At 44.4% G+C, this 50,972-nt stretch overlaps 1 protein-coding gene across 1 annotated transcript; it reads left to right on the top strand.

Moving 5' to 3' along the window:
* Positions 21,073 to 48,048, top strand: EIF4EBP2 (eukaryotic translation initiation factor 4E binding protein 2). The gene is made up of 3 exons (XM_018042327.1): positions 21,073 to 21,502; positions 40,440 to 40,625; positions 41,586 to 48,048. The coding sequence occupies exons 1-3, from the start codon at positions 21,358 to 21,360 to the stop codon at positions 41,615 to 41,617; spliced, it is 363 nt and encodes a 120-aa protein (XP_017897816.1). The 5' UTR covers positions 21,073 to 21,357; the 3' UTR covers positions 41,618 to 48,048.

Here is a 50,972-nt window from a genome sequence, read left to right as displayed (position 1 = left end):
ATGTTTAAAGGAAACTTTGTATTATTACTACAAGTGGAAACTTGTATCATTTGCTATAGAAAGTAACATTAAAAATAAACAATAAGTCAATTGTATCTCAGTAGAAGTGGAAAACATTTTAAAATATAATTAAAATGAAACAATGTTATTAGATTATAGAAAATTATTGTTGCCTACTAAAGGCCTGCTTCTGGGACTTATAAAGACTTGTTCTCTTTATAACTGAGTCTAGCAAATGTTAGGGAGATGGTAAAGCGTACCAGTGCCTTGGTTAATTGAAGATGATTGAACAAGATTTGAAAAGGGAATAGTCTCACATCAGTGCTCCTGGAGCTCCAGGAATTAGCTCCTTGGGAAAGATTTGTCATATTGCAATAAAGAGAAATTTGAGTTGAGCAGTACCAAGTAAAGAGTTCCAAAAACAGGCTGCTCCCAATGTGCCCACCAACTGCAGGGAGTAAAAAAAATGGTACTTGAATAAATCTTAGGGTGAGTTAAATTTCAATAGGCACAGAGAAGAGTGAGAAGCCAGGGAGAGTAGGAAAAGGAGGAGGAGAGGGAAGACCATTCCTGGAGGAGGGTTCAGTTTGAGCAAAGGCTCCGAAGTCAGCAAGTTCATTGCATTCCTGCCCGAGGCTTGGGTTGGGGGTTGGAGGGAAGGAAACAGTGGGATTAATAGGAAAGGGTGCACTGATCTGCCCACGAGAGCCTTCACTGCCAGAATGACGAGGGCGTACTCGATTTACTTAACTGGATGTTTCACTTGGCTGTTGCTTTGCAACAGACCTCACTGAGCATGATTGGCTCACAACCATAAATGTGTATTATTTCTCTCAGTTCTGTAGTGAAGCTGGGCAGTTCCATCTGAACTGGTTTAGCTGGTCTCTACAATCAGCTGGCACCTGGCTGGGGCTGATGACCTAGGACAGACTCACAGCTGCATCTGAGAGTAGGGCTTGCTGTTGGTTGACCGGCCTCTGCTCCACGTGGTCTCTTACTGCCCAGGGGTTCAGCCCAGGCTGAAAAGCAAGCCCAGGGTGCTTTTCAAACCTCTGCTAGTGGCACCGTTTTCTATTACCTGATTAACCAAATCATGGCCAAGCCTGGAGTCTATACGGAAGGGCAACAAGGGTGTGGATAGAGGGAGAAGTAAACATTTTGGCACCGTGAAGGCATAAATCTCCCATAATAGGTAACAGATCTCTGGAAGCCTTGGAGCGAGGGAGTGGTGTGACTAGGGAAGCACTCTGGGAGGACGGAACAGAGCAAGGGATGATTTGGAATGATAAGGATAACAATGATGATTTATACCAGAGTGTCACTTTTTCTACTAAGCTGTTACTCAGTCTTTACATACATACATACATACTTACACAGGTACACACACCTGTTAGCAGCCCCATTTTAAAGATGAGGAAACCAAGCCATGAAGAAATAAAAGAGCTTGTCAGAGGTCATTGAGCTACTAAGTGGAAGCATTAGGATTCAATTTCAGGTAGCCTATCTCCATAACTCTGCATGTAAAACTACTGAACTGTTGACTGAAGAAAATGCAGAACCTAAAAGCTGTGAGTCATGTTTTATTTGTCAGATATTCTTAGGATTTCAAGCCCAGGAGACAACATCTCAAACAGCACTGAGAAGACTGCTCCAAAGAAGAAAAGGGGAAGCCAGGGTATACAGGAGGTTTTGCAGCAAAACCAGGTAGTTGGAACATCCAAAGATTATTGTTAATAAAAGAAAACCAGATATCTCAAGTTAAGGAAGTTAACACTTCTCTGTGTATAGCAAGACGCAGGAGTCTGGGCTCACTGAAATCATTCCTTTGGTATGCGCCTCAGCTATATGGGCGCAGTGTCGGGGTTTTCCCATCCTAGGTTTCCTTAGGTGTGCCATGGGGTGGTGGTGATGGGGGTGACTGCTAGATGGGCTTGGCAGTGGGCTGCCCGTTTGTCTCCATCCTGAGCTCCCTCAGGGCTCACCATCCAGGCGGCCGTAATGTGATGGCTTGGTGGCTGTGATATCCTTTGCTCACTGATACAGCAGACAACAGTTTAGTTCTCAAAACTATGGAAGGACTCATGAGAAAACCCTTTTGATGGTTGATGTGAGAAAGAGAAGGGCCAAATTTAGGGTAGGTGTAGAGGGGACAAAAAAAAAAAAAAAAGGATAGATTGAACAGACAATTATGAGATAGACCCTGCAGCACTTGGAAACTGATGTGAGGGGAAATGTATGGATGTGAGAGCTGGACAATGAAGAAAGCTGAATGCCAAAGAATTGATGCTTTCGAACTGCGGTGCTCGAGAAGACTCTTGAGAGTTCCTTGGACTGCAAGGAGATCAAACCAGCCAATCCTAAGGGAAATCAACCCTGAATACTCATTGGAAGGACTGACGCTGAAGCTCAAATAGTTTGGCTACCTGATGCAAAGAGCTAACTCATTGGAAGGGACCCTGATGCTGGGAAAGATTGAGGGCAAGAGAAGGGGGCAACAGAGGATAAGATGGTTGGATGGCATCACTGACTCAATGGACATGAGTTTGAACAAACTCCGGGAGATGGTGAAGGACAGGAAAGCCTGGTGTGCTGCAGTTCATGGGGTAACAAAGAATAAGACATGACTTGGCAGCTAAACAATAACAACAAAACTTATGGAAGGGGTGTCAGGGGTGGGGGACTAGGCTGTGCCTTGCACAGGATTAAGGTACCTGGAGGTCTTGCTGGTGTAGGGTGAATAAAGAGGAGGAGGATGTAGAATATGCTGAGAAGGATATTAAGGAGATGTCCATTTGGAGCTGCCCAACAAAGTCTTGTAAGTAGAGGTCAGGAGGTGCAGAGAGAGACCAGGGCTGGAGGTCAAGGCTGCAGTCTCATAGGTCAGAGGCCCTGGCTGAAAGCTGCGCAACAAGGATCCTCACAGAGAAGAGAGGGGAGGGCACGGTGAGAACTGGCAAGGTCTGAGAATAGACACTAGAGCAACATCTGAAGGTGGGTGCTGGGTGTGAGAGAGGAGAAGTCAGCCCGGCAGAGAGGGCAGAAAGGGCTCGTGAAAGGTGTGGGTCTGGAGAGCTTCAGTGGAAACTTGGGCAACAGAGAAGCCAGATGCTGCAGGGAGGCGAGGAGGGAAGAACTGAGAAAAGTCGCTGAGTTTGATCATTTCGACATTGCCAATGAATACTGCTAGGGGCAGGACCAGATAACTATTACAAAACCACAGGAATAACAACACATAGCACTTAGTATGCATCAGGCACCATTCTTAGCATTTTACACATATTTATTTGCATGCGTCTTATAACGTCTTTGTCCTCCTCGCGCCTTCCCTACTCTCAGACTCCTGAGGAATCCTCAGACTCTAACCACAGTAGACGTAAGACATGGTTTGTGGCCGCTTTGATCCTTCCCGAGTAGAGTTCTTCGAGGTCACATCCTCCTCTCCCAAGCATTTCTGAGTGTGGAAGAATCCTTCTGCATCCTCCTCTGAAGGCTGTATCTACCTCTATAACGAATTCCCAAACAAGACATCTCTGTGCTCAGCCTGGGCGAACCTCTCACTTACTTCTTCTGTCTTTGAACTTTGGCCCACAAATATATGCATCCTATTAAATTATGGATCCTCAAAAGACACTTAAAGCTCTTTGAAGGCAATGACTGGGACTTTTTTTTTTTATATACAAATCTTTTATTGCATATATGATTTGCAAACAATTTCTTACTGTCTCTTCATTTTCCTGTTCATCCTCAATCTCTTTTTGATGCCCCCCACCCCAGCACAGGACTTGCATCTAGAACCAGATCATTGTTTTTTCATTTATAAGTCAATACTCATCAGCAAGTTGAGAAGCCAGTTTAGTGACTGTATTAGTTATCTATTGCTGCATAACCAATTACCCCAAACTTAGTAGGTAAAATAACATTTATTCTGTCCTGGTTTCTGTAGGGCAAGAATCTGGGCATGGCTTAGGTCGGTCCTCTGGCTCTGAGTCTCTCACTGTCTCTGGAGGCTAAACTGAAAAGAACCCTCTTCCTGCCTCACTCACAGGGTTGCTGGCAGCATCCAGTTCCCATGGGCTATTGGACTAAGATCTCAAATCCTCATGAATTGTTGGCAAGAACCTCCCTCGGTTCTTTGTCATGTGGGCCTTTCCACAGAGCATCCCTCAACATGGGAACTTGCTTTATTTAAGCAAGCAAGGAAGAGGGCAAATGGGAGCGTCAGCAAGAGAGAGTGCTGTCAGTACACAAGTCACAGTCTTCCGTAACCTAATCCAGGACTTCCTGTCACTTGACACCTCATCATGTCTGCTGTGTTCTGTTGATTAGATGCAGGTCAGTAGGTCCAGCCCACACTCAAACGGAAGGGATTACATAGGGTATGACTATCAGGAGGTTAGAATCACTGGGAGCCATTTCAGAAACTGCCAACCGCAGTGGGTAATACTAACATTTTTTGTGAATGGAACAGGATAGAATACAACAGGGAGGTTCACATGTGATAAGCGTATTATTTAACAAAACTTTTGTTTCAGTTTGATATAAATGAATGAATGTACCGAGTCACAATAATGAGTGTGGGACTTTTTAACTGTAAATCAATGTCAAAAATGCTTATCAGCCACTGTCCTAGATGATGGCTCAGCTCTTTCAGCATTTTTTAAATTGAAGAATAGTTGATTTACAATGCTGTGTTATTTTCAGGTGTACAGCAAAGTGATTACTATATACATATAATTTTTTAGATTCTTTTCCATTATAGATTATTATGAGATATTGAATATAATTCCCTATGCCATATAGTAGGTCCTTGTATCTATCTATTTCATACAGCATAGTCTGTATCTGTTAATCTCAAAATCTTAATTTATCCCCTCTCCCCTCTTTCAACATTTTTAAAATTTCAGCTTTATTAAAGCATAACTGAAATATAAAATTGTGAGGTATTTAAAGCGCACATTGTGGTAACTTGGCATAAATATACACTGTGAAAGGATTCCCCCTACTAGCTAATTAACATATCCATTACCTCACAAATTTATCTTATTTTTTTGTGAGGACATTCTCTTAAGAAATTTTAATTTTACAATACAGTGTTATCATCACGTTTTATATTAGATCCTTACCTTTCAACATTTTGAGTGGCGTTCAGTGAATGTTGGATGAAATGATGGATGGACAATTGGGCAAGTGGGTGGATGGCTGAGTGAATGAATGGATTTATGAGAGGATCGTTTTACGGGGAGACGGATAGCTAGACGGATGCTAGATGGATGCTTACTGCTCTTCCAAGACGATTTTTAAAATCTATTCATTAATTTACTTTTTACTACGTCAGGTCTTCTTTGCTGTGTGTGGGCTTCCTCTAGCTGTGGTAAGCAGGGGTTGCCCTTTGCTGTGGTGCAAGGACTCCTCATTGTGCTGGCTTCTCCTGTTGCAGAGGCTCCAGAGCGTGGGCTCAGTGGCTGCAGAGCACAAGCTTCACTGCCCCGAGGCACGTGGAGTCTTTCCAGACCAGGGATTGAACCCATGTCCCCTGCATTGGCAGCCAGATTCTCATACACTGGACTAGCAGGGACGTCCTCTTCCAAGATGATTTATCAGGCCAAACTAGCCGACAATAAATTCTCATTGACCCAAATTCCAATATGATTTGCTTCGAGTTTATATAACACATATATTAACATTCAGAGATTTTTTTTATTCTGATAGTTAACTAATTCTTTTAACAAATATTTTATTTAATGTACACTTTGTCGCAGGTACCTCATTGGATGTTATGGAAACAGTAATCAGCAAAAGAAATATGGTCCCTGCTTTCCTGGAGTGTTGGTATTAGAGACAGATATTAAGAGGACATTCAACTACATCCTGATCAGGGTAGTTTGTGAAAAGGGCTTTGAAGGAGAGTACAGGGGAAGAGAGCAACAGGAGGGCCTGCTTTAGACTGGGTGTTGTGGGGTGGGGTGGCTCTTTGTGGAAACCTCATTTAGACTGGGGCTTGAACAAACAGTACGGGTGAGCAGGGCCAGGCCAAGAAGGGGAGAAGAGTATCTGGGGCAGGTATTCTGAAGCTCAAGGCTCTGAAGCTACAAAGCACTGGTGTTTGCAGGAAACCAAGAGAGGGTCTGTGAGGCTGGCATGCAGTGGGAGAGAGGGCAAAGGATGAGAGTGGTACAGAGAGCGGACTAGGCAGACGGGGCTGGGGTTGGTAACCGTGTATGGTCTAAGTGCAACTGGAAGTTTCCTGTGGCTGCAATGTGGAGAAGGACTGGAGGGGCCAGGAGTGGACCTGGGAAGAATAACTGGAGGTGCATTCAGTCTTCCAGGGGAGAGATAAAGGAGACAGAAGGATGTTAAAATAGTTAGAAGGCAGAACCATCAGGACATGGAGGTGGATTGAACTGAGAGACTGAAAGAGAGGTGAGCCTTTCCTGGCTGCTACCATGACCCAGGCCTAGAAGGGAACAGATTGGGGGTGGGGGTGATTAAGAGTTCAGCATGTCCAGTACTGTGTTTGAGATGAGGGAGATACAGCTACCAGGGCATCAATAAGAATGCCACCACTTACCTCTTGTTGAGTCACCTCGTGCCAGACTGGCATCCGCACTCCACATGCATCTTCTTACTGGCTCCCGAAGATCACTGTGCTCTAACTTCCAGTGTTATCTCCACCTTAACGACGTGAAGATTGAGCAGAGAGATGACATAACTTGCCCAGAGTCACATGGCTTGTACCTGGCAAAGTCAGGGATTCAAATCCTGTCCATCGACTCCCTCCATGAGGGTGTGGATTCCCTGAACAACCCCTGGGAGAGGAGGTAGAAGTTGGGGAGGGCCCTTTAAATCGTCATATCCCGTCCTACAGTGCCCTCAGAGAAGACCACACCCCAACAGGCCTGTCTCAGCCTCTCTGTAGATTCAGACATGTGTATGCCTGTCTGAGAGGTTTGTGGGGTGAGATTCTGCGGGGCTGTTTGCATGAGGGATCAGAGAGCCTCATGGGAAAGTGCTGCCCAGAAGGAAAGAGGGCAGTAAGGTGCTTAGCCTAAGCACAATGGGTCATATTTAAATATAACGTTATTTCTCCCTAGCCACAAAAACATACTTGTCAAGTGCAGAAAATATGTAAAACACACACACAAACCCACAGGCACAATGGAAAAAATAATCTATAACCTTATCTCGCAGAGATAAACTCTTATCATTTGGGTGCATGTCCTTCCTGTCTTGTGTTTATATATATGATCATTTTGAACATATGGTTTAGAACCCTGTTTATTTCCAAAGGAAGAATTCCTAGCAATTAGGCCTAAGAACAAGCATATATTCAAGTTTTTAAATGAGAATGCTATGACTTCTGGCAGGGCTGAGACTAGAGTGGCTTAGGAAAACTAAGGTTCCTAAGGAGACTTAGGAACACAATGATGCAAAATTTAAGGAGGGTTCATGTGCTCACAGCCACAGAAAGCCAAACCTTGACCGCAGATATCTGCAGCAAAGTCAGGGTTTATTTGCAGGACGCGCAGCTAAGAAGTGGGAGACAATTCTCAGATCCACTTCAACTCCGTCTTTGAGCGAGGGATGTTTTAAGGGGCAAGGACAAAGAGGCTGGGATTAATCATCGTCTTGTGACGGTTCTTAACCACTGTTTCAGGAGTCAGGATGTCTCTAGTTTACAGTTCTCGGCCAATCGGCCCATGGCTAAGAGGTCTGTGAGCTCATCTTGCCCTGGGGAAACAGCCTGAATTCGTACGCTAATGATTTCTACAACAGCAATTTTAGTACATTAACGATATTATCAACAGCAGCAGTCTTAGTCATCTGACTCTGGTTAATGGGTGTTCAGTTACCACAAGATTGAGGTCAAAGGGGACAGGAAAGGGACTGAGTTCAGAGGAGGCAAGCGAGAGCGTAAAGTTTTGGATAGAGGTATTAATCATAAAACTCAGGAAGGGGACTCAGTTTTAGGGGGACTTGGTTTCACACTCACTTGCCGCTGCCAATCCTACACAGGTCTGATGGTGCCTCTTTAGATTTTGCCCCACCCAAACCCTGCCCCTAGCTTCTGGGTCTCGGTGAGAAACCGAAAACTAGAGACAGGACTGGTTTGGAATCAAATCACACGCAGGATACGTCAGAGTGGAGAGAATCCCATCTAACAGTGCGGAAGGACAAGTACATCTGAAAATACACGAGTCACCCCTACTTTATTCTCATGGAATACATCACTTAGGGTTCATCTATACCTCCAAATACTTCAGCTTAGATAAGATAGGTTCTCTCCTATGAAAAAGGTGGTCTAGGCAAGCTCTGCTCCAAAAGATCATCTAAAAATCAAGACGGCCAGTTACTCTGTCACCTTCAAAACGTTCCTTCTTTCTCTGGGTCCAAGGCTACTATTGCAGGTATACTATTTCTAAGCTGTCAGGGAGAGGAAAACAAAGTGTCTGGAGCAAGCCACTTTGCCTTTAAGGAGCTGACCCACATGAGCAGTCTCCTTTACATCCTGTGGCTGGGTCTTAGTCATGTGACCACCCCTAACTACAAGGGAGGCTGGGAAATGTAGTCCATGACTGAGTGTTCTTGTGCTCAGCTAAAACTTGCGAATTTTATAACTATAAAGAAGGGGAAAATGGATACTGGGGAGTAATTAGTGATCTCTGCCCGGAGGAGGGATTTAGGGTAGGAGTGCCTACATTTTATAAACCATGTTTTTCCTGGGCACCGGCAGTTTGAGCAAGAAAAACAAGATTTATTTCTTTAGCTTAGTCTCCACCTATTAAAATGTAGGTGTGCATGTGTGCTAAGTCGCTTTCAGGTTCAAACTGCTGGGGTCCAGGAAAATATGGTTTATAAATGAAGATTTTATGTTTACAGTCTAATTATGAACTGACTGAGGGAAGAGTCGAGACTGACTGTGCAAGTATCCTCTGCATGGCGCAGGACTGAGACCCTACATGCTTAGTAACTGTTTATTGATCCATCGTTCATTTATCAGCAGGCCAGGAAATGAGTCATTCATCCACTCATTTCACACCTTCTTGGAGATCGGCTTTTCTTGCCTCTGACTTTCCAGGACTTTGGCTGATGCCATCGGTTGCTATTCCAACATCCACCTTCTTCTTTTTTTCTCATCAGTAGAATTCACTTTTGTTTGGGGCACCAGGGTAAAAAGTAAAGCCGTCACTTTGCTGACAAAGGTCTGTATAGTCAAAGCTATGGTTTTTCCAGTAGTCATGTACAGATGTGAGAGCTGGACCATAAAGAACGATGAATGCCAAAGAATTGATGCTTTCAAATTGTGGTGCTTGAGAAGAATCTTGAGTCCCTTGGACAGCAAGGTGATCAAACCAGTCAATTCTAAGAGAAATCAACTCTGAATACTCGTGGGAAGGACTGATACTGAACCTAAAGCTCCAATAGTTTAGTCACCTGATGTGAACAACAGATTCATTGGAAAAGACCCTAATGTTGGGAAAGATTGAAGGCAGGAGGAGAAGAGCACGGCAGACTGTGACATGGTTAGATGGCATCACTGATTCAATGAACATGAACTTGCTTGAACTCTGGGAGATAGTGAGGGACGGAAGACTGGTGTGCTGCAGTCCTTGGGGTTGCAAATAGTCAGAAAAAACTTAACAACTGAACAACAATAGACCAACTATACACTCATTTTCCCTGCCCTCTCTTGAAACTATGGGAAAGCTCCTGTTGTGGTCTAGTCAATTGTAACAGTTTCCTAGAGCTGCCATAACAAGGTACCAAAGACTGTGTGGCTTAAACAATGGAAACGTACTGTTTCGAGGTTCTGGAAACTACAAGTCTGAAATCAAGGTGTCAGCAGGGCAATTTCTTTGGGAGGGCAATTTTAGTACACGGGGAGTGAAGGATGAGATGGCTGGATGGCATCATGGACTCGATGGACGTGAGTCTGAGTGAACTCCGGGAGATGGTGATGAACAGGGAGGCCTGGTGTGCTGCGATTCATGGGGTTGCAAAGAGTCGGACACGACTGAGCGACTGAACTGAACTGAACTGAACTGGGAGTGAAGGGTCTACTCAGTGTCTCTCCTTGGCCTGCAGATGACCGTCTTCTCCCAATCTCTCTCTCTCTGTCTTTTAAAAAAATATTAATTAAATTATTTACTTGGCTGCACTGGGTCTTAGTTGTGGCCTGAGGAATCTAGTTCCCTGATCAGGGATCAAAGCCGGGCCCCCTCCATTGGGAGGGCAGAGTCTTAGCCACTGGACCACCAGGGAAGCCTCTCCCAATGTCTCTTTACATTGTCTTCCCTTTGGGTCCAAGTTTCTCCTTTTTACACAGACACCCTATTGGATTAGAACCCACTCTAATGAGCTCATTTTAACTTGCTTAACTCTTTAAAGATACAGTCTTCAGGGAATTCCCTGGTTGGCCCTGACTCCAACCTTTCATTGCCAAAAGCTTGGTTTTGATCCCTGGTCAGGTGTGGCAAAATATATATATATACACAATCCAAATAAGGTCATTCTGGGGTACTGGAAGTTTGGACTCCAACATACCTTTTTGGGGAAGGGCATAACTGAACCCCTAGCACTAATGAAATAAAAACAGAAGTCAGTTGGGGGTATTTTGCAAATGTTCACTTTCCTGATACAATAAGACAAACTTTCTTCCTGCCTTAAATGTAAATATAAGAGCTGCAGCCTTGAGTACCACGTTCTGACCATGACAGAGAGGCCCTGAATCAACTCCAACAACCTCAGAGCTCTGGACTTCTTTTTCTTTTTTAAAAAAATATTTATTTAACTGGGTTGGGTCTTAGTTGTGGTACACGGGCTTTCTCCATGGTATGTGGGATTTTAGTTCCCCAACCTGGCATTGAACTCGCGTCCCTTGTATTGGAAGGTGGATTCTTAACCACTGGACCACCAGGGAACTCCCTGGACTTCTTATTACATGGCTTTTAAAGAGAGTTTATTATTATTATTATCTAAAAAATGATTCCATAAGATGTTACAGAAAAAACCTGAATGAACCTTTTGGCCAGCCCAATATCTGCAGGTGTGAATGCAGGAATGAATTTCTAACTGAACTGCCATCTCCTGGGACTCTCTTTAGCTCACCTGCATTTGTTAGGGGACCTTCAGAATCTTATAGAACATCCCACTCATCTGTTTTCTGGTGTTTTAAAGCTCATGTCACCTCCAGGGCAACAGCAAGGCACAGGCACACACAGTCTTTACAGAAATGCCTGAAAAGGCTGGGCTTTGAGGAGCCCCACTATTGGAATGCTGGGGGCCTTATAGCTAAAGGCAGAACCAGAGGAGTATTAGAAACACACTGATGATGGGGTGGACAGGGAAGTGAGAAAAGAGGCAAAAAGCAGATAGGTTTAGTAACACTTCTTAATGAGGAGACTTGGGAAGGTGGATTTACTAGGATCAGTCAGAGAGGGGAACCTAGAGGAAGTCCCAAGGGAATTTCCTCCACTGCTTACATACAGTGATGTAAAAATCCCAGGCTGGATGAAAATTTGAGACTATCTAGTTTAAGTATAGCAAACTCAGATGCTTCTGGGGTGCAGGCAGCAGCAGGAGTGATTGAAGCAGGCAGGGGAAGACTGGAAAATGGCCCACCACGTGGGGCAGCTATAAATCAGCATCCAGTCTAGATGCTCTTGCCCTGGGTCAAGAATTATTAAATCTCATTTTTCAGGAAGAGCCAGAAATCCACGTTTTATGTTGAAATCTGCAGGTTTTTGCTTTTTTTCTTAGGCTAGCATCTTGCATCACTTCTTTATTGATTCATGTACTGTTTTGCCGCAGTCTGTCTAGGGAAGACGCTGGTGAAGGGGGGTGGAGCACAGGCAGAGGGCACCCCCCTACGCCTCCTCCCCACCCCCGACAACTTGGCCTCAGAAGGCAGCCTCCTTGCTCCTTGACGATCTGGGCAATAGAGCTGGAGGGTCCTGCGTGATCCTGTCCCCCTCAAGGAGCCTGTCTGGCTGCTCTGCACAGGGATCTCCAGGTTTCTAATGTGCGAAACTCATTAGGTGATTTTGAATGATATGTGAGCCAAATAATAACATCTGTGAATTAGACGTGATCAGCCAGAGTGCCACACCATTTCCTCCTCCCCCTGCATTGTCCTTTCTCTGACCACGAAGGTGGAAACTCATAGGAAGGACACTGTCAAGAAAGTTGCCTGGTGATCAGAATACAAGATATTCTTCTGGAAGGAGAAAGGAGTCTGGAGCTTTGAAGAGAAACATCCTTATGCCAAGCCATGGGGTGGCTCATGTGACTATTGTATGGACACATATTATTCCCATCAAAGATGCCCCCCCAAATGCATTTTTAGCTTCAGTTGTCTAGCTCCGTCGCAATAAAATCAAGATTTAAAAAAAACACATTTGTTTATGCATTTGACTGCACCATGTCTTAGTATTGGCATTCTAAATCTTCAATCTTTGTTGCAGCATGCCAGTGTTTTAGTTGCAGCATGTGGAGGTCTCTTTCCCTGAACCAAGATAGAACCCCAGCCCTCTGCTTTGGGAGTTTGGAGTCTTAGCCACTAAATCACTAGGGAAATCCCCAAAGTGAGTTTTTAGTACTACAAAATCCATTTTCCACCCAAGTCACTTTAACCTCTAGCCACCAAACAATCCAGCCCCTGTCTATATCCTAAGCCTTTTTGACCCTGAATGTTCTACAAATCACTTGTTTATTCAACAGGTATCTACTGAGCACCTACCTGTGCTAGGCACTGTACTAGTCTCTTGGGAAATACAGAGACCATGACAGGCTGCTTCCCTGGCACTTACAATCTGGGGGAGGGGGGCAGCTATTAATTAAATAATCACACACTTATAACTGTGTAAGTCATGAAGTGGCGAGGCACACAGTGGCCTGAGAACCTCTAATAAGGAGACCGGCCTTAGCATCTTGGCTGATGAGAAATCTCAGTGGGGTGGGAATGGTGAGGGATGAGTAGGCGTAAACTAGGTGAATAGTAGAGAATATATTGGTTTTCTATGCTGCATATAGAAAATAGTAATGCTTTTTCTTTTTAAACAACAAACATAACTTAAAAGAATACCTTTGAGGGTTCCCTCAAAGGTCCAGCAGGACTCAGCGCTCTCACTGCTGAGGGCCCAGGTTCGATCCCTGGTTAGGAAATTAAGATCCTGCAAGCTGTGCAGTGCCGCCCCCCAAAAAAGAATACTTTTGCTATCTCACAGTTTTTTGGGGAGTGAGGCAGGGCTGTGTTCTGACATGGAGACCTGATTAGAGAAGTGTCAGAGGCTCTAGCAAGATGGAATCTTACATAACATAATCACAAAAGTGACATTCTGTCACCTTTGCCATATTCTATTGGTTACAGGCAAGTCACAAGCCCCACCCACACTCAAAGGTGTGAACACCAGGAGTTAGGGATCGTTGGATAGGGTTGAGGGGGGTCACCTTAAAGTCTGTTCATCACAGAGAACGACCCGGCATGGGGAATAGCATTTGCAAAGGCCCTGTGATAGGAGGAAACACAGTCCGTTTGAGGAACAGGACCACAGGAAGGGAAGAGAAAGACAGGAGATGATGCCAGACCATGGAGGGCCTTATTCAGGATCCTAAGAGGTATGCGTGTTATTTCTCCACTGATATCCAGCAGCATATTGGGCACCTACCAACCTGGGGAGTTCCTCTTTCAGTATCCTATCATTTTGCCTTTTCATACTGTTCATGGGGTTCTCAAGGCAAGAATACTGAAGTGGTTTGCCATTCCCTTCTCCAGTGGACCACATTCTGTCAGACCTCTCCACCATGACCCGCCTGTCTTGGGTGGCCCTACACGGCATGGCTTAGTTTCATTGAGTTAGACAAAGCTGTGGTCTGTGTGATTAGATTGACTAGTTTTCTGTGATTATGGTTTCAGTGTGTCTGCCCTCTGATGCCCTTTCACAACACCTACCATCTTACTTGGGTTTCTCTTACCTTGGACGTGGGGTATCTCTTCTGGGCTGCTTCAGCAAAGTGCAGCCGCTGCTCCTTACCTTGGACAAGGGGTATCTCCTCACTGCTGCCCCTCTTGACCTTGAACGTGGAGTAGCTCCTCTTGGCCCTCCTGCGCCCGTGCGGCCACTGCTCCTTGGACTTTGCCAACAAAGGTCCATCTAGTCAAGGCTATGGTTTTTCCAGTAGTCATGTATGGATGTGAGAGTTGGACTATGAAGAAAGCTGAGCGCCAAAGAATTGATGCTTTTGAACTGCGGTATTGGAGAAGACTTTTGAGAGTCCCTTGGACTGCAAGGAGATCCAACCGGTCCATCCTAAAGGAGATCAGTCCTGGGTGTTCTTTGGAAGGAATGATGCTAAAGCTGAAACTCCAGTACTTTGGCCACCTCACGCGAAGAGTTGACTCATTGGAAAAGACTCTGCTGCTGGGAGGGATTGGGGGCAGGAGGAGAAGGGGATGACAGAGGATGAGATGGCTGGATGGCATCACTGACTCAATGGACGTGAGTCTGAGTGAACTCTGGGAGTTGGTGATGGACAGAGAGGCCTGGTGTGCTGCAATTCATGGGGTCGCAGAGTCAGACACGACTGAGCAACTGAACCAAACTGAAGAGGTATGGGAAGCAACAGGGTGGTGGTACAGATTGCCGGGAGAAATATCAATAACCTCAGATATGCAGATGACACCACTCTTATGGCAGAAAGTGAAGAGGAGCTAAAGAGTCTCTTGATGAAAGTGAAAGAGGAGAGTGAAAAAGTTGGCTTAAAACTCAACATTCAAAAAACGAAGATCATGGCATCTGGCCCCATCACTTCATGGCAAATAGATGGGGAAACAATAGAAACAGTGACAGACTATTTTGGGGGCTCCAAAATCACTGAAGATGGTGACTGCAGCCATGAAATTAAAAGACACTTGCTCCTTAGAAGAAAAATATGACCAAACTAGACAGTATAATAAAAAGCAGAGACATTACTTTGCCAACAAAGGTCTGTCTACTCAAAGCTATGATTTTTCCAGTAGTCATGTAGAGATGTGAGAGTTGGACCATAAAGAAAGCTGAGTGCCAAAGAATTGATGCTTTTGAACTGTGGTGTTGGAGAAGACTCTTGAGAGTCCCTTGGACTGCAAGGAGATCAAACCAGTCAATCCCAAAGGAAATCAGTCTTGAATATTCATTGGAAGAACTGATGCTGAAGCTAAAGCTCCAATACTTTGGCCACTGATGCGAAGAACTGACTCATTTGAAAAGACCCTGATGCTAGGAAAGATTGAAGGCAGGCGGAGAAGGGGATGACAGAGGATGAGATGGTTGGATGGCATCACCGACTTGATGCACATAAGTTTGAGCAAGCTCCAGAAGTTGGTGATGGAGAGGGAAGCCTGGCATGCTGCAGTCCATGCGGTCACAAAGTCAGACATGACTAAGCAACTGCACTGAACTGAACTGACAATATGATATACACTGCCGGTCATTGCTACTCAGGGTTTCTGACGCTAACGCAGTGTGGAAAGATGAATGGCCCCATCTAAATCCAGCCAGAAGACCTGGATGCAAGGACCTGAATGACTCCCATGGAAGCTGCATGACGTCTGCCCTGTTCGCCCCAAACCCAGAGTTGATGGAGACATGGAAGCCAGTCAACTTGTCCAGAGCCCTCATGGAGAATCAGATCACCTAACTGAGTTAAGTCACCCACTCTGAATCCGACAGCACCACCCAATGATTGCTAAATGATTCCCACTGGAAACCCTAGCCTCCACCCAAGAGAAGGCAGAAGTGCCTCTTGACTCAACTTAGTGAGTACCCACTCTTAGCTCCCAGGCTCCTAACACTGTGTGCCTTGCCTTTGGGCTGTGGCTGGCACAGGGCGTGGCACACCATTCATTCTGGATGACAGTGCATTTCCATTTTACAAGTGCTCTCTCTGGTTGGAGTTCAAGTCATCCAATCCAGAACACACCATTCGATGTGATGTGGCTTTAAATGAACTGTCCACTTGCACCCTGCAAGCCAGGGGTGATAGCGGAAGGATTGTATTCATGAAGAATCGTCTACTAAACTTTGAGATGGAAAGAAAACGATGAATACAGGTGCTGAATTGTAGTAAACAGGCAGATAAGAAACCAGCTTCAACAGAGGACTTTACGGTACCTAATAACTTTGAACAAACCCTACCTCATGACGTCTACAGCTGCAGACTTCTGTTGGCATCAGCTGACACAGCCTCTGAAGGACGACATACCTAGACTGAAACACAGACCCTGACAGTCAGACACGCTGCCCTCGGCCTCTGGGCCCCCATCATGTTCTTGGACTGGGATTGGTGCCTAATCATCATTCCTATCTGCCTAACCGGGCTGGGCCTGACATTTAATCCTCAGAAGAGTACTCTGTGAATGAGGGACCCCTCCTATTTTTCAGATGAGGGAACACGTTGAGACTCATGGTCACATGGCAAGCAGGTGGGAGGCCCAGCACTGGAACCAGTGTACATGTGAGGCCACAGTGGAGGGTTCCCAACCGCAACGAGAGGCTAGAGAATTTTCAGAGACACAGGTGACGTCAGGCAAGTTAGCCTCTCTGAATGTGCCTGTGTGGGCTCAGTCCCTAAGTCGTGTCTGACTCTTTGTGACCCCATGGACTGTAGCCCGCTGGGCTCCTCTGTCCGTTGGATTTTTCAGGCAAAAATACTGGAGTGGGTTGCCATGTCCTCCTATGGGGCTTCTTCCCAACCCTGGATCCAACCTGCATCTGTTGTCTCCTACATTGGCAGGTGGATTCTGAGGCTTCTTCCTTATCTGTAAAACAGGCATAATAATATCCACCTTGTACAGAAGTTGGCAGTATTAGAGATAAGATCTCTAGAAGGCCTAGAACAGCAGGTGACTCAGCCTCACTGTCTATAAAAGTTATTTATGATTATTATCACCATTTGAACACATTCGGTATTTTATGGGTCAGGAGCTCAAGAATGACTACTGCTCATCCCCCCATGAGTTCAGCAAATATGACAATAAAGAACGGGTACCCAGGGGGCTTCCCTGGTGGCTCAGAGGTTAAAGTGTCTGTCTGCAATGCGGGAGACCTGGGTTCGATCTCTGGGTTGGGAAGATCTCCTGGAGAAGGAAATGGCAACCCACTCCAGTATTCTTGCCTGGAAAAATCAATGGATGGAGGAGCCTAGTAGGCTACAGTTGACGGGGTCACAAAGAGTCGGACACAACTGAGCGACTTCACTTCAGCCAGGGAGCACCTTACCCTCTTTATGATGCGGGAGGCCTGTGGGCACAGTAAGAAGCACATAGAATGGCCAACCAGAAGCTCAGGAAGTCATAACCTCTTTCAGTCACAGTTTCTTTATCTGTGAAATGTAAGAAGAATAATATAGATAATAATAAAGAAAAGAATAATAAGTAGGCTGCCTCCATCACAGGGCTGTGGCTCAGCTTAAGTGAGATAATGGTCTGAAAGTGCTTGTTAAAGTGGAAAAGTGTTATCTAAAGATAAGGGGCTATTACCCTTATGATGATACAGATCGGGTGTGGGTGGCCTCAATACAGAAGGCGGGGGAAAGAGCCTCCCTCTGCCCCGGGAAAGATGAAACCAGAGAGAAAGGTGGTAGCAGGTAGGTACAGGGGCGTTAAAAGGAACCAATTTGGGGAAGGCCTGCTAGCTAAACACTGGAATAATTGGCTACAGAAGGAGAACCCCTAATTTGGGGACACCCAGGTCACTTCTGTTAGTTGAAACCAAGTTATATTAGTTAACATTAACATTTCCAAGAAAGGGCTCTCCAGATGTGGTATATATTGGACATTCTATCCTGGCAGTACATCAGGTATGGATCCAGAGGTCACAATTGCATCAGCAGCTTTCAAATCATCAACTATCTAACCTCATTCAGAGATAAGATTCTGCCCCCAATTCCAAAATTTTTTCCCCCTCACCACCAGGCAATTCTCCAAGACCAACTGAGTACCCTGTACACTTGGTCTTGTTTTGTTTTGTTTGTTTAGCTGTACCCCACAGCATGTGGGATCTTAGTTCCCCAACTAGGGATCATACCCCCGCCCCTAGCATTGGGAGCATGGAGTCTTAACCACTAGACCACCAAGCAAATCCCTATTTTTTTTTACACTTGTTTTTTGTTTGGGTTGGTACCCTATAATTCAACTTAATTCTAACACTACCTGGAGATGGCATCAGATGCCACAAATTAAGGGCTCCCCGCCCCCCAGCTTGAGATGCCAATCTAAAGTCCCAGCTGTCACCTGTGTTTCTGACCAGCTGACTGTAGATCAGCAGTTCCAGTTACTCACTCCTTGGATTGATTAATTTGCTAGAGCGGCTCACAGAACTCAGAGAAACTTGCTATTTACTTGACCACTGGTTTACTATAAAAGGACATAGCTCAGACAGCCAGGTGTATAACTAGTGAGAAGCTGCTGTGAAACGCAGGGAACCCAGCCTGGCACTCTGTGGTGAACTAGAGGAGTGGAGGGAGATAGGAGGGAGGCTGAACAGGGACGGGGTGTATATAATCAGTACTGATTTGCATTGATGTATAGCAGAGACCACCACAGCATTGTAAAGCAAGTATCCTCCAATAAGAAAAAAAAAATACACTATTAAAAACAGAATAGCCAGATGGAAGAGACGTATAGGGCAAAGTATGAGGAAAGGAAGTGGAGCTTCCATGCTTTTTCTGGGCACATCACTCTCCTCAAGGCTCCATATGTTCACCAACCTGGAAGCTCTTTGAGCCTCTCTCTGTGCATCGTTTTTAGATCTTTATGGAAGCTTCATTACACAGGCATAATTGATTAGCTCATTGGCCATTGGTGATTGAACTCACTCTCCAGCCCTTGCCCTTCCCAGAGGTCAGAGAGGCGACAATGAAAGTTCTAGCGCTCCAAATCACCTGGCTGGTTTCACTGGTGACCAGTTCTCCTTCTTGGGTGACCTAAGGGCATTTCAAAAGTCACACTGACATCACAAAAGACACCTAGATCACTCTCATCCCTCAGGAAGTCTTAATGGTCTTAGGAGCTCTGTGCTAGGAACAGGGACTGAGAACAAATACATATTTCCTAATATAAACCACAATATTCTTAATATAAGAGATAATACACAGCCTGTACAGTTGAGGCCGCCACCCAAGACCCTCCTAATTCCTCATGGTAGGTTCTGGGAAAAGGAACAACAGATATTTTCCCTTTAAATTCTTATCTGATAAACTGTGGTATATCCATAAATGGAACACTACTCAGCCACAAGAAGGAGTGGATTACTGATATTGCAACACAGTGTGCTATGTGAAGAAGCCAAGTGTAAAACAATACACACAGTGTGATTTCATTTCTATAAAGTTTTAGAACAGGCAAAACTAACCTGTAGCGATAGACAGCAGATCAGTGATTCTCTCAGGCTGAGGCTTGGGGTGTGAAGTGATGACTGCGAAGGGAACTATTGAGTGTGAGGAAACGTCGCAGATTTTCAGTGTGGTGGTGTTTACAAGGATGTAAAATAAACATTTGTCAAAATTCATGGACATGCACTTTTGAAAGAGGTACACATAACCCAGCTGATAAACACAACTTCTCAGCTGAAAAGGTCCCTCCATCGCCGAACTGCCCACAACTGTGTCTAATGTTTCTTTCTCAGTCTCCACAAAGACTTCTTAAGGTCAATTTAATACCGCAGACCACAGGCTGATTCTGAGCTAGGCTCCAAACTATGAGGGGAGGATGGGCCCGGTCCTTGCCTTTAAAGTATTCAGTTTTGAAGGGAACCAGAGGCATAAGCAAATAACACTCATGCACAAGGTTGGTACAAGTGACATCAGTGTGCACAGGGCACTACGGGAGCTCCTAGGGCAAAGAACCGACTCTGACAGCACAAAGAAAGTCAAAGCAGGCCAACCCACATGCATGTGTGCTAAGTGGCTTCAGTCATGTGGGACTCTTTGCAACCCTATGGACTGTAGCTTGCCAGGCTCCTCTGTCCATGGGATTCTCCGCGAGAATACTGGAGTGGGTTGCCATGCCCTCCTCCAGGGGATCTTCCCGACTCCAGGATCAAACCCACATGTCTTATGTTTCTGCCATTGGCAGGCAGGCTCTTTACTATCGAGCCACCTGGAAAGCCCAGTGCCACCCACACCAAGTATTAAATAGCAGTCTGGGTTAGGTAGTGAAGGGAAGGTGGGGAGGAGAGCCCCGGTTGCTCCAAGCAGAACATTCACTCCACTGAGCCAGGGGGCCTCTGTCTTGTTTACTGCTATACCTTCTCCGCTAGAAAGTTCCTGACACACACAGTAGGTGCTTATTAAAGATTTGTTGAATTAATGTATAACATAAGCAAAGACAGGAAAATTCCCTGGTGGTCCACTGGTTAGGACTGGGTGCTTTCACTGCCTGGGTCCAAGTTCAGTCCCTGGTCGGGGAGCTAAGATATCATAAGACGTGTACCTGGACCAAACGAAAACAAAAACAAAGACAGGATCTGCAAACCATGGCCCACAGGACAAATCCAGCTGGTCACCCGTTTTCGTCAATGAAGTCTTACTGGATCCACGCGCATTTATTTACATGTTGTCGAAGGCTGCTTTCTCGCTAGAGCAACAAATGTTGAAAACTTGCCGCAGAGACTATAAGGCCTGTAAAGCCTAAAGTATTTACTCTCCGACTTTTTATCGAAAAAATTTGTTACCCTTTGAGCACGGTGGCACCATAAACCATTCTGATCGTCTTCTAATACATGCACATATTCCTTTAATAATGAACAATTAAAAGTAAAATAACACTTTGCCTCGATATACGAAACAGAAGTCAACTCAAATAGTGTTGATTGACAATAATAATAATAATAATAATAAAAAGCCCACATCCGTTTTCCAAGCACACCTACGCCCAGTTCACAAACACTTGGCGTAGGTTCTGTCCGGTTCGCGTCCCGCCCTCGGGGCATAAGCCCCGCCCCGCCAGCCGCCTTGCGGCTCAGGACCCGCCCTCGTGACGTCACGTCCGGCCGACCAGCTACCCCGACCTCCCTCTGGCTCCCGCCTTCGCCCGCTTCCGGTCGTCGTCGTCGTCGCCGCTGCTGCCGCTGCTCCTGCTGCTGAGGCTGCTGGCGGAGGCCGGAGGATAGGGCGGCGGCGGCGGCGGCGGCTGAGAGGGCGGCGGCGGGAGCGGAGCGGGACGAGGGAGCCAGAGGAAGCGAGCGAGGAGCGAGCGGAGCGCGCCTAGCCCTGCCCGCCCTTCAGCCCGCCTGAGCAGCTGGAGCAGCCCGGGCCCTCAGCCGCCGCCGCCGCCCGCCTGCCCGCCCGCCGGACAAAGCCCGAGAGCCCGCGCCCAGAGCCATGTCCTCGCCCGCCGGCAGCGGCCACCAGCCCAGCCAGAGCCGCGCCATCCCCACCCGCACCGTGCCGATCAGCGACGCCGCGCAGCTACCTCATGACTGTTGCACCACGCCCGGGGGGACGCTCTTCTCCACCACACCGGGAGGTGAGCGTCGGCGCCCGCGCGGCCCGAGCGCGCCCGCGCTAACCTCCGCGGTGTCCCCGCACTTTCCCGCCACGGTCCTTTAACTCAGGGCGTATCCACTCTGGGCCGCTCGGGCCACCCCGGCTCCACCAAAGCCCCTTTCTTGGGGCTTCCCCCGAAACCCCCTTGAGACTGCTTTCGAGAACCTTAACTTCGCGTTCTCTCTCCCGCAACTCTGTTTAGTGCGTGCCCACTCTGGGAACGTGGCTGGCTCTCCTCTCGTGAAAAAAAAAGCCCCTGTTCCCGCTTCGTGGCAGGTTTACTCACTCGACCCAGTTTTCTCCTTCCTCCGCCCCTACTCTAGGGCAAATTCGTCTACACTTGGCTTTGCACTCGCTCCGCATTCCCTCTGCCTCTTACGTATAGTGTCTTTGTGCACACTGAAGCTTGATTTTGGAGCTGTCTCCCGGCCTTTTTAGAAAGGAAGTTGGGGCGAGTAGTTTGCTCCTGGGACCCTACGATGACTTGTTTTGCTGCTTCTAGAACTCCAGGAGGGGGGAGGCTGGAATGCGGAGTTTGGAAGCCTCGCCCAGTGTTATCCTGCTTTGACAGCATTGTTTACTTCGCTGGACGAGGCCCCACGGGTGGGGGGAGTCCCCAGGCTGGCGGAGAAGTGATAAAATCGTGCTCAAGTAATAGCCCAGGGAAAGGAGCGCTGGCAGCCTTGAGGGTAGAGTTTTGGCGGCGACGCCTGTGGAGGTAGGTGGAAGACGGGACCCTCCCCGGCGGGACTGCTTCATCCGGGGGAAGGGGCCGTGCAGAACGGGGTCACTGAGCACTGCTTTTCAAAGTGCGACCAAGACTGTTTACAAGGAAGAACACTGGGGTAGAGGTAAAGAGCCTGGAATTAATTGGTCACGGGAAAAGGGAGCTCAAAGGTTGCCTGTCCCCTGACTGGGCTTTCTCCAGAGGGAGAAGACTGGAGAGCGATCTTGAGGGACCTCATGAGGGGAATGGTGCTTCGTTTTTAACTTGGTTACTTAGCTTTTTGATGGTGGCCTCTGGCTAGAGGGTTGGGACTTTGCTGGCAGCCCTTGCTGTCTACGGGATTGCTAGCTTGGTTCCTGTGGGCTGGGCTCACCAGTTGTACTCCAGCCAATCCCTTGCTGTTAGGCCTGGGCCATTTTTTAATCATTGCACAATATCAAGACGGTAGAGTAAGAAGATCTTGCAAACAAGGAATAAGAAATCTGTGGAGAGAGCTCTACAGAGGAATCCACCCAGGCAACTCTAGGGGTGGCGTGGCTGCCTTGGAATACTTTCAAATGATCCAGGCTGGAGACGTTCATTGATATATGTGGAGAACTGGGCTTAAGGAAGTTTTAACTTTGTGAAACAGTGGAGTTTCTAGTGAGGTGGCTTACCTCATTGGAGAAACCTCCCTCCTGACCTCATCGGGTCAAGGCCAGCCTCTGAGCACGCCTTTTAATCGTGAAAGATTTGGCAAACCAGGATCTGCTCTCCATAGGTTGTCTTGAACTTGAACTGACAGCGTTTAAGAAATGGATATTGTTTTCCGAGGTGATGGAAAGAAATTTATAACTTCTTCCAGAATTCCTTGTGAATTCTGTAATGCCTGTGCTTCCAGCAGTTTAGTACCAATGTCATAGTAGCAGATAATTATTTGCGGAAGGAACTAAACTTTTAGCTGTATATTAATCATTATTCCTCTGAGGGAAAAACCTCAGGGGCACCTTTAGGCATATTTGAAACACCCAAGCTTCTATGGTTTTAAAGTAAGGGCATAGTCTTTAAGTGTGCCTTAAAGATACAAGCCTATCTGATAGTCTGAATTAGTTCCTACAGTGTTTGGGAAAGATTCTGCCGGAAATACTGAATCATTTATCCTTCCTCCCTACATACATAATCCTCATCTACTTTCTCAAATATCACTTACCCTGTCTCCAGATGGTTTCTGCTTTTTAATTGCAGATTTAAATACTTAAATCTTAGCTCCTCTGTTACACAGAGCTGTTATTTATTAGTAGAGCACATTGTGATCTTTAAATTTTTAACACAAAGACCTACCTAATATGTTTATAAGATATAGCACTGTTGTGGTTGGATTTAAACACTGTTTTATAGCAGTTACCTCAGTGCCACCTAGATATGCAGTACTTACTGGTTTAATTCCCCCTCCCTTTGGAAAATTTCCAATTTTCTGATGATTTGTTCATTTCTTTTGTTACATTTCCCTCTCTTCTATGTAATTTTCTTTCCCTGAATCATGGTTATTGGTCACCTTTAGGCACCTGAATTGATGTGGTTAGGTATGTATCTTCAGTGAGTTATGTGGGTCCAGGGCAGTGCTTTGCACAAAAGGGGACCACAGACAAAAGTAGGAAATGCAGTCTTCACTCAGTGGTCTTAAAATCTTGGTGGTAGAAAAGCTTTTTAGTTCTGAAATGAAAAACTTAGAGAGTCAAGTGCTAAGTTACATATTTCAGACTTGGAAAACATTTAGAAAGTGATAGTAGGCTTGTATTGGAAATCTCTAGTAGGAAGGAAGGGGATTAGAATTTCCTGTCTCAAGCTTCTAGCGTGTCATACACAGGTCAGAGCATTCTAGATAACCGCTGATGTGCTGAATGCCCTGTATGATCAGACTGGGCAGAGACGTTGACAACATGATGAACTTGCCATCTCCCCACAGAGGATACAGCTTACCCTTGAAAAGATTTCTCAAAATTGCCTTCTGTGGTTGGAAAATGAGAGTTGGGAAATGAAAACTTTCTGTAACCTCTTACATTTCCCATGTTTTTAGAAGCGTACCCTTTTCTCATTATTAAGGAAGAACAAAATTTTTGACCAAGTTCAAAGCAAAACGCCCTTGGGTTTTTATTTTGTTTTGTTTTATCTGCCTTTGGAGGAATAGGGATGACATTTGGCTCATCCTTTGAGAAGCTGCTTCTAGCCTCAATGAAAGGTAAAGTTATTACAGTCTGCTTCACTTTTGTAACAGTCTGGTTAGCTGGAAAGGACCTAATGCTTTCCTTCTATAATTGAGAGAAATTGAGTAACTTGTTAGTGTCATACAGCTAATTAATGTCAGTTGGTAGTCTCAAACTTGGTGTCCTCATTCCTATTCCAGGTTTTTTCTCTGCTGTCTTAAGATGCACATCTTCCTAGGAAAGGAAGTTTGCAAACATTTAAGAAGGCTCTTCTACCTCTGGAATGCCAGATAATGTGATACTTTTTGCTACCTTATTATCTATTTATTTTTTAAATGAGTTTCGAACTGTCTCCTTGTTGAGAGGGTTGTGCTCTGGGGAATGAACAAAGAGACCTCTTTGAGCCTTTCTTCTTGCCTTACTTTTCCTGCGTAACATCCTCCTCAGCTGTGGAAAAGTATGCTGTTGCCTTAATGAGCGCCAGAGGGAACTGTTAGTCTGAAATCTTGTTCACACCCTTGCGCATCCTGTCTGCCAGCTGAAGAGTTGGCTCTAATTGGTTGGTTCCCTGAAGGCCATTGGAAGGGTCTGGGGATAAAGGAGAAGACAGGAAGAAAGGAAAGGAATCCACTTGGTGTGAGCCAGAAAAAAGTAAGAGTATTTGGGGAGAGTCCTGAGTGTTAATCTAGTTCCTTGGTTGGGAGAAGTGAATAGAGCTCTGTAGATATGGGGAAGGAAGGCCAGTTTCTCACTGTTATAAAGTTTCTAATACAGTGACCTGAGTTTATTCTAGCCAAAAATTTCTGAACCAGCAAATGTGCTTGTTTGGCTCTGTAGTTTCAGTTTTTAACTGAAGTGCATGAAAAACATGTTGAAAGTTGTTCAGTCACTTTGCCTTGTGTTCAAGGAAGATGGCATTTACTTACCTCAGAGTAACAAAAATTAACATGTGTTGTCATTCCAGAGGAGATTTGGCTTAAGTCTCATATTCGTCAGCCACCAAAGTGTGTACCAGAAGATGTAGCTCAGTTTTGCGGTGGGTGCACATTTGTGCTGGGTTCGTGTTTGCCGATGAGAGATTGCCCGGGAAGGCAGCAGCCCTCGGCTGCAGGGTGCGCAGCAGTGTATTGTGTGGAGCAGAGCGCCTCTGCCTGCTCCAGGTGAGACACAACCTGATGAGGGAAGACGGAGCTCACCCAGGCTGGTAGTGCGCAACTCCCTTCTGCTCTCCCAAGGCCTATGGGTGAAACGTGCATCTGTAAGTTGGCACTGCTAGCGTTCTGCAAGGACTTTTTGAGGACTGATGTCTTAAAAATGATTTTATGGGAGGGGTCTTGCATGGTTTGGAGACAACTGTAGGCTTGACTACATGTGTGTGTGTGTAAAGAGTTGCAGATCATGTCCTTTCAATTTTTTGATATTCTGTCTTGAGTAAAATTCAGGCTTCATGGATTTGTATGGACAAAAAATATTTTGGTATGTGGACATGTCATAATCAATAACTAAGGACTGTCAGATTTTCTGTTTTTATATGGACTCAGCCAAAATAATTTTGGGAACTCAAATAGCTACAGTAATGAATATCAGAGATTCTTCACCGCCAGTCAGCAGTAAAGACTGTGATGTGATGAAAAAAAGTAAGATTTGCTGATAAGACAGGGTAAAGTTAACGTGGGAAAACTAGTTCACCTGGTTGGAAAGAAGAAAGCAATCGGATAATTGCTTTACAGAATTTTGTTGTTTTCTGTCAAACCTCAGCATGAATCAGCCATAGGTATACATATATCCCTTCCCTTTTGAAGCTCCCTCCCATCTCCCGCCCCATCCCACCCCTCTAGGTTGATAGAGCCCCTGTTTGAGTTTCCTGAGCCTTATAGCAAATTCCTGTGGGCTATTTTACATATGGTAATGTAAGTTTTCGTGTTACTCTTCCCATATAGCTCATCCTCTCCTCCCCTCTCCACATGACTAGAAGTCTATTCTCTGTCTCTGTTTCTCCATTGCTGCCCTGAAAAATTCTTGAGTACCATTTTTCTAGATTCCGTGTATGTGCATTAGAATACGATATTTCTGTTTCTGACTCACGTCACTCTGTATAATAGGTTCTAGGTTCATCCACCTCATCAGAACTGACTCAAACGGGTTCCATTTTATAGCTGAGTAGGACGGGGGAGCCTGGTGGGCTGCCGTCTATGGGGTCGCACAGTCGGACACGACTGAAGTGGCTTAGCAATGTTTCCATTGTGTGTATGTACCACAACTGCTTTATCCATTCATCTGTCGATGGACATCTAGGTTGCTTCCATGTTTTGGCTGTTGTAACTAGTGCTGCAGTGAACAATGGTATACATGTGTCTTTTTCAATTTTGGTTTCCTCAGGTACATGCCTAGGAGTGGGATTGCTGGGTCATATGGTGGTTTTATTCCTAGTTTTTTAAGGAGTCTCCATACTATCTTCCATAGTGGCTGTATCAATCTACATTCCCACCAACAGTGCAAGAACGTTCCCTTTTCTCCACACCCTCTCCAGCATTTTTTGTTTGTAGACTTTTTGATGATGGCCATTCTGACTGGTGTGAGGTGATACCTCATTGTGGTTTTGATTCGCATTTCTCTAATAATCAGCAATGTTGAGCATCTTTTCATGTTTGTTAGCCATCTGTAAGTCTTCTTTGGAGAAACGTCTGTTTAGGTCTTTTCCCCACTTTCTGATTGGTTTGTTTGTTTTTCTGGCATTGAGTTTTATGAGCTGCTTTATATTTTGTAAATTAATCCTTTGTCAGTTGTTTCATTTGCTGTTATTTTCTTCCGTTCTGAGGGTTGTCTTTTCACCTTGCTTATAGTTTCCTTTGCTGTGCAAAAGCTTTTAGGTTTAGTCAGGTCCCACTTGTTTACTTTTGTTTTTATTATTTCTGTTACCCTGGAGGTGGGTCATAGAGGATCTTGCTTTGATTTATGTGATACAGGACTAGTTTTTAAAGGTCCTTTTCACCTGGTTCTCAGGCCACAGTTTGAAGCCAAAAGCTCAGAAATTTGTGAGTATTTATGTCTAAATAAATGGTCTTTTAGATCTTGAGGACAAATGCCCTGATGAACTAAAGCTGTTCATGTCATTGAGTTCTTTTAAAAAGTAAAATGCTTAATAAACAAGAATCAGTAACTGGAAAATGCAAATTTTATAGATTCCTTGGTATTGTCTGTATACAAGACCACAGTCATCTATGCATAAAGATAGTTTTACTTCTTCCTCATTGATCTAGGTACCTTTTTTGTTTGTTTTCTTGCCTAATTGCCCTGGCTAGAACCGGAACCTTCAGTACAGTGTTGAACAAACTTGGCAAGAGAATGAGAACAGATACCACTGACCTGTGCTTGGTATTAGGGGAAAACCTCCAGTCTTTTATCATTAGGTAAAATGGTAGCTGTGGTTTTTCATCGATGCTCTTTATCAGGTTCAGGAAGTTCCCTATTATTCCTAGTTTGTTGATTATTTTTATTATGAAAGGAAGTGGAATTTTATCAAAGGCAGTTTTTTCTGTTGTATCTTTTGTAATGATCCTATGATTTTTGTTTTTTATTCTGTTGCTATGATGTATCATGTTGATTATTTTCAGATATTGAACCAAGCTCTCATTCCCAGAGTAAGTACCATTAATTGTGGTATATAATCCTTTTTATATGTTGCTGAATTCTGTTTGCTATTATTTGGTTGAGGATTTTTGCATCTATATTCCTAAGAGATACTTGTCGATTCTTCTTGTGGTATCTTTGGTTTTAGTATCAGTGTAATACCTCATTCAATTTTAATTTTTTGAAGAAATGGCCTGATGTTTATAGCAGGTGAGGACTGGTAAAGATAGACCATTGATTGCTCCCTAGGTTCCAAGGCCAGGCTCCTATCCATGGGGTTTGCCGGGCAAGAATACTGGAGTGGGTTGCCATTTTGTACTCCACGGGATCTTCCCGAGCCAGGGACCAAACCCATGTCTCCTGCATGGCAGGCGGATGCTTTTCCACTGCACCACCTGGGAAGTCCATTCTAAGAGGAACCTATCAAAAGTTTGCTAGGCTTGTGATTCATTTTTAAGATGTTATAATTAATGCTTTGGGCCTCAGAGAGGTGCTCATCTCATCACCGGCGAATGTTTATGTTAGAGTTGGGCTGCTTTTACATTGAAATGAAACCACTCTCTGGTCTGATAAGTTCCTCGAACCATAATGAAGAGGCAGCACGTAAATAAAGTGACCTAGACCAGTGATGTTCAGTAGGCTTTTGCCTCTTACGAAGTTTATTGATGAGTTCAGATTCCTTACTGTAAGTAGAAGATGTTGGTAGATATGTATTTTGCATTGTTTTTATTTTTATTTTTTTAAGTGCCCAAGAGGAGTGAACTGGGAGGAAAACAAGAAGTGGGAATGAAGGCCAGGCTTGAATCTGAGTGCTCTCCCCATACAAAGCAGTGAGCCCTCATTAATTACTAGCATTACAGAGGCTGAACCACAACTTGTGTGAAATCTAATCCAAAGAGTTGATCCAGATGGCTGTCAACAGTCTGGCGCATCCAACCAGCATTTTCCTGGAACCAGAACCAGGTAGTTATTGTGAAGAAGATTTACTTCAAGACAAGTACTCAAACCCAAACAGATGTGGACATATTTGACATACTTTATTTTGATAGTCTTAAAATCAGTTGGCATTTATTTTAGATTAATTTGTGGTTTTGTATACCACTTTGTACCTGGTGCTAACTTAAAAAGTCATTTGTTTCAAATCATTTTGTGGCCAGACTCAAGAAAGGCAGATTTGCTTAGACTGCCTTGCTTATTTGTGTTGGTCTCCTGACTCCTGTGTCACTCACTGTGTGATCCTTGAATGTTGTTTTCTCCATCTGTAAAATGACAGGCTTCCACCAGATGCTGTCTAAGGCCTCTTCTAACACAGAACCTTCTGAATAGGAGCATGGTCATTATCAATTTCCCTTTCAGCCTGGGTGTATGTTCTACTCTTGCAGAGTCCTGTGTGATTGGGTAGGGAGCCATCCTTTGAATTAATGTCTTGGAAATCTTTGCTCCTGGTTATGAGAATTGCAGTTAACTCAAAGGACAGTAGAATTGACTTTTCACAAACCTTGGATGTCTTCCGTTTGCCATAATTATTTATCCATACTAAGTTATAATATCCTCTGGCTCTAATTGTGCCTTTTGCTGATGTAAAAATTGTCCCTCTCTTGGTTTTATTAGCACTTTAGAGATTTGATGATTGTACACACTGAACGTGATTTGGCCACTATCAGCCTCCCTGGAGGATACTGGGTCAAGCACCTTTTACCCTCCTCTGGGTTATCTGGCAGAGAGCTTTTAGGAGTCTGTTCCATCCAGAGCCTCCATGAAGAACAGATGTTTAAAACTGAAATGCATTTAAAATGTTCTCTAACATAGTGAAACACAGACCTTGTTAATTACCTTCCTAAGCTGGTAGAATAAAAAACAGAGAAAACCACTGTCTTTGTAAGTCCTTTCTGCATTTTTCACTTCTTATGTTTTCTTCTTACTGTTGGGATGGAGGTGGGGAGAGGGAAAGAGGCAGACTACCTTTCTGAGTGTATTGGAAACACTTGTTGCTTGTTCGGAGAAGGAAATGGCAATCCACTCCAGTATTCTTGCCTGGAGAAACCCGTGGACAAGGGAGCCTGGCATGCTACAGTCCATGGGGTTGTGGGGAGTTGGACATGGCTGAGAGATGTAGCACGTGTGCACTTCTGCTGCTTGTTCATCTTGTGTCTGTTTCTGATCTCTTGGTGAGCCTTTATATGAGGCGTAGATGGAGGGTGTTAAAAATTCCTAATGGAATACTGAGGTTGCTTGCCAAGTGCTTTGTTGTTTTTTAAATTTCTAGATTTCCTCATGGCTCCAGTGTTAGTCTGTTTTATATATTTATACACACACACACATATATATATAAATAGTTACAAATACTTTTTTGAGTCACTCACCACCCCCAATTGCTTATAATGGGGTTTGCTTTTTATTTCTAAAACACTTTCTCTTAATATTAAAAAGATGATTGTGTGTGGGGAGGCTTTAAACAAATTTGTTTTCTTGTGTTTCTGAGGCCTAGAAGTCTGAAAGCATGTATATTTCTTATATGTAAGTAACATAAAATTTACATTTTAACCATGTTTAAGTATACAGTTCCATGGCAGTAAGTACATTCACATTGTCGTGCAGCTATCACCACCGTCCATCTCCAGGACTTTTTTCATCTTCCCAAACTGAAACTTTATACTCACTAGACAGTAACTCCCTATTACTTGCTTACCTCCAGCCACTGGCAACCATCATTCTACTTTCTGTGAATTCGACTAGTCCAGGTACCTCATATACATGGGATCAAAAGATACTGATCTTTTGTGACTGACTTGTTTGATTTAGCAAAATGCCTTCAGTATTCATGCAGTCACCCTGTTGTTTTTCTACCTATGAAAGTAAAGTTTAAAAGTCATATAGTGTTGTTAGTCAGTTCAGTTCAATTGCTCAGTCGTGTCCAACTCTTTGCGACCACATGGACTGCAGCACACCAGGCCTCCTTGTCCATCACCAACTCTGAAGTTTACTCAAACTCATGTCCATTTGGTTGGTGATGCCATCCAACCATCTCATCCTCTGTCGTCCCCTTCTCCTCATGCCTTCAGTCTTTCCCAGCATCAGGGTCTTTTCTAGTGAGTCAGTTGTTCGCATCAGATGGCCAAAGTATTGGAGTTTCAGCTTCAACATCAGTCCTTCCAATGAATATTCAGGACTGAGTTCCTTTAGGATGGGCCGGTTGGACCTCCTTGCCGTCCAAGGGACTCTCAAGAGTCTTCTCCAGCACCGCAGTTCAAAAGCATAAATTCTTTGGCACTTCATAGTCCAACTCACATCCATACGTGACTACTGGAAAAACCATAGCCTTAACTAGATGGATCTTTGTTGACAAAGTAATGTTTCTGCTTTTTAATATGTTGTCTAGGTTGGTCATAGCTTTTCTTCCAAGGCATAAGAGTCTTTTAATTTCATGGCTGCAGTCACCATCTGCAGTAATTTTGGAGCCCCCAAAAATAAAGTGTTTCCACTGTTTCCCTATCTATTTGCCATGAAGTGATCATCTCACATGCTAGTAAAGTAATGCTCAAAATTCTCCAAGCCAGGCTTCAGCAATACGTGAACCGTGAACTCCCTGATGTTCAAGCTGGTTTTAGAAAAGGCAGAGGAACCAGAGATCAAATTGCCAACATCCGCTTTATCATGAAAAAAGCAAGAGAGCTCCAGAAAAACATCTATTTCTGCTTTATTGACTATGGCAAAGCCTTTGTGTGGATCACAATAAACTATGGAAAATTCCGAAAGAGATGGGAATACCAGACCACCTGATCTGCCTCTTGAGAAATCTGTATGCAGGTCAAGAAGCAACAGTTAGAACTGGACATGGAACAACAGACTAGTTCCAGATAGGAAAAGGAGTACGTCAAGGCTGTATGTTGTCCCCCTGCTTATTTAACTTCTATGCAGAGTACATCATGAGAAACGCTGGACTGGAAGAAACACAAGCTGGAATCAAGATTGCCGGGAGAAATATCAATCACCTCAGATATGCAGATGACACCACCTTTATGGCAGAAAGTGAAGAGGAGCTAAAAAGCCTCTTGATGAAAGTGAAAGAGGAGAGTGAAAAAGTTGGCTTCAAGCTCAACATTCAAAAAACGAAGATCGTGGCATCCGGTCCCATCACTTCATGGGAAATAGATGGGGAAACAGTGGAAACAGTGTCAGACTTTATTTTGGGGGGCTCCAAAATCACTGCAGATGGTGATTGCAGCCATGAAATTAAAAGACACTTACTCCTTGGAAGAAAAGTTACGACCAACCTAGACAGTATATTAAAAAGCAGAGACATTACTTTGCCGACTAAGGTCCGTCTAGTCAAGGCTATGGTTTTTCCTGTGGTTATGTATGGATGTGAGAATTGGACTGTGAAGAAGGCTGAGCGCCGAAGAATTGATGCTTTTGAACTGTGGTATCGGAGAAGACTCTTGAGAGTCCCTTGGACTGCAAGGAGATCCAACCAGTCCATTCTGAAAGAGATCAACCCTGGGATTTCTTTGGAAGGAATGATGCTAAAGCTGAAACTCCAGTACTTTGGCCACCTCATGCAAAGAGTTGACTCATTGGAAAAGACTGATGCTGGGAGGGATTGTGGGCAGGAGGAGAAGGGGACGACCGAGGATGAGATGGCTGGATGGCATCGCGGACTCGATGGGTGTGAGTCTGAGTGAACTCCGGGAGGTGGTGATGAACAGGGAGGCCTGGCGTGCTGCGATTCATGGGGTCGTAAAGAGTCGGACACGACTGAACGACTGAACTGAACTGATGGGACCAGATGCCATGATCTTAGTTTTCTGAATGTTGAGCTTTAAGCCAGTTTTTTCACTCTCCTCTTTCACTTTCATCAGGAGGCTCTTTAGTTCTTTACTTTCTGCCCAAAGGGTGGTGTTATCTGCATATCTGAGATTATTGCTATTTCTCCCAGCAATCTTGATTCCAGCTTGTGCTTCCTCCAGCCCAGCGTTTCTCATGATGTACTCTGCATATAGTATTATTAGGCTAATAACAAAAAACAACAGTCTCACGTCCCATCTCATCTCTAGTTCCATTCCTGGAGAAACCATTTTAAACTCTTTCAGCTATTTCTTCTAGCATTTACCTCTGGATTTCTGAATAACATGATTTAATGGTGTTTCTCAGTTTTAGATACTAATAGTTTTCTACTATGGAAAATGAGCATTTAAATTTAGGTAAATATTAAATATGGATGTGACTGACAGTATTGATTTCCAGCCCAACAGCTGTTCTCTCTTCTTTCATGCTACCCCGGATTTCCTCATTATTTTAAAAGTAGTAGTGTACCAAGCCCCAGAAAATATACCCTGACTACACTATGGCTTCCCCAGTGTTTGGAATGGTGGGCATCTGACTCAGCTCTGGCCTAATGATCATAGCGGGGAGTCCACTACGGTTTTATGAGAAACAATTTTCCTCCTTGATGAGGAAAGTCCCCTGAGAGAAGCCCTGTTTGACTCCACATTTTCTCTTCTTGCCTGGGATGTTGTTGGGAAGGTGCAGGTTAATCTCAGCCTTCTTGGAGGGTTTTGTCACCACCTGTTCAAGTGGGCAAGTTACTTAATTGTTTCTTATTCTGAGATGTTTATTTGCACGAGTGGCTGCTTAATTCTAGTTCTGGAAGCAGCCTTAAACAGTTCTATGGTCTGGGCTCTGTGAAAGTATAGTAACTACTACCCTCATCAGTTAACTATATTACAGGGAACTTTGTCTAGGCAGTTTTGTATTAGGTTATACAATTTCTTGAGTGTATATAGCTTAATTATGGATTGATAATCATTTAAACTAAGCTTCTTGGTCTTAAAAGAGGCCCTTAGATTTGAATGACCTTTTTTCTGTACTAACCATCTTGGCAGGCATAATTTTGGATCTCATTTATTTGCCTCTTTTTCCTTGCCATTTGAAAATCACTAATTTTTAGATCAAAAAGTAGAAGCTTTTTCTCCTTACTCTCTGTTCTCCATCAAAAGGACTCAATTTTACTCTCATGTTTTCCTAGTAATGTCAGCATTTAGAAAATGCTAGGTCAGGGTACTAGATTTATCCGAATAACTGGTCACCAAGGAATGAAGAATGTGTGTAGATATCTAATGTTAACCTAGATCTAAAGATTCCTATTTGTTTTGAAATCCAAACATGAAGGCTAAAATATGCATGTTTTAAAAACAAAATAGAAAAAAGGAAAACTGAACAGAGGCACCTGAAATGCAAAGCAAAATGCCAGTAGACTGCTGCTTTTACAGTTCCTGTTTGTAGTGATTTTACTGGTTAGCCACTGTTGCTATAAATAATATGTATTAATACCACAATTTCTTGATTTCTTAACATTAGAGGATACTGTTGACTCCCTGTTATGAAAATGAGGGATACGGGACACTTTCATTACTTTCTGTACTTCTTATTTCCTCCCCCCTCTCCATTTGCCAGTGTCTATAAATTGTTGTATTGTTTTTGGTTCTTCCGAGCGGTTACCTTTATTGTTGTGTATTTTTGGCTGTGCTGGGTCTCCGTTGCTGTGTGGGCTTCCTCTAGTTGCAGCAAGTGGGGGCTGCTCTCTAGTTGTGGTGCATGGGCTTCTCCTTGCAGTGGTGTCTCTGATCGTGGAGCATGGGCTCTGGGGCACTCGGGCTTCAGTAGTTGAGGCATGTGGGCTCAGTTGTGGTTCCTGGGCTCTAGAGCACAGGCTCAGTTCTTGTGGCACATGAGATTACTTGGTCTGCAGCATGTGGGGTCTTTCCAGATCGGAGATCGAACCCATGTTTCCTGCATTGGCAGGTGGACCCTTTACCACTGAGCCACCAGGGAAGCCCTGGGTAGTTACCTTTAAAGCTCTATAATTGGTTACACCTCTGTGTCTCAGTCTGTCGGTCTTAGCTCTCCACCGTATGAGATTATGGGGCTTCCCTGGTGGCTCGACAGTAAAGAATCTGCCTGCAGTGCAGGAGACTGGGTTTGATCCTTGGGTGGGGAAGACCCTCTGGAGGAGGGCATGGCAACCCACCCCAGTGTTCTTGCCTGAAGAATCCCAAGGATGGAAGAGCCCATCAGGCTGCCGTGCAGTCCATAGGATTGCACAGAGTCGGACTCGACTGAAGCAACTAAGCAGCAGCAGCATATGAGATTATACTGTCTGCCTGTCCTGCCTCTACTTCCCTGGTATGTCTACCTTTCCATTAGAGATTTACAGTCAGCTTCTCTCGAGTTAGTTATGGATGCGTTGGTTGACATTGAATTAGGCTAACATAAATGTGACTGGCAGTTGAGATTGAATTACTGAAAGTTCTTGCTTCATAAGATGTGTCTGTGCATGCACATTTTTAAGAGACCCTGAATATTTTAGGTTTTTAATTGTCCTGGAATTTATATAATTTCACACTAAACACAGTATCAAAAAAGGGGGAAAAAAGGGTTTTTTCCTAGCATTTTATTTATAGTCAAGTCTTAATGTTTTTCTTTTGATAGTTTTGGTTTTTTGCATATTAAATGCTTTTGAATTACACCATAGAATCCTTAGTCACTGATGGGTTGATTCCTTTCTTTTTGCCATATATCTGCAGCAACTTTTTTAGCTACCAGTGATCTAATATTCAAACACATGAAATACTGTGGTTTTGTATCCGTATTTTCCCTGGCCATATTTGAGAACATTAACAGCATCATTAAAGTCGTAATTCTTCAGAATGGCTTCTCTTCTGAATTATTTACTTTGTGTGTCCATTTAAAACGAAATGTAACTTAAAAATTCACTAAAAAACTGTTAAAATTAATTAATAAGTGAGTTTAGTAAAGCTTCAGAATACAAGATTGGTATACAAAACCCAATTGTGTGTCTTTCAATGAACAATCCAAAAATGAAATAAAATAATTCCACTTATAATAGCATAAAAATAATAAAACAGGTATAAGTTTAACCTAAAAAAGGCATGAAACTTATACTATGGGAACTATATAACTAACATTCTTGAAATAAAGATAGACATTTATCTTTTAATGTCTATATAAATAGATGGTCCATGTTCATGGATTGGAAGACTCAATATTGTTAAGATGGTACTACTCCCAAAGTTTATCTATTCAAAGTACAGTCCCCATCAAAATCCTCACTGGCTTCTTTGCAGAAGTTTACAGGCTGACCCTAAAATGCATATATGGAACTTTAAGATACCTAAAATAACCTCAAGCAATCTTGAAAAAGAAAAACAATGTTAGGAGACTCACCTGGTTTCAAAAGTTGTTACAGATCTAGAGAGTGTATTAGTGTCATAAGGATACACATCCATCAATGGAAGCCCAGAAATAAACCCTCGCAATTATAGCCAATTGATCTTTGACAAGGATACTAAGACATTTAAATGGGAAATATCCAATAATAGTCTTTTCAACAAATTATGGTGGTGCAGCTGGATGGCCACACACACAAACCAGAGTTGGACCCCATGACTCCAGGACCTAAATGTGAGCATTAATGCTGTAAAACTCCTAGAAGAAAACACAGGCACAAATCTTTGTGACCTTGGTTAGGCAAGTTTCTGGGAGATGACACCAAAATCACAAGCAACCAAAGAAAAAGACATAAATTGAACTTTATTAAAATTTAAAACTTTGAAAAAAATTGAAAAGGCACCTCACAGGAGAAAATATTTCTGAATCATCTATGAATATGAAGCTTTTATACATGTGTATATGTAACTGAGTCATTTTGTTGTATACCCGAAACTAATGTATATACCCAGGAGTCTTATATACCCAGGAGGAGTTCACACAAAATCTTGTACATGAATGTTTACAGCAGCATTATTCAAAATGGAAAAAACCCAGGTGTCCTTCAATGGACAGATTGATAAAATGTGATATACATTAATACAGAACATTATTTGTCAATAAACATAAATTAAGTACAATCGATCCTTGAACAACATGGGGGTTAATCCACGGGTTACGTATCATTGGCCCTCGGCATCCATGGATTCAGCCAACACGGACTGTATAGTGCTATAGTACTTACAATAGAAAAAGTGCTAACTTGCATTGTTTAAGGATCAGCTGTACTGATAAATGCCAAACACGAGTGAATCCTAAAAACCTGCAAGTGAAAGGAGCAGTCACGGAAGGTCACATATTACATAATTGCACCTATGCCACCTCCTGCGAAGAGTTGACTCATTGAAAAAGACTCTGATGCTGGGAGGGATTGGGGGCAGGAGGAGAAGGGGACGACCGAGGATGAGATGACTGGATGGCATCACTGACTCTTTTTATTTTTTCTTAGTAAAGTCTTCTGCTTGGAATTTGAAAAACAAATTTGCAGTGAAAGTGCCACTAAGTTTAGTAGATAACTCATGCATTTTCTAAAATACCTGTTGCTAAAGTCACCCAGTAGTTAACTCATTATTTTATTTTTTTTTAATTTTTATTTTTACTTTATTTTACTTTACAATGCTGTATTGGTTTTGCCATACATTGACATGAATCCACCACAGGTGTACATGCGTTCCCAAACATGAACCCCCCCTCCCACCTCCCTCCCCATAACATCTCTCTGGGTCATCACCGTGCACCAGCCCCAAGCATGCTGTATCCTGCATCAGACATAGACTGGCGATTCGATTCTTACATGATAGTATACCTGTTACAATGCCATTCTCCCAAATCATCCCACCCTTTCCCTCTCCCTTTGAGTCCAAAAGTCCGTTATACACATCTGTGTCTTTTTTGCTGTCTTGCATACAGGGTCGTCATTGCCATCTTTTTAAATTCCATATTTATGTGTTAGTATACTGTATTGGTGTTTTTCTTTCTGGCTTACTTCACTCTGTATAATTGGCTCCAGTTTCATCCATCTCATCAGAACTGATTCAAATGTATTCTTCTTAATGGCTGAGTAATACTCCATTGTGTATATGTACCACAGCTTTCTTATCCATTCATCTGCTGATGGACATCTAGGTTGTTTCCATGTGCTGGCTGTTATAAACAGTGCTGCGATGAACATTGGGGTACATGTGTCTCTTTCAATTCTGGTTTCCTCGGTGTGTATGCCCAGCAGTGGGATTGCTGGGTCATAAGGTAGTTCTATTTGCAATTTTTTAAGGAATCTCCACACTGTTCTCCAAAGTGGCTGTACTAGTTTGCATTCCCACCAACAGTGTAGGAGGGTTCCCTTTTCTCCACACCCTCTCCAGCTTTATTGCTTGCAGATTTTTGGATCGCAGACATTCTGACTGGTGTGAAGTGGTACCTCATTGTGGTTTTGATTTGCATTTCTCTAATAATGAGTGATGTTGAGCATCTTTTCATGTGTTTGTTAGCCATCCGTATGTCTTCTTTGGAGAAATGTCTATTTAGTTCTTTGGCCCATTTTTTGATTGGGTCGTTGGCATCACTGACTCAATGGATGTGAGTCTGAGTGAACTCCGGGAGTTGGTGATGGACAGGGAGGCCTGGCGTGCTGCAATTCATGGGGTCGCAAAGAGTCGGACACGACTGTGCTACTGAACTGAACTGAACTGAAATGCCTAGCAAAGGCAGCTCTGTAGAGACAGAAAACAGATTACTGGTTGCCTAGGCTGCCGAGGGTGGAGGAAAGTGGGGAGGGGCTGCTAAATGTATATGGGTTATCTTTTGTAGAGGATTATAGTGTTCTAAGGTTGTGGTGGGAATTCTCTAGTGGTCCAGTAATTAGATTTGGCTTTTTCACTGCTATGGCCTGGGTTCAGTTCCTGCTTGAGGATCTAAGATCCCACAAGTCAATGTGTTGCAGTCAAAAGCAAAAAAGAAAAAGACTGTGGGGATGGTTGCACCATTCCAGGAGTATACTAAAATCTGTTGAATTATACACTTTGAGTTGTACGTGAATTATATCTCAAGGCAGTAAAAAATATTTTTTATTGCCTCTGCACAGTAATAGGAGTTTGTCAGACTTCCTGTTATACCTGACATGTTTAGGTTGAATCTACTGCTTATTTTCTGCTTGGTTCATTTACAGTGCTTTAATGTTTATGCTGTTGCTGATCTATAATTTAGAAATAGAAAGCTTGCTTTTATTCTGTGCTCTTTTTTCACCATCTCACCCCAAGAGTTTCTGAGTTTAGTATACTACAGAAGTAAGAATAATCTTGTTCTGACTTGCAGCATGAATGTTAGTAAGAACATCTCACAGTAAAAATCTCACTCTTCTGAAACCTAGCCATGAATAAAAGGTGGGCGGAGGGCGGGGGGGTGTTGCTAGTGACAGAACAAAATCCATCCACTGAAGCTCCTTCCCTTAGATCATGGGAAAACCATCAGGCTCCTTCCCAGCCTGTTGGCTCTTATTTTACGTAGTGTTGGAATCAGATCACCAATTTCCAAACCCCACGGATTAGACACATTAAGTTAAAATGAGTGTAAAGCATGTCCTGTAGATTGACTTGTGCTCTCCCTATTCATATATTGACACACTGACCCCCACAATGTGATATTTAGAAATGGGGCTTGCTTGCTAAGTCATTTCAGTCGTGTTCGACTCTGTGATCCCATGGATTGTAGCCCACCAGGCTTCTCTGTCTATAGGATTCTCCAGGCAGCAACACCGGAGTGGGGTGCCATTTCCTTCTCCAAGGAATGGGGCCTTGGGAGGTAATTAGGTTCAGGTGAAGTCCTAAGGGTGGGGCTCTCACAGTGGGATTAATACCCCAGCAGAAGAGACACTTGCTTCCCTCTCCCTCATAGGAGGACACAGTGGGAAGGTGTCAACGTGTCTGGAAGAGAGCGCTCAGCAGAGACACACTAAACTGGTGTCTTTGTCTTGGAAATCTCAAGAACTGTTAGGAAATACATTACTGTGTAAGACACCCAGTTCCATGTGTGGTATTTGATTATGGCAGCCAAACTGACTTAAGACATGAAAAAAGATGGTTCTTAGCCAAACAGTGAGGGAGGAGACAAGGAAACTGGTGGGGAGGGCCTCAAGCACAGCCTCGGCTTTCTAAATCCTGTTTGGTCTAAGGAGAATACAGATCATCAGCTGAATAGGCCCTGAGACTTCCTAGGTCACAACATAGTACAATAAATGAATTTCATACTCAACCCTCATTCATCGAGAAAGGGTTGGATTGTTCCCTGTTTAAGGTGGTAAAAAGTTGTAAAATTTGTATTAGAAAACTTTCCATCCTAAATAATTCAAACTTGACCTAAGTTTTCTGCTCTCCAGAATGATTCATTCTTCATAATTTCAGCTGCCTTTTTGAACTGTTACTAGTTCTTATTTTTCAAAGCAAAGAAAGGGATGGTAACTTTTTACTTTCATTGGTGTAAAATTATATTTGAAACAGGATATAAAACTTCCATCTTCTTTAAACCCTGTTTTCCAGGAACTCGAATCATTTATGATCGAAAGTTTTTGTTGGATCGTCGCAACTCTCCTATGGCTCAGACCCCGCCCTGCCATCTGCCCAATATCCCAGGAGTCACCAGCCCCGGCACCTTAATTGAAGACTCCAAAGTAGAAGTCAACAATTTGAACAACTTGAACAATCATGACAGGAAGCATGCAGTTGGTAAGAGATGCTCGTGTTAGAGACCAAGAGATAGCCCTGGGATTCAAGTCAGTCTGAAAAAATGGTGATGCTTCAGTTATAACTGATGTACAGTCATACATCTCTGAGGTTCCCACACTGCCCTCACCAGGACTTACTGAGATGTTCTGGAAACCCGAGTTCTAAACCATAGCCAAATCTAATCTAGGAGAGGGGTGGGGGTGAGGAAGAATCCAAAATCAGGGGATGGTAAATCCCAAAGATGACTTCTTGAACCTGGGCTTTGTTGGACTAGGGATAACACACACACACACAGCAGAGTTTAGTAACTCCCACGTCCATCACCCTCAGGAAATAGACCTTGCTGCTTACAAGGAGAATGTCTTTTTTATGGTATAGGGAAAAGCAGTATTGTTTTTCACCCCATTTTCAGGACAGCCTCTTTCAGTAAACACAGACCCCTCCCCCTCCCTGCACACTCACACACACGTTTAGCATTAATAGTAAGTCCTGTCCATGTCTGTGGAAATGGCCAGCTCCTGAAGCACACCTTGGGCTGCACTCCATGGCCTTTGTACGTGAGCCAACTTTCTACTTTCTCAAATTCCAAAGGAGTTTTTGATGGACAGAGTGTCATTCCGAGCAGGGCTAAAAGTTCAGAGCTTCCAGAAGAGTGTGCTAACTTGATAAATGGCCAGGAGTTCTCTAGAAGCTCCTGTTTGGTCAACCTCGGACAAAGGAGAGTGAAACCTGGAAAGTTTTCCCGTAATTGCTCCTGCCTGTGGGTGATGTGACTGCCACCCTTTTGTTGCCCCCCAGATTGAAAAGACCAGCCAAGGCAGAGCAGAATAGTTGTTTCGAGGCTACAGAGAGTGGGACAGTTTGGATTCTTTTTTGACTCTTGTGCAGAGGGAATGTTAGTTAAAATTGTTTTGCTTTTCCTTTTTGTGCCCAACTTTTCCTTTTCTTCATTCGAACCAGGGGATGATGCTCAGTTTGAGATGGACATCTGATTGTCCTTCGAGGATCAGAAGAAAAGCAGCAACACTGATACACGTGTGTACCTGATTTGGCTGATAGGATCATCGACGCAAAGACAGAAGAGGCAGTACCAGCAATCCCCGTTGCTGTCTCCTCCCCCTCCTCCTTCCCCTTGTGCCAAAGGATGCAAAGATGAGCTGCATCTGACCATTTCTTCTCCCTGTTTCCTGTTCCCCTTCCCAGTTAGACAGTTAGATTGAAGACTCTTGACATATTTCTGTAGAACTAAGCAGCCCACAGAGGAAAACAGTTAAACTCTGGTTCCCCTCCCCCACCCCCCATTTTTTTTAATCCCAAATCCAGTATCAACCTACTAATAACTGACTGGCTGGGGAGTCTGGGGAAGTGATACAGAGGTTTGATGGGTTCAGCATAATTCCTGTTCTTACTCTCTCTCCTCACTGTCCTGCCCAGGTTTCAGTCTTACAAGAGCCTAGGTTTGGGTGTCTTGAAAACCACTGGAGGGAAATGGTAAACAGGAAGAGAGCTGCTTTCCCTTTTACTTTGCGGTGTTTGTCCTTGGGGAGAGTACACAGTTTGTACAACTCTAGTAGCATTACCCTGGGGCACGGTTTTGAGGTCCACTTCCCCTCCTTCTGGGAGGAATGTATTCTGTCTTTAGTATCATAGTTCATCTTCCCGGTCCGTCTCTTCGCACAGCTGTGCAGACATTTTCTAATTCTGCATCAGAAGGGAGTCCTGTGCCACCAGTTGTTCTTTGCTCCCCTTCTCCCATCCCTCCCTGCTTGCATCTTGTTGCCTGTGGTCCTTTTGTACCCTGAGCTATCCAGGTGGTTTCTCCTGCTCCTGAGCAGGTCCCTTCCACGGGACAGAAGCACTTTGGATAAGGCCTAACAGTATACTCTGCAGGATGATACCCAAGAATGACCTCGGAAGACACTGAACCACTTGCGTACCTTACCCAGGCTCAGTAGTCATTGTCTCTTAGTCCAATGAGCATCGTGCTATTTATTGTCTCTGATTTCTGAGTTTAAAGTTGAGTTTAAAGTTAAACACTTTAAGAATGTTCTTAGCAAAGAACTACACTTTTTTCCTTTGTGGACCTGCTTTGTTTGGCTGCTGAGATAGATAAGCATGGGCTTAAAAATGTGTTTCCGTTTTCTTGCCCTTCCCATGGTACTCTGAATTCCCCTGTCTTTCCCTACCTCCTTCCCTTTTCTCTGCCAGGCCATTTTTCAAATGTACATCCAAGATACCTCACCTGTTGGTATCTGATAAGATCTGTCTCTCCTCTTATCTGAGGAGTGACCTTTTATTTTTAAGATGAGTACAGACCTATTTTTAGATATGTTTTCAGTACAGTTTTGAACAGCAACTTTTTAACTATACATCTTCCGGTGTTAGGAAGGTGAGAACTGTTCCTTGGTGAGTCTGCTGTTCCATGTCACCAGCCCTTGTCTCCCCCAGTCCCTTATGAGCTTGTTCCTCTCGCTCTAGTGTTGGCTGTGCATGTTTGGAGTTCGTAGTGGGTGGACTGTTGAGACTGGACCATTCTGCCTTCCCTGGGTTGTTCATGGTAGCCTCATTCTCTCCCTTTATCCTCTGCTGCTTCGTTCCCCACCCCGTGGTCCTGACTGTTGACTGGCGTGGGAATCCTGGGAGAGTGACTCCCCTCATGGAAAGACAAGTAAAATAGCCACTGGTGTCTGGGAATTTGTGGTTGGATTTGGTGCTCCGAACCATCTTTTTAAGAGATGAGATACCAGGGTGAGAGTACCAGGCCAACTGGCTAAGATGGAAAGCTGTTTTTCTTTTGAACTCTGAAAAGACCCTGTTTGCAAATACATTTTAGAAGAGAGGGAAGGATGTCTGAGGAACTTTGTTCTGTTTTCTGCTACAAAATGTGAATTGTTTAAAGAGTGAAACCTTTTGTGATGGTTGATGTCTCAGGAATAAGCTGGATCTCCACGGTTTTGGAGATGCTTTCAGTCTCAAGAATTGATGATCAGAAAAATATTTCTTGCTTTTTTAATGTATCTCTGTTCTGATTTTTATTAAACTCCAGATTTCACTATACTTACTCTTGGAAAAACTTAAGGTGTGTTGGTAATTTGCATGACAAGCTTGCACAGGACTTCATTGTCCCCTGGGAGCTTGATTCTTTGGGAATGAAGCTTTTCCTTCTCCGCATCCCCTGGAACGTGACTCCACTACAGCGAGTAGTCAGTCTGTCAGTGAGCAGAGTGCATGCCCTGTTGGGTCTTTACTGCTGCGAGTGAAAACTCGGCTCCCTCACTGAATAGTGGGAAATTAAAACTCCAGCTTGAGTAGTCTCACGACGCTATGATCCCCTTAGTTGCCATCTTGAGGAGTCTGCACTTGGCCTCCTAATCAGAGGCTGTATTTCTAGTATGTCTTGGAAGCATCAGCTGTATAATACAGCAGCTGCCCATCTTGTAGGCATCTCTGTTAGGATCTCCATAGCGCTTGGTGCAGTTCTTTCCTGGAGGCCCCTAGATTTACCTTGGCCTCCATAAATCGGCCTTTTAAAGATAATCTCACAAGGCGGTAGATAAACTTTCAACAGAGGCATGTGCCATGCCTCATAAAATCATTTTTCAGGGCAAGCCAGAATCTAGTAGGTGGTTTACTCCTGGGTGTGTTTGTGTGCTCAGTAGCTCAGTTATGTCTGACTCTTTGTGACCCCACCAGACTCCGCTATCCATGGAATTTCCCAGGCAAGAGTACTGGAGAGGGTTGCCATTTCCCACTGCAGGGGATCTTCCCGACCCAGGGATTGAACCCCCGTCACTTGCGTCTTCTGCATTAGCAGGTGGATTCTTTACCACTGAGCCACCTGGGAAGCCTCCTGAGTGTTTGGAAGGAATCATCTACAGTTAAAGCCCTAATCTATCTGGGCCTTTTCCTGGAGAGGGAACAACACCCTTAGGGTATCATGTGAGTGAGACGGTTCTTAAAATCTTACTAATTATTTGTACTTTTCTCCTTAGGGGAAAACCATGTTTCTATACTTCTGGGGACAATCCATCTTAATGAGAAATGACCTCCTCCCTCCAAATTCCAGCAGAAGATGTGCATTCTCATGGTTCTACCTCCTTCATAGTGTGGTGACTTGAGTTCACCACTCTCTCGAACCCTGTGTAAATAGCTACTGTGTTCTCTAAAGCATAGTGTAGAGAAGCCAGCTTCTAGCTATTAGGCTTCCAAGCCAAGGGTTTTATCCTTCATCTTTGTTAGCTATTGCTATTTAACAGGTTATCCCCAAACTTAAAATCTTTTTAGAGCAATTATCTGTCAGTTTCTGTGGTTAGGACCTGGGAATCAGCTTAGCATGGTGGTATTGGCACCATAGGAAGTTGCAGTCAGGACTTCAGCAGGGTCTGCAGTCACTTGGGCCTTGAGAATCCACTGCTGGGCTCTCTCTCTGAGCAAGATGCCTCAGTCTCTCCCTGTGTGGGTCTCTCTAGGGCAGCATGAGTGTCCTCACAGCATGGCAGTTGGCGTTGCCTGAGCACACGATCCCAGAGAGGGCAAGGAGGAATCTGCAGTGCCTTTTACGTCAGTCTTTGAAAGCAAATCATCATACCTTCCTATCCCATTCCTTAGAAGTATGCCACTAAGCCCAGCTACACTCAAGGGAACTGGGGTTATACCCCACCTAGTGAATGGAGCAGTGTCAAAAAATTTGTGGATATACCTTAACACGACCCCTCCCCCAATAGGGTGAAACTAGATCAGCAAGAAGGGCTAGGTTTAAACTAGATGCTATACTGAGAGAGGTGTTGTTGCGGAGAATAGTTCTCTAAGATGGACATCAACAAACATGAAAAATGCACTGTCCATAACCGTCTGCCAGTTTAGAGAGAGTTGGCAAGAAATGGCAATTTCCAGGGTAATTGAACATTTTCCTGTTGTATACTACCAGTGGCCCAAGGATGCTTAAGTCCTTGACTTGATACCTCTAGAAGACAATACTGCTTGCTCGCTTTCTCCTTTAGCCAGGAATTGACAAAGGGCATTGGATCCTTCTCGTTGAGCCATTCAAATGGATCAGTCGGGGTTGTCAAAGGGAGCAAACATGAATTAGATGGTGGGTTACTGGGCTGAAGAATAGCTAACCATTCAGATTCAGAGTAACAAAGCCGATAGTATCCAGAAGCCAGGTCCCCACCAGTTGATGCTTGGCACCTGCTCTCTCAAACCACGCCATCTAAAGCAGACTGGGGTCAGGTCTCCCACCCAGAAATCCACCTCAGTAAATGGGGGGGACATCTGGGAATAAGAGATATCTGTCTGTGCTTGATCTTTACATCCAGTGAAAGTTAACTGCACACCTGCCTCACCCTGGGCTTCTTAATAGAAGCAGGTTCTTAAAAAGAACCAATCCTGTCTTCACCCTTGAGAGAAGCTTCGATGAAGCTTTGTCGGTTTGGCACATTTTTAGTGAATGTCTGTTCTGTGTCCCTGGCACCAATGCCAAGATTTTGGGGATTTCAGACATCTTAAGGATGCAAATTCTTGAGATTTACACTCTGACACTTCAAGCATTTTCTTATCTATAGCCCTGCTTGCTTTAGAGTATACTTGAATAAAAAACAATGCTGCTAAGGCAGCTATTTAAAAAAAAGAAGAAAAGGTACTTCTAGAAGTAAGGAACTTGTCTTTAAAGCACCTTCAAACGAAATTTTTTACTTCTGATTTTAAGGTGGAGTCAAAATAGATGGTCTTTATTTTTGCTGTCTGGGTTACCAGCTCTTTGCATCTCTCAGACCTCAACTTCCCAGATCAGACATTTCCTGCTAGATGTATGGGCTTTACCCCAGAGGCTGTCGCTCAGCCAGTGCCTGCTTTGCATCAAGGCACCTGGTGTAAGGTGCTCATTGTATTGTCGGCAATATTCCAGAAACAGTCCTTTTCTGTTCTCATCTTGGAGACTTGAGGTATCAGTATCCCAGTGCTTGTCTCTCTGGGTCAGAACTTAACCCGTCTTAGCATGTCTCTGGACTATATGCACATGGGCAGCTATTTATTAATCTGCGAAACCCAATCTCTTACCTATGCATGGCATCTAGGAGGGGTTAGTGTCTGTTTTAAAGAAGCAGTGTTTACTTGGGAGGGCAGTGTCTGTCTGGACTTCACAGGGGGCATAGTGACCATACAGTGGTACCCCTACCACCACCAGCTTCTTTACCTCCCAGCTTTAAATAAGAGATGACATTAAATCTTGAGGCAGCTGGGTCACAGTTATTTAGAATGCCTACACCCCAGGCACATTTCTTGTTCTAGTCGTGTTTTCCCAGTTGAGAGTTGGGGTTTCCCTGAGCCTAGCTCGTGACATTTCTGACTGGAGTCTAAGGAATGATAGCAGTTCATGTCACCTTGCCCACCCTGCGGAATTGACATTTCTTTCTCTGGATGGGCCTGGAAGTTGATACCTTTTGGCAAAGCTTAGATTTAGGAGAAGTCTTTCAAGTCCCTTTTCAGATGATCTGTGGTGTCTCTTTGCTTCTTCAGCCTGCAGCCCTGGCAGACCATACTGCCTGGATCCTGAATGGAAAATAGTACTGAGATGAAACACATTCTTGGGGTATTTAAACTTTCACTCTGCCACCTTCCAATGAGTGGGAGGCTGGCAGAGAGATGCTGCAATGCTTGAAATTTGACCACATTGAAATTTCCAAAGGGAGCTCTTGCCGGTGCTTTAAACCAAAATCTCTGGACATCCTGAGATTGTGTGAATCTAGTGGGGTATCTCTTCTTGCCTGCAGTGTACCCTTTTCCTCTCCCATCTTAATCTTTAAAAAAAAAAAAAAAAAACAAGCCCAGGCCAAGGGTCATTTTTACTTGAAACCAGTAGAGGTGGGGAGGAACACTAGAGCTGAGGAGTGAGCTGTGTGGTGAGGCGTCCTGCTCCTGATGTCTGTCTCAGTCCATGAAGACTGTGAGCCAGTGCCTTTCCTTCACCTGGAGATGGAACCCATCTCTTCTCACCTGGGTGAGGAGACCCTCTGCTACCCAGGGGTAAACTGACACCCACATGTTCGGGTGTCCACTTTAAGCATCTTTAAAATATTTTATATATTAAAATGAAATGCCCTTCCCTGTCTTTGTGCCACCAGTGGCCCGGTTCTATCCATTCTGAGTGGAAAAGTGGAGACTGCCAGCACTCTCCTTGGTCTTCCCTCCGTCTCCCTCAATGTGGGTGTCCCCTTTCCCCTCTGTCCGTCTCACTGGCGTGGATGGAGAGCAGAGGGCACCGTGCAGTCCTGAGGCAGCCCTGTGTGACTCCATGGTCAGGTTTTCGTTTCTGATTTTCTTAACTGTCCTTACAAACCAGCAAGTGTTTGGAAATTACGGGAAAAATTAAATTTTCACCAACGGTTGCTGTTACAGTTGAATCAATAAAGATCTTGAGTATCAACTTGGTGTTTTAATTGTTTGTTTTTTTAAATTTCAGGTGAAATCCTGTTGACACATTTTGGGCACCTTGGCTGATAAGGAAGATGGGCAAAGGCAGTTGGCCACTTCACGTCTCAGTTCCATCATTTACAAAGCACTTCCTTTGTCCGTCTGGCCCTGTATGTGCCAGGAGGTGATGTGTCCCTTCCCCAAGGAGCTTGGAAGTGAACACGTACATGCTGGGGCCAGATGCACCCGAGAAGGCCCTTCACTAGGCCTGCAGGGAGTCCAGCCCACAGCTTTCCTGGTGAGGGCTGCCTCTGCCCCTCAGGAACACTTGTTAGAAATCCATCACAGCTGATGTTTTAAACGAAACTACGCTGTGCTGCGTGAGCATCACATTCCTTGCTATTATTAATCCAGTGAGGCCCACATAGTATAGAGAGCAAGAATCCTGTCCTTTCATGTCTCAGATGATGTCAACAGAAAATGACAGAACAAAACAGCAGAGACGTTCAGGGCTCAGGCTTTGGAGTAAGATAGGCTTGCATCCCTGCTCTGCTGCTTAATGGCAGCCACATTCTCTCCAACAGGATTCTCAGTCTCTAAGCTTTGGTTTCCTTCTCTAAAATAGGGTTAAGATAAGTAGGGACCGAGGTGGTTGTGGAGCTCAGGTGTAGTTATAGAAAGCACTTAACCCAGTGGCGGGTAGGTCTAGAGCTCAGTAACAGCTCAGTTGGTGTGACAAGCAGAGGTGGGTCTGTATTCCCCAGGATGTGCAAGTTTGGGGTGGAGCATGTCCGTGCAACCCCTAGGACTAAGTTATCTCTTCATGGGAAGTTGGGGCAAATAATTTGGAAAGTCCTTTCATACAGACTTTACTTTGCCCCAGAGCCAAATAGGATATCAACTTAAAAGGCAGTTTAGGCTAGAGCGATAAGGCTTTACTGCTGGTAAAGGGGAGATGACAAAATGGAGACTAGCCTGACTGCTGCTGTGGGAGTCACAACTGCTCCCCAGTTTCTGCTTTTATCTTTTCTCCACTCATTCTTGGGCCAGGCGCCCCCACTTCCCAGGCCAAGGAATAATGCGTCCAATTCCCACCAGTTGGCTACTGACTTGGCACTGCTACAGGAACAGTAGGAGGAGACCTGCCTAGAGAGCGAGTTAAAATACATCTGACTGGCCTCTGAAAGCCCCTTCCTGACCCTCAGTGTAGGGCAGGACTCGGTGCCCAAAGGCAGCATTTTCTCAGACTTAAAGCCTGCACCAGCGTGCAGGGTCCAGAACACAGCTGTGCTGCCAGGCTGGGCCCCAGATACCTCTGACCAGGCAGGAGATTGCCCGTGCTGCTGACACACTGAGCTTTCATCAGAGGTCAGCAAAATGTCCTTTTACGCCTTTGTGCCTGTACCTTCTGCTTGATATGAGGCACTGTCCTGTCATCAATGGGGTTTGTTCTGAGTTGGAGCTGCTAGCTGTAAACACTCCCATAAGCTGTAGCCACAAATAGCTTGACCTTTCACTTTGCTGGCCCCACAGAAGAGTTAGGAACCCACTTGGTAAAGGGGATGCCCTAAAGCCCTGGGGTGGGATTTTCACTCCCAAGAATCTTAAGTTTGGTAGTGGAACCAGGATTTCAAACGTCCTGTTCTAAAGGCTAAGGCCTTGACCCAAAGCTCAGGGAGCAAAGACCCCTAGACCCTATGAAGGATGGCGCCTCGGGGGGTCCAGAGACCAGAGCTCAGCTCTCAGCCCTGCCACTCCTAGCTGTGGCATCACGCCACTAGGCCTCACTGGGCTCTCATTTAGGAAAGAGGATGGGACAAAAGTTGACCTCGTGAGGACTCCCACCTCTGCTGTTTTCTAAGTAGAGTCCAATGCAGAATCCTGTTGTGATTCTGAATTGTGGGGAGAGGGGCTATTTCCACTCCAGGGAATGAGCAATCAGATCAGTCTTGTTGCTGAATCGGCATTGAGGTTTCTCAATCCCAGGCCTGGCTCAAACCTAGACAGCCCTGCCTGGACCAGGGTGACTACCTTGACTCAACCAAGTCAAATTTGAGTCACCTCTGAACCCAACAAGTATTCCCACATGATGGGAATCATTCTCCTAAGGTTGAAGCATTAGTCAATTAACTTCTTTGGAAAGCAGACTAGGTTTACTGTGGACTGATACTTCCGATAAAATGGCCCCTTCACCCTGCCAACAAAAGAAAAAGTGAGCCCGTTTTGGCAGTGCTCAGTGAGGCCAACTGGTAAGGGAAAAGTAGAATCACAGGGACACACTAGGATCCACCTGCTTTCATGTCACTAGACGAGGCTGAGCAATGAATTACTCACCTGAGGTCACAGCTGCTCAGCCTAAGCTGCGACCATACCCCAAGTCTCTGCCACCCAGGGCAGGGTCCTCGCCTCTATGGATAGGAAACTCAGGGCCCTCGTTAATAACATGCATTGACCAGATTGAGGTGAACTGTCACCAACTTTAATAGACTTGGATTGTGCCTGCCAAAGCAGACTAACTTGGGAACACCCCAGGGCTCCAGCTTCTGTAGTCCAACATGGCCAGTTCTCTTGGATGAGTTCCTGCCTCGCCCTTCAAAGGCACCAGCTGGCCTAGGAGGACTATACAATGGCTTTATTGTTTGTATAACTCATTAGCAGAGATCCACTCCAGAGAGCCTCTGGACAAGATTGCTACAGGCCAGCCAGAAAGCTGCAGGGGTTCCCTGACCCAGCCTGAGTCAACCAGAGCCAACGGACTCTTTTCAATTTTACACAGTGATAATTAATATTCGGGCGGCGAGGGCGGGTGTATGTCAAAGGCTATGTTTGAGAATACACAAAAGTTACAGACAATTTGTCCCACCTCAAAAATAAATGCACATATGCTTCAACTCTTGCATACAGTTTCTGAGGGTTCAGAGGTTGAAAAAAATCCGC

The sequence above is a fragment of the Capra hircus genome, chromosome 28 (assembly GCF_001704415.2).
Source record: "Capra hircus breed San Clemente chromosome 28, ASM170441v1, whole genome shotgun sequence".
Taxonomy (NCBI): Eukaryota; Metazoa; Chordata; class Mammalia; order Artiodactyla; family Bovidae; genus Capra; species Capra hircus.
Note: the sequence above shows the minus strand (reverse complement) of the source record. Positions and strands in the feature narration are given on the sequence as shown.

Bases quoted from the DNA above. Each gene is read 5' to 3' on its own strand.
- EIF4EBP2 (XM_018042327.1), top strand. From the start codon at position 21,358: ATGTCCTCGCCCGCCGGCAGCGGCCACCAGCCCAGCCAGAGCCGCGCC. The intron at 21,503-40,439 runs GTGAGCGTCGGC...CCTGTTTTCCAG, and splicing joins CTTCTCCACCACACCGGGAG to GAACTCGAATCATTTATGAT. The intron at 40,626-41,585 runs GTAAGAGATGCT...CATTCGAACCAG, and splicing joins TGACAGGAAGCATGCAGTTG to GGGATGATGCTCAGTTTGAG.